At 41.8% G+C, this 72089-nt stretch overlaps 1 long non-coding RNA gene across 3 annotated transcripts; it reads left to right on the top strand.

Annotated features, from left to right (window-relative positions):
• The first annotated feature begins 28851 nt into the window (after window positions 1-28851).
• Window positions 28852-49842, top strand: LOC126183775 (uncharacterized). Of its 3 annotated transcripts, none has more exons than XR_007536809.1 (3): window positions 28852-28993; window positions 29341-29458; window positions 48512-49842. It is a non-coding gene; the product is annotated as an uncharacterized LOC126183775 (long non-coding RNA). The 3 variants fall into 3 exon arrangements; XR_007536810.1 differs by having other exon boundaries at window positions 28869-29057; window positions 29337-29458; XR_007536811.1 differs by lacking the exon at window positions 28852-28993 and adding an exon at window positions 29037-29057.
• Window positions 49843-72089: the final 22247 nt, after the last annotated feature.

Genomic DNA, 72089 nt, shown 5'->3' with positions numbered 1-72089 from the left:
CATCTTTTCAGAGGAAGAAAATCTCTTCTGTTTGAAAAACAGAATTGGACCTGCAGGGGAAGCAAACACCTTTTTTTCCTGGCTGTGATCAGCAGTTCATGCAGGCTTGGACAGGCTTGACGGCTGGATAAAACCCAGGAAATATGGGAACAATGCAGAGAGTGTGAGTATCTCTGATCAGCCATCTTGGATTCTGATGTCATAGTGCTGCACCAGTATTCCAGATCTGCTATTTTGGATTTCAACAGTATCAGAGGGGAAGGAGGGAAGTCACAAAAATGCATTTGATGCCACAATTGTCCTGGTCTACCTACTAGCAAAGGCAGAAAATGTGTTGTGCCCTGCCTACACCTACATCTGCCTGGGGTTTATCTTCTTCTAACTGAAGCAACAGATCAAACTTAGTTTGCACAATTAGATGCACCATCTTGGAAGAGATCCAATGCCTTTTGCATCTATTGCCTGTTGCCAATTCCGATCCCTCTTCACCATTCTGCCCTCGTTAAAGACTAGTCCACATCCTAGACTTATCTAATTGAGTCTGACCAGCAGCATATTTCCCCTCCAGTTCCACTGTCTGCCTATCTCTCCCGCATACAAGGTATATTCAAAAAAATTCTGGAACTTTGTCCACAACCTTTTTCTGCACTTACCTTTTACTTCCTTACTCCTTCAAAATACTCTCCTCCACAACTGATACACCCCTCCCAACGCTGTTTCCACTTCCAGAAGCAGTCTTGGTATGTCTTTTGCTGGATCGTGGGAAGCATCACCGGCAAATTTTCTTTTATCTTGTCTATTATTGCAAATCTACATCCTTTCGACAGGGTTTTCAACTTTGGAAATAAAAAAAAAGTCTGCACGCACCGGGTCTGGAGAGTACGGAGGATGAGGCAACGCAGTGATTTCTTTTTTTTTTGTACAATAGTCATGCACCAACAAGGGATGAATGTGTGGGTGTGTTATCATACAGGAGCCACGAATTGTCTCACCACATTTCAGGCCGTTTCCTTTCACATTTTCTCACAGGCATCACAACACACCTTGATAGTACTATCAATTAACAGTTTGTCCCTGTGGTATGAATTCATGGACTAATCCTTCAAAGTGAAAGAAAACTAACAGCATGGCTTTGACATTTGACCTGATCTGACGAGTTTTTGGAGAAAATTTCCCAACCCACTGTAAAGGTTGAGCCTTGGTCTCAACATCATAAACATAGACCCACGTCTCATCACCAGTTATGATTCCTTTAAGGAACATTTCGTTCTCATTTGCACAATCCAAAAGCTCTTCACAGATTGTGAGGCAAGGGTCTTTCTGGTCATGACCCGTGAGATGAACTTCGCGGCAACACGATGCACTCCAAGATGTGTCAGGGTTTCATGACATGATCCAACTGAATTGTTATATTCTTCTGCAATCTCGCGGACAGTCAGTTTTCGATTGGCACGCACAGTTTCGTTGATGCTTCTGGCATGAGCGTAGTTGGTATACGTCGAATGAGGATCATCTTTAACTTCCATTTGTCCATTTTTAAACCATGTGAATCATTCTTAACGCAGAGTATGGCTTAAGAACAAATCACCGTAAGCTTCCTGCATAGTTTATTGTGTCTCTGTGAAGGTTTTCCAGAGTTTCACACAAGATTTAATGCAGACGTGTTGCTCCTCCTCCTCTATCACCTCGAAATTCACAAACTGTGTGACAAATCGTTGTATTAAAAAGAGCACTGAACAATTTCTAATTGACATAAAATCATGAAACTGCCAGCTGTTACACATTAAACACAGGCCTGTGCAGGGATTCCATCTGCATTTCGCTCCAACGCACCACTGGCGCGAAATTATGAATGTTTCGGAATGGTTTGAACAGGCATCCTATGCTGCAAAATCACCTAGGAGCCTAATTTATTTACACAATTTGCACGCCACTACAGCGACTTGAACAGAAAAAACTACAAGTTGGCAAGAGTCAGAAAAACACGTTTACAAAATACACAACCGTATCGGTATAAAGAAGATGCTGATGCACGGTTTCTAAGTGAAACAAACTAAAATTTACACTACCTTTTGGAAATATTAACGAGATAATAAAGAAAAAGGCTGTACTTAACTATGTTGAATAGAAAAAAAACTAAACGATACTGTCTGTGTTTAGTGCACCAAAACGTAACAAAATCACGACTACTACTTGGGTTTTCGAACATTTTGTATTTGCTCAAATAAAACATAAAGACTAGTGAATATTTTAACTGCAGGCTCAAAACACATACATGCATTTCCTGTGTAACCCTTACTGACCTAACTGTTATTACAAATGTCCTGTAATGGCTCCTTGGTTTACAGGACCTAACTCTTCATTTGCCATACAGGAAAATTTCCCAGATCTGACAGTGTTAACCATAAAATTCTAATAAGGAAGCTATAGCAGTCTCAAATTAGAGAAACAGCTGTTAGTGGTATTAAGTTATTCCTTCAACAGAGGAAACAAGAATTTAAATATACTTCTGTTCAGTGTGTTATTCCTGTTAACTTATAATTCTTCTCAGATCTACAAATGAGTCATATCAATGAATTTGTCTCATCCATGTATGCTATTCTTGCACAAAAGAAGGCATAGTGCCATTTAAGAAAGCTAGTGACTGATGTACCTTTTAGAATATGTAACTGAAATGAGCACATCGTCTTTTTCGCAGGAAATATCCTTCATATGAACCATTTTCTTGGTATATCAAAACATAAATTTTGTACTTTCTAGTGTTAGCAGATGACATCATCAACATAACTATTGAACCAAATTTAGAAGTAGGCATATAAAAAAGTAAGACAATATTTGAATTTGTCATTTACTGCCAGAAAACCAATATGCTTATACTTAGTATAAAAGACGATGGTAACACTCTACAGGAGCAATAAAGGAACAGTAGATGACCCTGGCTACAAGAATTAGATATAAATGAAGTTCATAATACAAAATTCTTTAGGTTAATTGTAGACAGTTATTTGTTTTGGAAAGCCAACGATCTGAGCAAAACCAGGACACAAAATGTGACCAATTTTGTTCTCCAAAACACTGAAACAACTTCTTCCAGGATGTATTTTTACTCTGCAGTGGTGAGTGCACTGACGTGAAACATTCTGGCAGATTGAAACTGTGTGCCAAATTAAGACTTAGAACCAGAACCTCTGCTTTCATGGGCAGACGCTCTATTGATACATATTGACGCATGATTTATGACCTACCCCCACAGCACTGTTTCAGCCAGTATCTCTCCACTACCTTCCAAACTTAATGGAAGTTCTTCAGTATACAATGAGGGCTAACACTCCTGGAAGAAATAAAAATATTTTTGGTTTGAGTCCCAGCCTGGCACACAATTTGAGTCTGTCAAGATATCTGATGAAACCTTTGGTTTCTACAAATAGTATGTGAGTTGTATATTTTTCGTATTTAGATCTCATGAAGGGCTATGGTACAGAAATCTGATGACAGACATGTAATGCAAATAAAATCTTCAAAATGTTGCTGACATATTTTTGCCAGTGGCACATTCCCAGTTGAGCTCAGTAGGAAACTGCTGCCCCAGTTAACAAAATGACCATGTACTCTTACTTTCTCTGCCTCTTTGACGACCAAATCACAGAACCTGTTGGTACGGCTCAGCACAAAGTCATTTTATTGTCAAGTGAGGTGAGATGTATTTCATCATTGTAGGAGTATATGACAACAAATTCAGACCAAATGAAACACATATGTGACAGTAAAGTGTCCCCAAACAGTCGCATCAGTACACAGGGCCTGATGGTAACACAGGCATGAGTTCTCACACGCAAAGTATTGTAAAGGCGCCGAATGGCATCGTGTGATTGATTGTCCAAAGCACCTTGCACCTTCTGTTTGAATTTGGCAGTTGCTCCTGCGGGCTCTGGAGAATGAGTAAGTTTCCACTTCACCATGTCCCATACATCTTTAGTTGGTGAGAGATCTGGTGATCTTACTGACCAGGGCATTTGTTGTACATCGTGAAGAGCATTTTGCATTGCAGCAGCCATATGTGGATGTGCACTGTCCTGCTGAAAGAGTACATCGCCTTCCTGTAGAAGAAATGGCAGTAGCACATGGGCTGTGACCTGTGCAATGTAGCAGGCGCTGGTTACTTCACCTTGCAGAAATACCAGTTGTTACTGTGAGCTGTAACTAATGGCCCCTGCACCATGAAGCCTGGAGTGGGACCTGTGTGTTGTTACTGGATGCACTCCAAAATAGGCCTCTCACCAATCTACGCCATACACATGTACATCCATCAGACAGAACCTACTCTCAGCACTGAAGACAAGAGAATGCCCTTCAACTGGCCAGTCGACTCTTTCATAATACCAGAGTAGTCATGCTTGGCCGATTTTTGGTATCAGTGGTAGCCTAGTCAGAGCCACCAGAGTCCTGTTGCAAGCAGATAGTTCCGAATGATTGTTGGTGATTTAGCAGGTGCAATATGTGCCCGGATTTCATCCATGGGTGATATTTGGATTTGCAATGCTTCTCCCACAATGTGTCGATCTTGATGTGTGTCTCTACCACACGGACATCTATAAACTGGCCTATGGTTGTGCCAATGTTCCACAGACCTGTTAGCAGAGCAAGGTTAGGCACTGAAAAAGATAAGTAACAGATTGCCCATAATACTTATATTCTGATAACAACACATTACATGTAGCACACTTAAGAGAGTGAATATCAAGAGCATAGATAGTCTACTCATCATACTGGACATATACAAACAAAAGAACCAAGGAGCCTGATTACCAACATAACACTACCAATTAATCTGGTGACAATTTCAATTTATGAACAAGATACATGTGTTGCTCTCTGACAAGTGGTTTAGTTAATACATCAGCAAGCATTTCCTTTGACTGCAAATACTTAACAACAATCTCATTTCTTTGAACACATTGTCTAATAAAATGTCCTTTAGCACAAACATGTTTTAATCTAAAATGCAACACAGGATTTTGTGACAGTCTAACAGAACTCTGTAGTTAAATCATCTACAAAATTCCAATCAACAAAATTCCGATCCTTGAAATCTCCTTTGTCAAACACAATGCCATAATCTATAGTACCCTTGAGATAATGAAGCTCACTTTTTGCTGCCTTCCAGTGAACACTAGTAAACTTACAATTATACTGGCTTAAAACACTTTCTGCATAAGATATGTCAGTTCTTGTATTAGAGCTGATATACAGCACACAACCTATAAGTTCTTGATATGGCACTTGAACTTTATCACCCTGCATATCCCAAAGCTTTAATCCAGCTTCCATTCGTGTTCTAACAGGAGCACAATCGACCCTATCAAAGCGTTTCAGCACATCTTCAATATAACCCTTCTAGGCAAGTTTTAAACTACCTTCCTCCCAGTTTCTGGTTTTAAACTTACCCAGACAGGACTTTGCTTCTCCTAGGTCTTTAACTTCAAAATTCTCAGACAATCCCTGATACAACTTATCTTTCATCACACTGTTATTACACAAGACATAAAAATCATCTACATACAAAGCAATAATTGCAAAATTATTACCTGACCATTTAATGAACGCACAATTTTCATCGGTTTTTGCAACATAACCTAGGTCTAAAAGCGTAAATTTTGCCTTTTCATTCCACTGTCTAGCCAATTGTTTCAAACCGTAAATGGCCGTAGTTAGTTTATAGACTTTACCTTCACTCCCTTTAAAAAAAGAACCATCTGGTTGCTTCATGAGAATAGTTTCCTCCAAGTCCCCATACAGAGAAGCAGTCTTAATATCAAAATGATAAATCTTAAGATCAAGATTTACAACTAAACTAATGAGAGCTCTAAGAGTACTACGTCCCCCAAAGGTGAAAACGTCTCACAATAATCAATTCCAAATTTTTGTGTAAACCCTTTAGCAACAAGTCTAGCACAGTGGAGCACTGTACCGTCCACATTCCTTTTCAGCTTAAATACCCACTTGTTACTCACAATACTCTTTTTTGACGATTCTTGTTTCTGAGGACATTCAGACTTGAAGTGACTGTACTTCCAGTAATTGAAACATTTCACTTTCTTCTTTTCTTGCTTGTCTTTTGAGAAACCCTGTTGTGATTTCTTATAATTCTTTGTAAATAAGCACTATCACTGCCATCTTTGTCCAACTTGAGGTATTCTTACACACTACCAATCAGCAACTTTGCTTTGATATCTTCTTATGTGAAATTTTAGTCCATTCTACCGGACTCTATACCCATCTGTTATCGTAAACAAACTTTTGGTAAACCTCTAAGCATAATCAGTGCAAGTATCCCATCATCAACTGGTTTGCCCATGCTCTGCAGTTTGTTGGCTACATCCAAAATGTGAGTAACGTAATTTTGAATATTTCCTTCGCATTTGGATGATGTAGTATCCAGCAGAACATCCCAGACATTCATCCATCTGGTTTTATTCTTACCAGCAAGCAGGTTTTCCAAAGTATCCCAAGCTTCCTTTGCTTTTGTTGTGTTTTCCACGTGTGCATACAGAGATTTATCCACATGCAAAAGAATAAGTGTCCACGCATCTATATCCTTCTCTGCATTTGTAGCAGTACTTGCACCTATGGTATAATCCCATAATTTCTCGCACATTAGAATGAGTTTCATTCCAAACTTCCACGTGTTATAATCATCCTTGTTTCTCAGTTTGTCTACCACTGGAGTAGTGGTTTTTGTCAAACTTACATTTGAAGCCATTTTCAGACACTCGAATTCAAAGCACCAGAATATGCGACTGATTTCTTCTGAAAAACGAGAGTTCAAATGCTGATGAAGTTGACAAAACACAAATCAAAACAAGCATCACACACAACACGAGCACATAACCTAACACGCTTCTTCAGTTATTTATCTTCCTACCCACACAACAAACATAGTTCACTGCACAGATCTACCGTTCTGGGCCCACAACCTTGTGGCGGTTATCCACCGCAAGCAATCGACCGATGCATCTTTGAACGAACTTCATTGAAAAATTGTTTAGAGTAGTGTTCGCCATGTTGTCGAATCAAGCGACTGTAGATTTTCAATGTGTCACTTCGCGTATCTATTTCTAGTAACAATAAAAGTATTCCATCGATTAAGTGGTACGTTTCGGTTCTACAACGTCTATACGACTCAACTACCACACTGGTGACCCCAAACATTTTTTTTTCTGTGCTTCTGATACAACTCAGTGTATAAACAATGTGGCTGATCGACAATACGACTGTGCATACGATTCCGCTGTCCTGTGGAAGTCGAGTGAAGCCCCTCAAATGGCTCCAGGACAACTACCGTTTACGCCGCATCCTATGTTTGCGTCTCTTATGAATTATTACGCTCCACAGTCACAGCTCGCGACAGACACTTGTGTTGTGACAATGCCACCCGACAGTGTTTGCGTGAAACAAGACATCGATGACGCATCATGTGCTGTGTATTCTGTGTTACCTACGTCGTACGGCACACAGGCCACGCAATATGACCAGATCGCCCAGTCCACAGCTCGTGGTCTTGCGGTCGCATTCTCACTTCCCGAGCACGGTGTCCCGGGTTCGATTCCCGGCGGTGTCGGGGATTTTCACCTGCATCGAGATGACTGGGTGTTTGTGTTGTCCTCATCGTTTCATCGTTATTCATGCAAGTCGAAGATTGGACTGAGAAAAGGTTGGGAATTTGTACGGGCACTGATAACCATGCAGTTGAGCGCCCCACAATCCAAACATCATCATCATCATCAGATTGCCTGCTCGTTTGTTCCGACGGCACCAGCCGCCCCTGCCGTGCCTACCACGACATACGCTTATCATATTTCGGACTGTTTCGTGTTTTCAGCAGCACCGGCTGTTTCATCCACGCCAGCAACACACCATTCATCTTCCACGCCAACCGTGTTGTGTCGCTTTGCACCTTCAGCTGCCACGCCAGACGTCGCATCTCGCTCCGAGCCAGATACCAGTTTCCGGGCCCCCACCTTGTCTCCATTCGCACAGCCGTCGAAGCTCCGAAAACTGTCACCATTCAATCGTGACAATCCTGTCAGCTGGTTTGCTCTAGTCGAGCATGTGTTTGAACTTAATGGTGTTATCTTGGACGACACACGTTACTGCAGTTTGATTACTCATCTACATGATGAGCTCGAGCTGGTGAGTGATATAATTAATTCACCACCACCTCCACCACGCTATATTTTGGCGAAGAAAATTATTGTGGAACGTTTAGGACGCACTACGGATGAGGCGCTGCAGCAAATCTTCCATGTCAAGCAAATTCAAGACAGATCGCCATCTCAGCTGTGGCGCCGACTACACTCAATGGTCGACCAGCAAACCCTGTCGGACACCGCCCTGGGGGCCATTTGGTCACTCGAGTTTCCATATGACATCCAAATGCAACTCCTCGCCCTCTCGACGGCACCTTTGGACCAGTGCGTACGGATCGCTGACAGCATGCATCAGCTATATTTGCACAGACACCTCGTCCCTGCAAGCCACGTTCGCACGGCGCCAACGGGTGGCACACCTGCAAGTGTCAGTGCCTCACCAGCGCCGCCTAAGAGCGGCCGCGCGAACTCCAGCGCATCGCGTGAGCTGACGGTGTCCCCACCTGGGAGCCACACGGGAAAACTACTAGCGCTGCCTGCCCCCACCATGGCTAGCACTCCCACCGCTGGCGCCCTGCACAGCCCCTCAACAGAGGCAGGAACTCCTTACCCGGCTTCCCCTCCCACTCATCAGCTGTGCTGGTTCCATGCAACACACGGCAACGCCGCCCGCAAATACCGACCGCCGTGCGCGGCGTAAAACTACAGGCACGAACTGCTTTAGGCGCCTTGTCTCGCACCGCCTCTTCAGGGCGTCTCTAACGCACAAAACATTCTACACACGACGCCAGCAGCGCACCTGCGCGTCTGTACATTCTCGACGAATGCTCCAAACTCCACTTTCTCGTGGATACAGGTGCGGACTCCAGCGTTCTGCCACGAACACTTGCTCTGTCAAGCTTGCTACCTACCATTTCCACTCTCCATGCCGCGAATAATTCCAATATCAGCGTTCACGGAACAGTCGAGATTCAGCTTCAGCTCGCACCCGACATGTTGTTCCCGTGGTCGTTTTACGTCGCGGATATCGACGAGCCGCTGCTCGGTATTGATTTCCTCCGACATTATGGACTTTCTCCAGACCCACAGTCTGCAGCACTGGTGTACCACGCTTCCGGCACACGCATCCCTGGCTCCTTCGCGCCACGTGCTACAACTCTGCCTCTTAGTTATGATTCACTCATCAATGCTTCTGCCAATTGCTGCAACCTGTCGGCTCAACTCGTCGCCTCCATCGCCGAAGTCAACTGCCAATGGCCCGCCAGTTCGTCACAAAGCCAGGCGCCTGTCGGCCCACAAACTTCGCCAGGCAAAGGCTGTCATACAGGAGCTATTAGACGCTGGTATTGTCCGTCCGTCCTCCAGCAACTGGTCTTCTCCAATTCACTTGACTTCCAAAAAAGACAGTACGTACCACTTATGTGGAGGTTACCGCAAATTAAGTGCATGCAGCGTCATTGACAATTATCCGATTCCGCATATTCAGGACTTTTCACAACTACTACAAGGTGCACGCTTTTTCAGCGTTATTGACTGTACAAAACTGTACCATCAGATCCCTATGCACACTGATGACATCCCAAAAACGGCTATTATCACTCCCTTCGGCCTCTATGAACACTGTACCATGTCGTACGGCCTCAAAAACGCCGAGCATACCTGGCAACGCTTCATTGACTCACTCCTTCTCCCACTGCCTTTTTGCTACGCATATTTCGATGACGCGATTGTTTTCTCAGCGTCCGAAACAGAACATGAAGAGCATTTTTCACGTGTGCTGCAAATTCTCTCAGACAATGGCGTTGCGATTAACGAGGATAAAAATCAACTCCGCCGCTCTCCTGTGACGTTTCTGGGTCATGAGGTCACCCCCGGCGGCATACGACCTACATCCGAGCGTGTCGCCATTATTAACGGACTGCCACTTCCGGAAACGTACCGTGACCTCCGTCGTTTCTTAGGAATGGTGAGCTTTTTCTGCCGACACATCCCGCTCGCAGCTTCACTCCAGGCACCGCTCACAGACGCGTTGGCAGGCAAGAACACTTCTGGCGCACGCAAAGTAGGTCGGTCCGAGGATATGACACGCGCGTTCGACAATCTCAAGTCCGCCCTGACCAACGCGGTTACACTCGCGCACCCACTTGCCGACGCGCGCATCTCTATTACTACGGACGCAAGCGACGCCTGTCGTGCTTCAGCAACACGTCGGTGATACTTCTCAACCACTCTGATTCTTCTCTAAAAGACTATCCGCTTCTCAACTCAAGTGGTACGCGTTTGATAGAGAGTTACTGGTCACTTACGAAGCTGTCAGACACTTTCGCGAAGATATCGAAGGTCGCGAGGTCACTATTTTCACCGATCACCGTCCGCTCGCAGATATCATTCGTAATCCTGCTACCGACCTCCCACCGCGTAGGTTCCGACATATGGATCTCATATGTCGGTACACGACGGACGTCCGCTATATAAAATGTGCAGACAACGTCGTCGCAGTCTATATGTCGCGCATAAACGCCAATACTTCACCGTTTGACATGGCTAATATGGCGCGCCTTCAACAACAAGATCTACATCTACATCTACATTTATACTCCGCAAGCCACCCAACGGTGTGTAGCGGAGGGCACTTTACGTGCCACTGTCATTACCTCCCATTTCTGTTCCAGTCGCGTATGGTTCGCGGGAAGAACGACTGTCTGAAAGCCTCCGTGCGCCCTCGAATCTCTCTAATTTTACATTCGTGATCTCCTCGGGAGGTATAAGTAGGGGGAAGCAATATATTCGATACCTCATCCAGAAACGCACCCTCTCGAAACCTGGCGAGCAAGCTACACCGCGATGCAGAGCGCCTCTCTTGCAGAGTCTGCCACTTGAGTTTGTTAAACATCTCCGTAACGCTATTACTGTTACCAAATAACCCTGTGACGAAACGCGCCGCTCTCCTTTGGATCTTCTCTATCTCCTCCATAAACCCGATCTGGTACGGATCCCACACTGATGAGCAATACTCAAGTACAGGTCGAACGAGTGTTTTGTAAGCCACCTCCTTTGTTGATGGACTACATTTTCTAAGGACTCTCCCAATGAATCTCAACCTGGTACCCGCCTTACCAACAATTAATTTTATATGATCATTCCACTTCAAATCGTTCCGCACGCATACTCCCAGATATTTTACAGAAGTAACTGCTATCTGTGTTTGTTCCGCTATCATATAATCATACAATAAAGGATCCTTCTTTCTATGTATTCGCAATACATTACATTTGTCTATGTTAAGGGTCAGTTGCCACTCCTTGCACCAAGTGCCTATCCGCTGCAGATCTTCCTGCATTTCGCTACAATTTTCTAATGCTGCAACTTCTCTGTATACTACAGCATCATCCGCGAAAAGCCACATGGAACTTCCGACACTATCTACTAGGTCATTTATATACATTGTGAAAAGCAATGGTCCCATAACACTCCCCTGTGGCACGCCAGAGGCTACTCTAACGTCTGCAGACGTCTCTCCATTGATAACAACATGCTGTGTTCTGTTTGCTAAAAACTCTTCAATCTAGCCACACAGCTGGTCTGATATTCCGTAGGCTCTTACTTTGTTTATCAGGCGACGGTGCGGAACTGTATCGAACGCCTTCCGGTAGTCAAGGAAAATAGCATCTACCTGGGAGTCTGTATCTAATATTTTCTGGGTCTCATGAACAAATAAAGCGAGTTGGGTCTCACACGATCACAAGATCCGAGCATACAGGACTTATTACAGGACACCAACACATCTCTTACCTTGGGGAACCGCCACCTACCAGGGTCTGACACCCCAGTCATATGTGACACTTCCACCGGTACACCACACCCGATCGTACCTGCGTCGCTCCGTCGAGCAGTTTTTGATACCCTCCACGACTTAGCCCACCCTGGCATTCGGGCTACGACATACCTTGTAACCGAACGTTTTGTACAGCCTAGTGTCAAGCGTGACTGCCGTGACTGGGTCCATGAGTGCATACCCTGTCAGCGCAGTAAAGTCAGACGTCACGCCCATCCGCCACTCGGACAATTCGATGTTCCTAAGGGTCGCTTCCGCCACTTCCACCTCGACATCGTCGGCCCCCTCCCTCCTTCTGAGGGCTACAGATACATTTTGTCTATGATCGACTATACCGGCAGATGGGTGGGAGCTGTACCGCTTATTGACATTTCAGCTGCCTCTGTTTCTCACGCCTTTGTCTAAACGTGGCTCTCCCGCTTCGGCTGTCCATTCGCGATTACTATGGGCCAGGGCCGGCAGTTTGAGTCCGTCCTTTTCGCCAGTCTTCACCAACTATGCGGTGTCAATAAATTCCATACAACCGCTTATCATCCACAAGCTAACGGTTTAGTCAAACGCTGGCACAGAACACTAAAAGCAGCCCTCATGTGCCATGTGGAACAGTGGTCGGAGGCCCTCCCCTGGGTGGTTTTTGGCGTGCGATCAGCCTTCAAAGAGGACCTGCAAGCATCATTAGCGGAAGTACTCTACGGCGAGCCCCTTGTTCTTCCTTGCAAGTTCGTCGAGGATTCACATCCCCTTTCATCGGACGAGCTCCCCAACATGGTCGAGCGTGTTCGCACGTGTATTTCACGCATCTGTGTACCCCCTCTGCGTGCACACACGGTTCCACGCCTTTTCTTAGACAAAGACTTGGGTCAATGCGAGCATGTAATGCTCCGGGACGACACTGTGCAAGCCGCTTTACAACCTCCCTACACATGACCTTACAAGGTACTGTCACACTTCCAAAACACATTCCAAATCTCCATCAATGAACAACCACGCACCATGTCCGTGAACCGTTTAAAGTCAGCATGGACCATCTTGGAAGCAGCATCCGTTATTCCGTGTGACTTCACCAGTCCATTCGAGTGTACTCACCTGAGTGACAACAGTGTTCTAAGTGATGTGCCGTGTGATGCCCACACTCCGAGCGAGTGTTCCGACTCAGGTCATAGTGTCCCGTGTGATGTTTCTCCCCCTCAGCGCGACACAGCCATGCCCCCCTTTAGGTCGAGTGATTGTGTCTCACCCGCACCGTCGCCAGCAACTCACCTTTCGACAGCTCATCCATCACGGTCGACGTCTCCATGTATACAGCCGACGATCTAGCAGTCCAGGTCTATGAGGGTTCCCTTTTCATCTACATCTACATCTACATTTATACTCCGCAAGCCACCCAACGGTGTGTGGCGGAGGGCACTTTACGTGCCACTGTCATTACCTCCCTTTCCTGTTCCGGTCGCGTATGGTTCGCGGGAAGAACGACTGTCTGAAAGCCTCTGTGCGCGCTCTAATCTCTCTAATTTTACATTCGTGATCTCCTCGGGAGGTGTAAGTAGGGGGAAGCAATATATTCGATACCTTATCCAGAAACGCACCCTCTCGAAACCTGGCGAGCAAGCTACACCGCGATGCAGAGCGCCTCTCTTGCAGAGTCTGCCACCTGAGTTTGTTAAACATCTCCGTAACGCTATCACGGTTACCAAATAACCCTGTGACGAAACGCGCCGCTCTTCTTTGGATCTTCTCTATCTCCTCCGTCAACCCGATCTGGTACGGATCCCACACTGATGAGCAATACTCAAGTATAGGTTGAACGAGTGTTTTGTAAGCCACCTCCTTTGTTGATGGACTACATTTTCTAAGGACTCTCCCAATGAATCTTAACCTGGTACCCGCCTTACCAACAATTAATTTTATATGATCATTCCACTTCAAATCGTTCCGCACGCATACTCCCAGATATTTTACAGAAGTAACTGTTACCAGTGTTTGTTCCGCTATCATATAATCATACAATAAAGGATCCTTCTTTCTATGTATTCGCAATACATTACATTTGTCTATGTTAAGGGTCAGTTGCCACTCCCTGCACCAAGTGCCTATCCGCTGCAGATCTTCCTGCATTTCGCTACAATTTTCTAATGCTGCAACTTCTCTGTATACTACAGCATCATCCGCGAAAAGCCGCATGGAACTTCCGACACTATCTACTAGGTCATTTATATATATTGTGAAAAGCAATGGTCCCATAACACTCCCCTGTGGCACGCCAGAGGTTACTTTAATGTCTGTAGACGTCTCTCCGTTGATAACAACATGCTGTGTTCTGTTTGCTAAAAACTCTTCAATCCAGCCACACAGCTGGTCTGACATTCCGTAGGCTCTTACTTTGTTTATCAGGCGACAGTGCGGAACTGTATCGAACGCCTTCCGGAAGTCAAGAAAAATAGCATCTACCTGGGAGCCTGTATCTAATATTTTCTGGGTCTCATGAACAAATAAAGCGAGTTGGGTCTCACACGATCGCTGTTTCCGGAATCCATGTTGATTCCTACATAGTAGATTCTGAGTTTCCAAAAACGACATGATACTCGAGCAAAACACATGTTCTAAAATTCTACAACAGATCGACGTCAGAGATACAGGTCTATAGTTCTGCGCATCTGCTCGACGACCCTTCTTGAAGACTGGGACTACCTGTGCTTTTTTCCAATCATTTGGAACCTTCTGTTCCTCTAGAGACTTGCGGTACACGGCTGTTAGAAGGGGGGCAAGTTCTTTCGCGTACTCTGTGTAGAATCTAATTGGTATCCCGTCAGGTCCAGTGGACTTTCCTCTGTTGAGTGATTCCAGCTGCTTTTCTATTCCTTGGACACTTATTTCGATGTCAGCCATTTTTTCGTTGGTGCGAGGATTTAGAGAAGGAACTGCAGTGCGGTCTTCCTCTGTGAAACAGCTTTGGAAAAAGGTGTTTAGTATTTCAGCTTTACGCTTGTCATCCTCTGTTTCAATGCCATCATCATCCCGGAGTGTCTGGACATGATGTTTCGAGCCACTTACTGATTTAACGTAAGACCAGAACTTCCTAGGATTTTCTGTCAAGTCGATACCTAGCATTTTACTATCGAATTCACTGAACGCTTCACGCATAGCCCTCCTTACGCTAACTTTGACATCGTTTAGCTTCTGTTTGTCTGAGAGGTTTTGGCTGCGTTTAAACTTGGAGTGAAGCTCTCTTTGCTTTCGCAGTAGTTTCCTAACTTTGTTGTTGTACCACGGTGGGTTTTTCCCGTCCCTCACAGTTTTACTCGGCACGTACCTGTCTAAAACGCATTTTACGATTGCCTTGAACTTTTTCCATAAACACTCAACATTGTCAGTGTCGGAACAGAAATTTTCGTTTTGATCTGTTAGGTAGTCTGAAATCTGCCTTCTATTACTCTTGCTAAACAGATAAACCTTCCTCCCTTTTTTTATATTCCTATTAACTTCCATATTCAGGGATGCTGCAACGGCCTTATGATCACTGATTCCCTGTTCTGCACTTACAGAGTCGAAAAGTTCGGGTCTGTTTGTTATCAGTAGGTCCAAGATGTTATCTCCACGAGTCGGTTCTCTGTTTAATTGCTCAAGGTAATTTTCGGATCGTGCACTCAATATAATGTCACTTGATGCTCTGTCCCTACCACCCGTCCTAAACATCTGAGTGTCCCAGTCTATATCTGGTAAATTGAAATCTCCACCTAAGACCATAACATGCTGAGAAAATTTATGTGAAATGTATTCCAAATTTTCTCTCAGTTGTTCTGCCACTAATGCTGCTGAGTCGGGGGGTCGGTAAAAGGAGCCAATTATTAACCTAGCTCGGTTGTTGAGTGTAACCTCCACCCATAATAATTCACAGGAACCATCCACTTCTACTTCACTACAGGATAAACTACTACTAACAGCGACGAACACTCCACCACCGGTTGCATGCAATCTATCCTTTCTAAACACCGTCTGTGCCTTTGTAAAAATTTCGGCAGAATTTATCTCTGGCTTCAGCCAGCTTTCTGTACCTATAACGATTTCAGCTTCGGTGCTTTCTATCAGCGCTTGAAGTTCCGGTACTTTACCAACGCAGCTTCGACAGTTTACAATTACAATACCGATTGCTGCTTGGTCCCCGCATGTCCTGACTTTGCCCCGCACCCGTTGAGGCTGTTGCCCTTTCTGCACTTGCCCGAGGCCATCTAACCTAAAAAAACCGCCCAGCCCACGCCACACAACCCCTGCTACCCGTGTAGCCGCTTGTTGCGTGTAGTGGACTCCTGACCTATCCAGCGGAACCCGAAACCCCACCACCCTATGGCGCAAGTCGAGGAATCTGCAGCCCACACGGTCGCAGAACCGTCTCAGCCTCTGATTCAGACCCTCCACTCGGCTCTGTACCAAAGGTCCGCAGTCAGTCCTGTCGACGATGCTGCAGATGGTGAGCTCTGCTTTCATCCCGCTAGCGAGACTGGCAGTCTTCACCAAATCAGATAGCCGCCGGAAGCCAGAGAGGATTTCCTCCGATCCATAGCGACACACATCATTGGTGCCGACATGAGCGACCACCTGCAGATGGGTGCACCCTGTACCCTTCATGGCATCCGGGAGGACCCTTTCCACATCTGGAATGACGCCCCCCGGTATGCACACGGAGTGCACTTTGGTTTTCTTCCCCTCCCTTGCTGCCATATCCCTAAGGGGCCCCATTACGCGCCTGACGTTGGAGCTCCCAATTACCAGTAAGCGCACCCTCTGCGACTGCCCGGATCTTGCAGACTGAGGGGCAACCTCTGGAACAGGACAAGCAGCCATGTCAGGCCGAAGATCAGTATCAGCCTGAGATAGAGCCTGAAACCGGTTCGTCAGACAAACTGGAGAGGCCTTCCGTTCAGCCCTCCGGAATGTCTTTCGCCCCCTGCCACACCTTGAGACGACCTCCCACTCTACCACAGGTGAGGGATCAGCCTCAATGCGGGCAGTATCCCGGGCAACCACAGTCGTAGTTCGATCGGGGGATGCGTGGGACGAGCTGGCCGTCCCCGACAAACCCCCATCTGGACCCCCACAGTGATGCCCATTGGCAACAGCCTCAAGCTGTGTGACCGAAGCCAACACTGCCTGAAGCTGGGAGCGAAGGGATGCCAACTCAGCCTGCATCCGAACACAGCAGTTGCAGTCCCTATCCATGCTAAAAACTGTTGTGCAAAGAATGGCTGAACTAATCTACAGAGAGCGCAAACAAAACGACACAAAATTGAAACGGTTATTAAAATACAAGATTGCCTAGTAAATGCAGTAATGCTGCCACTTGTGCACTGCTGACACACTGCTCGGCGGCGGAAGGAGACTACGCGGTTTAACACTATTCGAGTACTAAAACGCGATGCTACAACTCTCAAATACTATAATACGCCCGAAATTTATGAATTAAACAATGCAAGTACCAAAAACACGCAAAGAAATTAAGAATTAAACTATGTAACAAATGAGTGAGCTAGGAGTATACGACTTGCTGCTGCAGCTGCTTATCCAACGGCGGCAGGGAGCACACTTGTTCTTCTTCATCCTCCACGCCCCTCCCCGCTCTCTCGACGATTCACATCCCTCTGTTACACTGCTCAGGCATCTCTCCCTTCCTCCTGAAGCCGATGTCGATAGCATTATATCGTTCATCGACACGGCTGGTACCCTCACTGTCACCATCCCCATGCGCCCCTCTTCGTCAACATCACTGACTTCCTCTCCCCTCCCCATGTCCAGAGCAGGTCGTCAGCTTTGGCCTCCTCTCTGGCATAGAGACTATACCTTTTCCTCGCATATCTGCCCCCCCCCCCCCCCCCCACCCCGCGGATCTGGATACCTTACCGATTACGCCGTGCTCCGCACTACCTGCGCGAGGGCTCTGTGGCGGTTATCGACCGCAAGCAATCGGCCGACTCATATTTGAACTATCTTCATTGAAAATTTGTTTAAAGTAGTGTTCGCCATGTTGTCGAATCAAGCAACTGTGGTTTTTCAGTGTGTCACTTTGTGTATCTATTTCTAGCAACAGTAAAAGTATTCAACCTATTAAGTGATACATTTCGGTTCTACAACCTCTATACGACCCAACGACCACACTGGTGACCCCGAACATTTGCTTTTTTGTGTGCTTCTGATACAACTCAGTGTATAAACAATGTGGGCGATCGACAACGCGAGTGTGTGGCAATGTTCCACAGACCTGTTAGGAGAGCAAGGTTAGGCATTGAAAAAGATAAGTAACAGATTATTCATAATACTTATATTCTGATAACAACACGTTACACGTAGCACACTTAAAAGAGTGAACATCAAGAGCAATGATAGTCTACTTAGCATACTCGACGTATACGAACAAAAGAACCAAAGAGACAGATTACCAACATAACAAGACTATTGCTGAAACAGCGACACTCTACAGATATGTTGTGCCCAACATAGCAGCAACCTGTCGATACATTCATCCAGCTCCCTGAAGGCAAAGAATGTGACCCTGTTAAAATGGCTGACGTTGTTCAACTGACATATATATTCACTGTCAGGGTACCTTGTATCCTAGAATGGATATGCCACAGACTGTTCACCTCTTTACCCAAAAAAGCTACTTCCAAAGGCGTGCATGGAGCCTGCGCGTCCCGCCTGGGACAGTAGCAATGACTGCCGGGAGAGTCTCAATTTGCGGTGGTGCCTGGTCAGCCAGTGGAACCACACCAAGTCCCCTCCCCTGCCCCCCCCCCCCCCCCCCCAGGATGAGCGGTTCCGCGCCAGAGCTCCAATCCTCCAAGACGCTTGTGCAGCTCGGCTGCTCATCGAATCGCACGCTTGACAGGCATCACACTGTTGTGGGAGCTGAATGAAATCTGTGGCCTGTTTGCAGGCAGTTTTTTACTTCACGAAGACAAAGTATTTACTGACATAGTACTTCACCTCCTGTGTCACGTCAAAATAACTGATGATTGTAATACCAGGAGCAAGATGGTCACTTAAATCTCCACCATTGTTTGTAATTGTAAAATCAACTTATTGTTATATGTATGTGAAAAAATTCTGTACCTTATGATAGAGTGAAAATTGTTTTATTAAAGGTCGTTCTACTAATTATCGGATTCTTGTAATACTGTATGAGGAAATGGCAAGTATTTAAAAGTTTTTATTGACACATGTGGAAGTTAGATGGTTATATAGCAGCAGAACTGTTCTCACAGTGTATGAAGTTTGTGTTTTTCTCACCAGCTACATCTTTTCCAAGGCAAAACCTGGCTCCAGCCTTATTTGGCTGACATTCTGTTAAAAATCAACACTTTCAAAAAGATCAAACATTGAAGACATCGATACTGATAAAATATGTACTTAGCATACCTAATTTCCATTGCATTTACCCTGAAGTGCAAACTTTCTATCTATCACTTGTCGAGAGTTGCTTTAGATGAGGCGCATGTGGTACTGGAAGTAATGCAAGCAAATGCATTGTTTTACTTCCATTTTTTTGCTTAACTGATTTCGAGCCCTTGCTTTGAGCAGTGCTGTTTCCCACAAATGTTTGTCAGTATTGAGACACTCCAGGTTCTTTAAGTATGATCTCTTATCCCGTTCTAATTGTTTAAAAACCAAAATAAATAAAAAATTTATTTGTTTATTAACGCATTATTTTGCATACATGGGAGTGAGTACCTCACTGTCCACTGCATTCACAGCGCAGTGTTCCTGCACCTGGTACACTAGTAGCACGAGCAGCTGCAGCATCAGACCATTGTCAACTTCCATAGCCCTTGTAGTCTCTTGAAATACTTCAAGAAACTGTATTAATTTGTCACCGGTTCCCAAACAAGGGTATTTGCCCATATTCAATTGAAACTTGTTCATGCTGCATAAAGAAGTATTTTAGAGTGACACACATAATATTCCAGCGAGTCTCAATGGGCTGCTTTACAGAAAACTGCAACTGTGAGTCCCTCACATGATAAGTCTTTTTAAACAAGCGACGATATTTTTCGTTGATTCCAACGATGGATGAGCATTAGGAAAATATTCCTGCAACCATTTATCTTCAAGGCTGTAGCTAACAGTGCTGAGAGACTGGTTGTTGTGTGGAAGGCGACAATAGGTTTGTAGTGCCTTTTTCATGTTTGCCTCCTGGTCGGTAACGAATGCAACCTCAAGAGATGGCATGTAAATATCCCTAGCTTGCTCATATTAGTTTTGGTTTCGTCCCATACATTTGTAGCACTTTTCTGCATTTAGTATTTTATCCATCTACAGCAACTGTATTTCTGTTTATTGAAATAACCATCAATTAGCTGCACAAAAGAAATTTTGTTTCCTTTACTACTTTCAAGCACCTAGTGCTCTTCTTCAAAAGGTTACAATTGTCACATTATTTCCGAGTGTCAACTATGAACTACAAACCACATGACCATAAAACGTATTTTATTTCTGACACTCGCAAATAATGCGATAGTTATAACGTTATGAAGAAGGGCACTAACGCCTGAAGCCGGTAAAGGAAATAAAATTTCTTTTGTGGAACTGGTTGCTGATTATTTCAATAAACCTTTCTCCATATCAGATGGGAGCTCTGCAACAAACAGGAACCAATTTGCACACTGCAACTCTAACGAGATTGAATGCTTAGCAACAGTCAAATAATGCCTTTTACTGTATGTGTCTGTTTACATGTCAGTTGTACATTCACACATACCATCGTCCATATCTTGCAACACTTGGGGGACCGCAGCTATACAGTATTTGTCTCCTATTTCTTTTTTCATGCGAGAAATTGTTGATGGCTGAGGAAGCAGGTCTCCTGCTTCTTTGCTGAATGGTGTCAAACCTCTTCTGAACATTGTTACACACTACTCAAGGACAACGGATTTTGATGACGCTGGGAGGTTGCCTCCACTCTATCAGGAGAAGCTTTGCAGATTATCCAAGTGTCGCAACAGGGTATTGGTACTGCCATCACAGAAAGTTGATAACTTACAACAGCCACTACACTCTGCAATACCTACAGACTTACTTTGATTGTATACAACCTGTGTAAAATTTTGCCATAACATGCCGACTCCTTATTTCTTCAAACAAGTATCGGTTCCCTCCTCACCCTTCAAGGAAACTGCATTTTTAACCTCTACACATTTTCTAATTCTTGGAAGTTGGAAAGACCTTTGCTTTTTGATATGTATTTCTGATATAATAATAATAACAATGATAATACAGTAGAGTCTCGATAGTTCGAGGTAAACGGGACCGGAACCACCTCGAACTATCGAAAACTCAGACTATCGAAATTTAAATGGGAAAAAGAAATATTACGATATTGTAAGTAATAAGGTCAAAATATGATCTTTATTAAAATAAAAGTATTTACACATGCATTTTCATTGGCAGAATAATAATTATTTATTTAGACTAGTAATAGTGAAGTGTCTTTTGTTTGGCGAAGCTGCAACGTTTCCTCGTGGCAGTGTCACGCCACCGTCTCAGGAGCAGTAGATCAGTTGGTGTAGCCTCAGGCTGTTGTTCCACGTAGCATACGGCGGCCTCGAGAGCAGCGTAGCCATCGGTGTGACTCATCATCGGTGCAGCCTCTGCCTCGTCATCCTCGTCACTCTTACACTGCGATGGAATGTTAACCATGTCAATTATAGAAGAGTCTGTCACTTCCAACTGTTCGTCCGAATTTAACCACTCGCCTACTTCCACCTCTTCACACCCTGGCAATCTCCTGATTAAATTACACAATGGTTGATCGTCCTCATCTGCTAAATCTTCAGCTTCTGTGTCTGGCATACTTTCCTGTAGAATTTTCCTCCATGACTTAGAAATTGTGTCTGACTTTATTTCGCTCCAAGATTCGCTAATCCAGTACACGACGTTCTTCAAAGTCACTTTCTTCAAAGCTCCTACAGTGCTTTCGTTGTCTTCGGAATGCAGGATTGACTGTAGCAATCGCCGTCGATACTTTTTTTAGACATTCCAGAACCCACTGATCCATGGGCTGAATGAGACAGGTAACATTTGGTGGGAAAAACAAGGTGCGGATACCATCACACTGCAGTTCTCCTGCACTTGGATGTGAGGACGCATTATCCATGAGCAAAATTGCTTTGCATGGCGGTCCCCTTTATTTTAAAAATTCTTGCAGTCAGGAACAAATGAGTTAAAAAACCAGTTCTTGAAGATTTCCTGATTCATCCAGGCATTATTCTGATGTGTATAGACAACCTTAAGAGCTGAGATGGATACATTCTTGAATGCTCTTGGCTTGGCAGACTTCCCAATCACAACTAGTTTTACTTTGTGGTTTCCAGTTGCATTTGAAGCTGCAGCAACTGTGAGCCACTCCTTGCTTTTTTGTGTCTAGGAGCACTTTTTTCTTCACAAGAAGCAATTGTTCTCGCTGGTAACATTTTAAAATTTAGCCCAGTTTCGTCACAGTTATATATTTGTTAATTAGACAAATTTTCGTCAGTTATGATTTTTTTAAACTCGACGATAAATTTTGAAACGGCCTGAGCGTCATCAGAGAGTTTTTCTCCACATACGTCTAGTTGATGCACTCCATACCTCTTCTTCCACTTGTCGAGCCATCCCACACTAGCGGCGAAATTGTCATCTCCTTCCTGCAGCTGGTTTCTGAAAAACAAAGCTTTTTCTTGCAAGATTGGGCCATAAATCGGAGTACCCTTCTGTCTCTGTTGGGTGAACCACATGAACAATGCCTCATTTGTTTTTTCGAAGTCTGACTTCTTTATACTTCTTCGACTGAGAGATTCGTGTGAGCATTTCAGTGAAGAAAACTGTTCCAATTTAAGTCGGTTTCTTCGCCAGTCACCAAAAGTAACTTCACCGACACCATATTCAAAAGCAAGTTTTTTTATTGTTCATCCTTTGTCAAGTCGTCTTAGTGCTTCTAATTTTAGATGCAAAGGCACAAATTTCCTCTTTATTGTTACAGCACTCATCTTTGTAAGGTGTACAACGGAACACACAGACAACAAACAAAACAACACACAACACTGTGCAGTACAGGTACTGGGAACTACAGCAGCGCATGAACTCCCCAGTTTTGATCGGTAGCATCCGGCAGCAGTCGTATTTCGTGCCATACTGACAACAGATGTTCGTGCAACAGTGCAGCGAGCTAATTGTCGGTGCTGATTGCATTGTTTTCTGCTTTGTCACTGAGCTGTACTCTCCCTATCTATCTTTTGCAATGATGTTTTCATTATTTATCATGTCAGTAAGAAAAAAAAGAAAGTAGATCGTTGCAATTTTTTTAAAGAGGCTCGGACTATTGGAAACTCGAACTATCGAGACTCGAACTATCAAGACTCTACTGCAATATGATAACCCGAAAGGGGCTGGTCACACTGTTTTGCGCTGAACTGTCTGCATGAGGCTGCATTAGCTGGCTACACACAAGGGGATGTTAAGGTTGGTCCACAGATATTTTCAGTGGACTTTGGCCTGGACCTGTAGTCTTCGCCTGTGCATTAGTGGAGACACAACTTCGAGGCTGTCAGCTGTAATTTTCGGAACAACCAATGTGGCCTCGATAATTGGGTGCACACCTGCGTATTTGTGTAGCTACGGGCCAGGCCACGTTCAAAAAGTCCGTGAGTTTTCCTGAGGTTTTCATGGGGCAGCAAGTTCTAGTTGCTTCCAGTATAGTGAAGGAATGGACCACTGACCACTTCAGAAACTTGTAAAACTGTACTTCAGAAGACCTTGCTTGTGGAAAATGGTCCAGAAATATTATACAAAGAAGAATTTTTAAAAGTTGAGCACGCAAAGGGATTGTTGAAACATTTATAGACTATATTCCAACTGTGGACGATAAAAATAATAAAAATTTAGCTACAAATTTTGATATCAAGTGCCATAAAAGCGGCCAGGAAGGCGGAAGCTTTAGAAAGGAGAGGAAATAGTAAAGGATTAACTGTATAAACGCATAATAAGTTGCTGGTACTATGTTCATCACTGTGTTACACATTACTATGTTACAGCCATTATTTTATATTGCCAGTTATTTTTCTTTACAAAGGATTAAGAACACCCTGTTCCTGGCATATCAAACCTTCTCGTTTCTCAAAGGTGTGCAGACGATTCAGAAAGCAAATCCGCTCATGTGTAGCCAGTCATTCGTGTCTTCCCTGTTGTACCGAATCCTGTTAACACCTGGGCTCAGCTATGTACCCAAACGAGCCGCTGGCCTTGATACTGGCTTGCAACTTGCGCACTCTGTCCCCTGTACGATTGAGCTCGACTACCTGTGGCTTGGGCAGGTAAATGTGGCACGATCCACTGCTTTCGTTAATGTCTGCAGAGCCAAAACAGAGTGCACACAGACTGGCCTCATGAATGTCATCTGATCACTGATGTCCATGACAAATGAACCACTAAAACTACATGCTCAGTGTGCAGATTTTATACCTTATTGCCGCTTATCACAGTCTTTGAAAGGGTGAATTTTTTTCCTGGCAATGCATGTAGCTTTCATTGATGCTGTGTTCTGCTGCTGCAGACATGGTGGTTTGACCGAGATGAACACTTATCACATGTGCTGCACAGTGTTGTGAGATGTATCACTGTATCTGGTTAATGTACTGCGTTACACGCTCACCACTGATACTGTAAATGCCTTGTGCCCATAGCCCTAATTGTTCTTTGACTAACCCAGCGTATTCTTGGTTTTAACCGTTAAACACACAGTGATTCTTATGATGTGCTTCTCGACTGTTCTGGCAATCTTGGCTGTGGCCGTTGGGGTCTCGGCAGAGGAGTCTGCGGTCCAGCAGCTGTAAAAGAATGAACCAGATTTAATCATGACACTTTCAAAAAGGTCGTCAACGAGGCCGAATCTGAAACCTTAACACCAGTAGCAGGAATACCACAAGGAGCTATCATATTGCCCTACTGTATAGCCTTTACACATCAGACACTCCACAATGACACAGCTTATTAATAACGCACGAAAACGATAAATAAAATCAATCAAGAAGCTCGGGACTATTTAAACCAGCTTGAACTCTGGCTCAGGAAATGGAAAATTAAACCTAAAGCAACGTAAGCACAATTAAAAATTTGTAAACACAACAAATCACGAAATCCGATGCAAAATCCAAAAGACACAAAACAAAAGCTATGGGGGCAGATAATCCAAGCGAAAGACACCGCAGAATACTTGGGATCAACCTAACAAATATATGTGATGCAACCAGCACACTGAAGATATTATAACCACACTGAAAGTAAGATTATACCTAATCCAAATACTAAGCGAAAGAACAAATATGGCAAAGAGAGACGCCATTATGTACATCTACAAACGCTTTGTCCATCCTGTCTTAGAATATACTGCCCCAATTTTGATGTCAAACAAAATCAATACACAAAAGCTAATTGCGACAGAAAGAAGAATACTACGACAACAACAAAAATGAACCCCAGGACCACCAACAAAATGGTTTAGAGAAATCCGAAAATAAAACCAATTAGGACAAGACGACTTGAACTAACAGCGAAAATAGGCATGAATGGATACCACAGAAACATATCCATAACTCCACTACTGGCACTCAAAGAAAATTATACAGAATTTACATAGCCTAAAACGAAATACCCATATCCAACGAAAATAATCAAAACTTACTTTAAAGCAACTGATACACAGACAAAAAATGCCATAGACATAGATGAGGACAAAATAAAACACATAACAGTAAACGAAACATAAGATGAAGAAAGTAACCAAAAGCAATAAAGAAAGGCAAAGCACGACGAAACAGAAGTTAAACACAAAACGGGCAAAATAATCGTAGAGAAGAAATGAAATAAGAACAGAACTAAGAGATCCTTGCTGAGGTTATCGGGTGGTTTCCATAGATACCTGGGTCAGAAAGCACCCTCCCACATGATAAGAAGGGATAACCTCCATGTGCTTGCCTTCCTCCATCAGAGGGAGGAGAAAAAAATTCACCTGGGAGTGAGGAAGCTGGTCGAAAAGTGGCAACAACATGACTACATAACTCAGCTGATAACCCAAGAGCATTTCATCAGTGAAATTCACCGACAAAGACTGCATTGCCCATTATGTAATTATTAATATGAAAACACACATTTTTGCCTATGTTTTATAACTTGCTAAAATACGGGCGAAACATTGTTTTTTCTCGTGAAAAATCATCAAACTACAAAAATTAACAATGAAAATAATAGGTATTGTATAAGCTGTAAAATACTTTTCAGGGGTTGTACTTTTGAGAATTTTAAAATGTTAACTCTTTGTAGTATCTTAGTACATGAGCCATTACTCTTTACTTAGACCCATAAGACAAGCTTTTTTAAAAATGGAGTTAAAATATACACACTAAAAACTGAATGAAGTTTAGAGTACATTGGGAGCACAGCACAATTTGAAATAAATACTGGTTATTTGCAATAAAATTGTACAAGTGACACAACCTATTCTTATTTCTAATGTGAATATGGAAGAGAAATTTAAAGAAATTCTAAACTGTTTCCTGTAGACAGAAAAAAACAAAGAACTGAAACTGGGTATACAGTGAGATACATTTCAAATGTCTATTCGTGAACTGAGTGCTAGATATTAGAAACACGTGTGCTACTCATCCTAAAATATTGCTCAAGTCTGTGGCACACATACCAAATAGGACTATTGTACGCCCCACCTCCCCATCGAAGGGCTGCCAGCCTACATCCACGTTCTGTGCTTCCATGAAAGCAGAACTGACATAACTCATAGGGATTGTTGATTCCTTTTGCTGTACTGAGTGACCCATTCGAAACCCTTTATGCACCAGGATTAGTCTCTCCACTCACTTCAAAATAAGAAAAGAAAACAAGCAATCCACAAAACAAAATAAATTGGAGTACACAAAGAATTTGCTGCGGTCGGCAGTGGTAGTTCAAGCCTGATCTCTACCAGTATATTATGCAAACATGGTTCAAAACGCTGCCCACCTAAAACTGCCATGATATAGTGTCCACACAATATCGGTGGTCATTGAAGGGATACAAAAAAGAGCACCACCTATGTTCACAGATTTGATTGACCTATGGCTTATCATCACAGAGATGCTGAAAAACATAAACAGGCAGACGCTTGAAGAAATTTGACAACTATCTCGCAAAAGGCCATGCAAAAAGCTTCAAGAAGCAATATTAAGTGAGAAACCCAGAAATATTTTATAACCCACTATGTATCGCTCCTGTAAGTAGCCTAATGCTAAGTCAAGATTAAACTAATTACTATGCACACACAGGGATTTAAGTACTCGTTTTTCTTTCACACACTACAGGAATGGAATGGTAAGTGCTAATTAACGAGATAATGGTAAGTAGAGTTCACAGTGTTTTACAGAGTATATATCTCAATTTTGATGTGTACTTGTGTCAGGTTGATTCACACTTGACAGAATGCAACAGGGTGGAGCAGAAATTCAAAACGTTCCGCAATTTCAAATGAGAACATTAAAACAGGCCGCTCATTGCACAGGATGTCAAGGTCGAGGTAGCTCGGAAATAAATCAGGAATGGTTTGACGTTGGTATCTTTGGGGATGGTGATTGGGTTGCAAAGGTGGGAAGAGGCGGGTGGGGAAGAGGGGGTCGTCATCTGCTAACACTTATCCTATTTTCCCCGCGCTATCTCATATAATAGCAGTTAATTTTGTGTTTTTGCTTCTTCTTGGTCTACATTTCATGTTTCCGTGTTACACTGCAAATCTCCCATGACGACTTGGATATTTTGCAATACGAGTTCTTCCAAAAGAGAGGCCAGATATCTGAAAGCGAAAAATAATTTATGCTTGAAAATAAATGGACAGACAAAAAGAAACCTATGTTGTGCAAATGTAATAAGACAAAGTTATGAAGCAGTTTGTATTGTACAGATAAAAATAACAGTTGTTTTAAAAGTAATTTGGTATCTAGAACAAAGAGGCAGTGGATAAGGGAACAGGCCCTATGTACTGATTTATTTGACGAGTTTCTATGTACACATTTTCCCTACCAAATAAATGCCTACACTTTGAAATGTTTGGAAGACGCTTTCTATCTGTTGTTTCACTTTCAGTAGTTTTCCATGCAAACTTTATGGAGAAAATCCGTTATGAAGGTTGATGTGGGTATTAATAAACTTCGTCATTGCTGGTTCCTTCATTCTGAAACTATATTCAAGTTTTTTGTATCATCTCACTTTTACTATAATGACACCTGTAACAAGAGGAATACGATATAGCAAGCTGTCGACTGTCTGGAACACAAGATAGTTTTCCAATGGTTGCTTTAAAAATGTTCAGCTCTTGTCCCGAGAAGAGTAATCCCAGCCACCAGGACCATTCAAAAGGAAAAGTGCAAAGGACCTGAAAGAGTACCCATTACATTCCATTTGAGAATTCTTCAACAGTGACCAAAGTGAATGGACAAAATAATACTGTTAATCTTTATACTCGTATTAGCAAATATACTGAATATTTTTCTTATAATATAATAAACTAGTAATAATATTAAAATTACTGAGTTGGGCGAAGTGACGTTGTATTTACCTTAAATGTGAACAACATTTGACTATTGATGGTGACGTTCATGCTGCACTGCAACCGTCCAGTGAGAGTCGGCCTGAAATGTTAAAATATTGTACATCAAAATTACAATCATACATGTGTATGCGATAGAGTTCCTGTTTAACAAATAAAATCAAGTAATTACTGAGATATGATCCACGGATGTAAGATTTCAGTTGCTAAAAAAAGAATAATTAAAATTAAACAAAACGTACAGATTCTACATGCAGAGTGTAATATCCGTGACCACCTTTATTTATCGTTGGCTGTATTTGGTTTTTGAGCTGAGAAAGTTAATTGAGCAATTGGGTTTAGGTATTTCATTGGAGGATAAACGTAGTGTAAACCTTTTATAAAACAAACAAAAAATGGCAAGTTACAGAATATGATTCCATAAAATGAAGTATGTGCTTGAGAAACCAGCGGCGATAATTTGCAAGTATTTGAGATTCCTTATGTCAAGTGCTCCTTTATACCTGATTCCTGCGTAGTTCCTTTGTGGAAAAAGAAAAGTAATAATGCATGTAGGAATTTGTAATTAGTGATATTTTTTGCAGTTGCATTAGTACACGGTTAACTGTGCGTGCTAACTTCGGAGCACAACGTGACATGTTTGCGTTCATCAGCAAACTCGTACTTCCCTTGGCCGCTTTACATTAACTGTCAAATATTGTTTCTGAATTGACATGTTGTTTATCTGTATTGTTTTTGTTTGTAGTCAGTGGAAACACATTGCGAAGAATTCCGAAAATATTTGGAGAAAGGCGGTGTCATGGAAACTTTCACGAGAATACTCGTATCACTTTACGAAGAAAAGGAACGTCCAGCTCAACCTTTGGAGTATCCTTTTCTACGAAATAATTAATCTTTGTTTACTGGCTTTTAGCGATAGAGTTTTAAACACGCTGTGTATGTAGATCTTCATATCCAACAATCCAGTGCAAGGTAGGTAGTATCAATAAGACTATCATAGATTTTTCTGTATCCTCTTCATTGATAGTAAGGAGATTGGGACGACTCGATTGTCTACTGGAGGGGTTGCTGTTAACAGCTTTTTAGAGCATTTAACTGCAGTCTGTTTACACATGTGTTCAAACCGTATACTCTTGGACATTTAGCTCCAAAACGTGAACTGCTCTATATCTTTCTGCATTATTACTGTGACACTTATTAAAAAAAAAAAATCTGGTGTCGTAAATTTACACCTTTTCTACTGATTGTGTCGTAGCTTTCTGTAGTTTTTGACTGCCAGTGTATCTATATGTTCTCTTTATTCAGTATAACTTTGAAAAAAAATCTGGTGTCGTAAATTTACACCTTTTCTACTGATTGTGTCGTAGCTTTCTGTAGTTTTTGACTGCCAGTGTATCTATATGTTCTCTTTATTCAGTATAACTTTGGTCCTTAAAGTATAATAAGAATGTAACAATTGCTTGTGCTGTGCCTGATTTTGTATGAGTTGAATGCAGTTTGTGGACACTTAACCCTGTAACAAATCCTGGTAAATAGATAACAGCTGGAATTACGATAGGTATATAATTGTTATGCTCCTGATTCATTGGTACTAATACTTACCACCCCGATATTTATGATAATAGTACATATTGTAATAAATTGAGCAGGTTTATTCATTGCTATTCCCAAAGAATACCTATAGACATGAATTTCATTGTTATGCTGGACAAAACATTTGTCACTTACAGGGTTAAAAGCTTCTTTGGCTGTTCTCTATCTACTGGAAGCTGCTGCGAATTTGCTTTGAAGAAGGGAATAATCCAAGGTACTACACCCCTCCTCCTTACTAATAAATATGAAGTCCTCTTTGGATATGAGTGATATGTAGCTACTGTCTGCGACACCTCTGTTGAAAAGCCTTAAAGGTACTGCGCTGCAAAAAAGCATGTGCTGGTATTGACAGATTGATTTATAATCAATAATTTGACTGTGCAACATTAAGTTGTGTTCTTGTGAAATACTAACAAAATAGGGAACTCAGTGTTCTGCCTAGTGACTTGTTCCATGTGATGTGACCGTGTTCTTAGATCATACTAGGCTCCTTCCAAAGACTCCAAAAAATGATTGAAGCAACCAGCATGACTTGTAACTTAAAGTTTTCAGTTACATTCCTAGAATTAACCTTGCACCTTAGCTTTTGTATAGGTGAAGGTCTGAATGAGTGTTGTAGGCAATATATGATAAATGTGAAGGCTCTAGACTTGTATTCAAGAGTAGTAGGGTTCAAATCCCTGTGTGGACATTCTCACTTGGGTTTTCCATGTTTTCCCCAAGTTGCTAAGATGAATGCTGGGATGGTTCCATTGAAAAGGCCATGGCTACTTCCTACCCCATCCTTGCCTAATCATATTCAACTTTGTGTATTTATGTTTTACCTACTGCAAGGTAATCAAACTTTCACTGTGTAAGATTTCTTGCAGTTAATGCTTTGCGTAACCTGTGTCATCTTCATTTTGATAAGACTGTTGCATCAAGAATTTCATACACCTGTAATCGCTGATCACCCAGTACCATATGGTGTACATTGCTGGAGTTTTCATCTGTGAGTCACCCTAAAAAGAAGTACGGCATACCAGAATTGTACAACATATTTCATAACTGCTGGAAATGGAGCAGATTCTTTACAAACCTTTGCCAACTTTGGATGAGTTTGGCTTTAAAAAGTTGTGTATACAAAACTATTTAGCAGATCTAGTTGACACTTCACTTACATTGTTGCACAAGATGGAGCACCACAGTGATAGTTTTGAAATTGCTGCTAGGCTTTAAATGTTAAGTTCGTGCAGCCTTTGTGTTGGGGCCAATGTATTTCAGTATACTAACACAAGTTGAATCAGTGCCTCAACTACCAAGAGCTGTTGAGACAGACTGTGTTGAGTTGACTCCAAAGTTTTCTTAACATATCAGAAGTCTAGGCAGAGTGCTCATTAATACCGATTGCTCTGTTATATAATTTTATTCATAAGTTGCTCAATTGTGTTATATCCACTTGTAAAGCCTGTTTGTTCCTTTGCTTGATTAAAATGTAATGTTTCAATGTAAGCAGTTGGTGATAATCTTAATGAATTTATTCTGAATAGGGGGCTGATAGTTTTGTAGTTTTTGTATTCTGTCTGACTCCTTTCTTGTGGAGAAGACTGATTATTACAGCATTGGTTCCCAGTGGAGTAATTTTCTTATTTCACAAACATTTGGTAAACTAATTTCCACGAGTCTTTCATGTAAATTTGCCTCCAGCTTTAATAATTTCTATTAAAGCACCATCACCCAGCTTATTCCCTTTCTACATTACCTCGAATGTCTTTTAAATGTCTCTTGTGGCACTATTTATGGAATTTCAATAGTTTCATGATTAACTGTCACTTGTTTCTGTTTAATCTATTGAATTATGCAACCATTTGAAGAAACCTTGCAATGCTTGTACGAATTGCTTTCAGTTATTTCTCTTATCAGATTTTCATAGCTATATTTCCTTGACTTGCAGAGTGTGTGTGTGTGTGTGTGTGTGTGTGTGTGTGTGTGTGTGTGTGTGTGAGCCACTATGGGCTGTATAGGTATGAGCAGCCCATAGTGGCTCGCCTTAATGCATTCTTTTTAAAAATATTTTGTGACTAAAGACCTTTTGGCCTGTTGTTTGTTTTATACGTGACATGTAAGTACTGTCTCTGTCTTATACTGTTAGTCAGTACTTACACCTTTATATAAAAACATTTCTTTTCCCATAAATTTGTAATTATGTTATAGGCCACATTAAACGTTTAAATTATGATGAAGGCACTCTGTGTTGAAACCTGGTTCATAAGACTAAAGATTGTGACCGAGGGCTCATGTTTCAATTTTCATTTATAAACGGTCACTGAAATAAGTAGCCGTGTTCAAAATTTTACTATAAAATCACACACTGAAAATGTTTGTCCCCTTATCAAGCGATAGCACATCAATAAAATGCAGTACTCAGTGTTAAAATGGCAATGGTTATGTTATTTTGAGGCATTTTGTTTGTTTGTAATAGGAAACTAGTATGTAGGTATTAGTATCCAATTTGTACTGTGATCCTAGTCAAACTGATATGTTGAGCCTAGTTTATTACCACCAGCTGTTTGAAAATCAGACATCATATTTAAAACACACACACACACACACACACACACACACACACACACACACACACACAAAGAGAGGTGAAGGAAGAGGACTGGAGAGGTTTAGGGGAAGGGGTACAGTTCAGAAAAGTTATCGAGAACCTGGGTTAGTGGAAACTTACCAGTCAGGATGAGAAGGAAAGGCTGATTGTTGGGGACTGCACCTAATGAGATCTGAAAACCAGAGAGCTTAAAGGTGGAAGACAGGGTAATATGCAAGACAGAAATTAGTACTGAAACATCGTGCATGATTAATAACAGTGAGAAGCAAGATGCATAATATGTAACGGATTTGGGAGCGGGGATGGCCAAAATTGGAAAGATCAGAAAATGAAAGATGTAGAAAACTAAAATAGTGTGAAGAAAGGAGTAGTTACTGTGAAAAAAATGGTGAGACAGAAGGAATTAATGTAAATTAAGGCCAGGTGGGTGGCAAGGACAGAGGATGTGTTGTAGTGTTAGTTCCCACCTGCAGAGTTATGAGAAACTGGTGCATGGGGGATGAATCCAGATGGCACGTGTGGTGGAACAGGAACCGAAGTTGTGACTTCACGTTGTACAGAATGCTCCGCAACAGGGTATTGTGTGTTGCGCTCGTATACACCCTCTGCCTATGCCCATTTATCCTGAGTGACAACTGGGTTACGCCGATGTAAAAGGCTGAACAGTGTTTACATAACAGTTGGTATATGACATGTCATTTCACAGGTGGTTCTCCCTTTGATATTAAATGTTTTGCCAGTTACAGGGTTGTAATAGCTGGTGGTAGGAGGATGTGTAGAACAAGTCTTGCAGTAGAGATGCTCATGGGTAGGAGTCATAGGGAAGGGAGATGGGTGCAGGAGCAGCATAGGGTTTGTTAAGGTTATTGTGGGTATTGGAAGGCCGACAAAAAGATATTCTAGGTGTGGTGGGAAAAATCTCAGACAGAATGGATCTCGTGTCAGGGCATGATTTTAGGAAGTCGTGCCTTTGTCGAAGTTGCTGATTAATACATTCAAGACGAGGATGATACTGGGTGACGGGTGGTGTGCTCCGAAGTCGTTTTGTGGTGGGATTAGCAGTACCAGTACTGGATATACATTCAGTGGGTGCTTTGAAGCCAGCAACTATAGGGTGAACCATTGTGGCACTTCACCGGTATGAGTATGTATTGAAGGCCTACACCAGCTGTCTGGCACCTCTACATACAGCAACTGCCATCAAGATCCTATCCTTCTGATTCAAACTGACCTGCAGTCCCTCCGAACCTCAGGCCCATCACAAGGATTTACACCTCAAGCCATAGAACTTCTTAACCCAACCAAACCACGCACCTCCACCTTTTACCTTCTTCCTAAGAGCCAAAACCCCAATCACCCTGGCCATTCTATAGTTGCTGGCTTCAAAGCACCCACTGAATGTATGTCTGCGTTAGTTAATCAATACCTGAAACCCGTAATACAAAGGCTTCCCTCCTATATTAACGATACCAACCATTTCCTAGGTTGACTGAAATCTGTGCCTGTCCCACTCCCACCACACACCTTTATTGTCACCATTGAAGCCAGCTCCCTCTATACCAACATTCACCATGCACATGGTCTGTCTGCTACTGAACATTTCCTCAGTCATTGCTCACTTGATTCCAAAACTATGACATCCTTCCTACTCACCTTAATAAATTTTACAGTTCACCTTTGAGAGGCAGATACACAAATAGATCAGGATTACGGCCATGGGAACCCAGATGGCTCTTTCCTGTGCCAACCTTTTCATGGGTGGCTTGGAGGGGGCTTTCATGGGATTCATAAGCCTTCTGCCCCTGGTTTGGTTTAGATACATCGATGACATTTTTGCCATATGGACTCATGACGAGGCTGACCTATTAAAATTCCTGGAATCTCTTAATACCTTCTCCCAATTAAATTTCACATGGTCCTATTCCAAACCCATGTTATTCACCTTGATGTTGACCTCATCCTCACCAAAGGCCAGCTATATACTTCCATCCACATTAAACCTACTAACAAATAACAGTACCTAAATTTTGACAGTTGCCATCCTTTCCATGTCAAACGTTTCCTCCCATACAGCCTTGGCATTTGAGGCAAACCTGTTTGTTCAGATACAGAATCTTTACAGCAATACGCCACCACTCTCACGTCAGCCTTCACTGGGCATAATTATCCCAACAGCTGTGTCGACAAGGCCATGACTTCCTAAAATCATGCCCTGAAGTGAGATCGATTCTGTCAGATTTTTCCCATCACACCTAGAATATCTTTTTGTTGCCCTCCCAATATATGCAATATCTTGGTCAGGCCCTATGCTCCTTCTGCTCATTACTAACTCAGGATTATTTGTTTCTAAGAGGTCAAGTGTGTTTTTACAACCATTTACTATTCGCATGGGCTCACGAACTAACTGCTCGAAATAATTTTCGGAGAATGTGTTTAGCACAATATTGGATGATGTTTTATGCATACCTCTGGAATTAAACAGTGTATTTTCACCAACATATTGAAGGTAAGTTACAGTCACCACCAACTATAATTGATTTCAAACCCATACCCGATTCATACCATTACAGTTGGTGGTGACTTTAATTTACCTTTGGTATGTTGGCGAAAATACATTTTTAATTCCAGATGTACTCATAAAACATCATCCAAAATTGTGCTAAATGCATTCTCTGAAAATTATTTCGAGCAATTGGTTCATGAGCCCACGCGAATAATAAACAGTTGCAAACACACACTTGACCTCTTGGCAACAAATAATCCTGAGTTAATAATGAGCATCAAAACGGATACAGTGATTAGTGAACACAGGTTGTCGTAGCAAGATTGAATATTGTAACCCCAAATCCTCCAAAGATAAATGAAAAATATACCTATTCAAAAAAAGCAGATAAAAATTCACTTGACGCCTTCCTAAGAGACAAATGCCACCCCTTCCAAATTAACAATATATGTGTAGACCAGAGGTGGCTTGAATTCAAAGAAATAGTATTGGCAGAAATTGAGAGATTTATACCAAATAAATTAACAAATGACAGAGCAGATCCTCCCTGATAAGCAAAACGGGCCAGGGCACTATTCCAGAAACAATGAAAAAAAGCATGCCAAATTTAAACAAATGCAAAATCTTAAAGATTGCCGATCCTTTACAGAAGCTTGAAATTTAGCGTGGACTTCAGTGTGAGATGCTTATAATAGTTTCCACAATGAAACTTTGTCTCGAAACCTAGCAGAAAATCCAGAGATTCTGGTCATGTGTGAAGTATGCTTATTTATTTATTTAGCTTATGGCATGTAACACATCATATAAAAAAAGACATAAAAATCATAAGACACAGAAATAAAGAGTAGTCACAGTGTATAACATATAGTTGTAGATATAAAAGTATTTAAAATAGTGTATATAACAAACAAAAGTTCACAAACAAACATCCAGATTTGTGACATAGTCTATTGCACTTTCAGTCGCGGTCAGAAACTCATTGGGGTCTCCTGCAAAACATCTCAGAGGGCAATCTTCCACGATGTGACGAATCGTCTGCCGGTCCGCACCGCAGGTACATCTCGGGGTGGTGATTTTACCCCACCTGTGGAGGCTGTCTGCACATCTGCCATTATTTGTCCGAATTCGATTCAAGGTCGTCCAAGTTTTCCTTGGCAAATTGAATCCTGGTGGTTGGACATTGATACATGGCATATTCTGCAGGTTTTGGGGCACAGATTCTCTCCACCGCGTTTTCCAGAGGTTGCCATAATCCGGGTTGAGAGGATGCATATTTTTTGCCTTTTTTAAAGAGGGGTGTCTGGAGCGCAATCTGTTCATCTCCAGGGCAGGAACATCCTTATGGATTGGCAGTTTCTCGTTGTTCAGCACTTTTCCATACTCACGTAAGAGAGCGTTCTCTCTGCGCAGGTCCGGTGGGGGAATGTTGCTCAGTATAGGTAGCCAGTGTAAAGGCGTTGGCTTTATTGTTCCTGATATCATCCTCATTGTGTAGTTTAGTTGAGCATCGATCAAGCCTGTGCGTTTACTGTTTAGCCATACCGGTGCGGCATATTCTGCTGTTGTGTAGACAAGTCCCAGAGCCGAAGATCTCAGTACAGCCGCGGAAGAGCCCCACGTAGTCCCACATAGCTTCTGTATGATATTATTTCGAATTTTAAGTTTTGCGGCTGTATTACGTAGGTGTTCCTTGAATGTTAGGGTTCTATCAAAGGTGACGCCTAGATATCTGGGGTAATTATTATGGTAGAGCAGCCTGTTTTCGAAATGGACGTTGAGCTTTCTTTTTGCTTGGGCATTGTCGAGGTGAAAGCATGTCACCTCCGTTTTCGTTGCGTTTGGCCGTAATCTCCACCTTCGGAAGTAATCTCCCAGCTTTGTTAGATCCGCAGTTAATGTGTTTTCCGTTGCCTCCATTGATCTGCCTCTTGCAGCTATTGCCCAGTCGTCGGCATATCCGAATTTTTGAGAAGTGGTTTCAGGTAAGTCAGATATGTAGAGGTTAAACATCAATGGCGCCAGAACGGAGCCTTGTGGTAAACCATTGTTGAGCTTCATTTGGTCACTTTTTAAGTCGCCCATTATGACTCTGAAACTTCTATCTGTGAGCATGTTATCAATGAGGTTGGCCAGCTTGTTACATGGTATGACCCGCAGCAACTTAAATATCAGGCCTTGTCGCCAAACGGTATCATAAGCGGCTGATAGGTCAATAAAGGCTACTGATGTTTTGAGTTTTTTCTGAAAGCTCGCCTCTATGTGAGTTGCTAGGGAGAGGATCTGGTCGGTGCAACTGCGGTTGGGTCGAAAACCTGCCTGTTCAATCGGTAACACTTCAAGAATTTTTCCGCTTATTCTGTTGTAGATGATACGTTCCAGCAGCTTATAGACACAGTTCAGCAGAGCCATAGGGCGGTAGTTTTGGGGCATGTCATTAGGTTTGCCTGGCTTTAGTATCGCTATAATCTTTGCTCGTTTAAGCTGGTGTGGGATATTACCCGATTCTAAAATATCTGTTAAGAAGTTTGCGAGCCATGTTCTAGTATATTTTCCACAGTGAAGTAGGAATTCCGGGTGGATGCCATCGAAGCCGGGAGCCTCGCCACTTTTGATTTTTGACACGGTTGCTGCAACTACTTCCGCTGTGATAGACTGGGAAAATTCGGAGGTAGGCGATGCCCTTCGTTTTAAGGATCTTAATTCACGTTTGACGGTCGTGGTGTGTGTTCTGTCCGTTGGTGCTCTTGAGGTTCTAACTATGTGTGCGGCCACATTGTTAGGGGTTATCGGGTGGGTGTCTTTTATTTTACGTTTACTGCCTCCCAGGTTACGAAGTAGGGTCCATGCTTGCCTACTGGATTTAGTGAAATCTAGATTCTCCACGGTGTCCATCCATTTTTCCCGTCGAGCTGCGTCTAAGCTGTGCAACAGTTCGTCCGCGATTTCTTGGACGTTGGTTTCGGTAAATTCCTGGTACAGGTCTTCGCATCTCTAATTCCAGCCTGGGATGTACTCTTTCCGGTAGCCTCTGGGTACATTCCTCTTAGCCGTGGCGATGACTGCTCCCACAAATCTGTCATAGTTGTCCCTAGTCGGGGGTATCCAACCTAGACACTTGTCAAGGTTTTCTGCAAAGGTGGCCCAGTCTGCCTTCTGGAAATTCCATCGTGGGCGAGGAAAAGATTTTATGATTGGGATGTTAATTCCGACTTCTAAGATAACAGGGCGATGCTGGCTATGTGGGAAATCAGACAGGACTTCATGAGTTGCGGCTAGCGGTTGGTTATTTTTGTTTTTAGTGACAAAACATAAATCAGGGTTATAATCTCGTCTCCATGCTGCTGATCGAAATGTTCCGCGGTCCTTAGCGTCGAAAATCAGGTGGGTGTTAGTCTCCTCACTCCAGCTCATCAGGGATTCACCGTTCTCGTCTTTCGTGCGTACTTCCAGTTCTCATGGTGACTATTAAAGTCTCCTACGTAGATAGCAGGGTGGGGATATTCTTGGAGTACTTCTGGAGGCCATGGACAGCCGGGAGGCTTATAGATGTTAACTATAGCGGTCTCGCCAATTTTGACAGCAACTTCATGTATGTTGTTGTCTGTAGATATCTTACACAGGGAAGCATTTTCTATCTTATTTCGTATGTAGGTTGCCACACCGTAATTGCGGTGATAGGTGGCTCCCAGTATCTTGAATCCAGGGATTTTTCCTCTAGAGGCCAGCTGATCTATGTTTTCCGCATGAGTCTCTTGTATCGCGACTACGTCGATTTTGTTCTGAGTGAGAACTCTCTGGAGAAATTCACATTTGCTCCTACTTATGCCTTCAATGTTTAGGTGGCAGACTCGGAGGCACGGTCCGAGTGCTCTAGTCAATTCTTCATCGTTCATTTGGTCGGTATCACTCATGATGTGTTTACCAGGAGATCCAGCACAAGATTATCTGGATTATCTGGTTGCCTTTAGTGCTAGTTCATTTAGCGTTACCCAGGGTGCAGGTGTAGTATTCTACTACGGACGCGAACTAGCCTTACACCCCGTGAAGTATGCTAGTGGCAAGACACAATGAATGCCTTCTCTGCACGATAAGAATAGAGATACTATCGAAGAAAGTGCTGCCAAAGCAGAGTTACTAATCACAGCCTTCAAAAAAGATGAAGTAAATATTCCAGAATTTGAATGAAGAAGAGCTGCCAATATGAGTAACATAGAAATAGATATACTTGGAGTAGTGAAGCAACTTAAATCTCTTAATAAAAGCAAGTCTTCTTGTCCAGACTGTATACCAATTAGGTTCCTTTCAGAGTATGCTGATGCAATTGCTCTCTAATTAACAATCATATACAGCTGTTCACTCAAAGAAAGATCCATACCCAAAGACTGGAAAGTTGCAAAGGTCACACCAATGTTCAAGAAAGGTGGTGGTGGTGGTGGTGGTGGTGGTGGTGGTGGTGGTAGCAGTAGTAGTAGTAGTAGTAGTAGTAGTAGTAGTAGTCCACGTCCACTAAATAGCAGGCCCATATCATTAACGTCGATAGACAGCAGGCTTTTGGGACATATATTGTGTTTGAACATTATGAATTACCTCAAAGAAAACAGTCTATTGACACATAGTCAACATGGATTTAGAAAACATCGTTCTTGTAAAACACAACTAGCTCTTTATTCGCATGAAGTGCTGAGTGCTATTGACAAGGGATTTCAGATTGATTCTGTATTTCTGTTTCCTGTCAGAAATGTCACAGTTCATAGTAATTGATGGAGAATCATCGAGTAAAACAGAAGTGATTTCTGGCGTTCCCCAAGGTAATGTTATAGGCCCTTTGCTGTTCCTTGTCTATAAAAACGATTTGTGAGAAAATCTGAGCAGCCATCTTAGGTTGTTTGCAGGTGCCGCTGTCGTTTATCGACTAGTAAAGTCATCAGACGATCAAAACAAATTGCAAAATGATTTAGAAAAGATATTTGTATAGTGCAAAAATTGGCAATTGACCCTAAACAATGAAAAGTGTGAGGTCATCCACATGAGTGTTACAAGGAATCCATTAAACTGTGGTTACACAATAAATTAGTCAAATTTGAAAACCATAAATTCAACTAAATATCTAGGAATTAAAATTACAAACAACTTAAATTGGAAGGAACACATAGAAAATGTTGTAGGGAAGGTTAACCAAAGACTGCATTTTATTGGGAGGATACGTAGAAAATGTAACAAGTCTAGTAAGGAGACTGCCTACAATATGCTTGTCCGTCCTCTTTTAGAATACTGCTGTGCTGTGTGGGATCCTTACCAGATAGGACTGATGGAGTACATCAAAAAAGTTCAAAGAAGGGCAGTATGTTTTGTATTATTGCGAAATAGGGGAGAGTGTGTCACTGAAATGATACAGGATTTGGGATGGGCGTCATTAAAAAAAAGGCATTTTTCGTTGCTGTAGGGTCATCTCATGAAATTCCAATCACCAACTTCCTCCACAGAATGTGGAAATACTTTGTTGATGCCAACCTACATAGGGAGAAATGATCACCATAATAAAATAAGGGAAATCAGAGCTCGTACAGAAAGATATAAGTGTTTGTACCTTCTGCGTGCTATACGAGGTTGGAATAATAGAGAATTGTGAAGGTGGTTTGATGAACCCTCTGCCAGGTACTTAAATGTGATTTGCAGGGCAGCAATGTAGAGGTAGATGCACCCATTCTCCTGCCCTATGGCTCCTACTCGTGACAGTCCCCGCTGCAAGACTTTCCCTATACATCCCTCTACCACCACCTATTCCACCCCTGTAACTGACAAAACATATGCTGTCAAAGGGAGAACCACCTGTGAAATGACACGTCATATACCAGCTGTTATGTAAACACTGTTCGGCCTTTTACATCGGCATGACTACCACGCAGTTATCAGTCAGTATGAATGGTAATAGGCAGAAGGTGTATACGAGCAACACACAATATCCTGTGCCCCCCTGCGGGTCTGGGGGTTAGAATAGGCACGAGTTATTCCTGCATGTCGTAAGAGGCGACTAAAAGGAGTCTCACTTTTCAGCCCTATGAGTTCAGGTCCCATTCTATGGTTTGACCTGCCACCTTCAGAATTCTACAAAAGTGCGAGCCACATGGGGAAGGATGCCTTACATGATGCTAGAGTGCCCTTAGATTTGATCTCCTGTCATTGCTTTGCTTCTCCACCTGCAATTCATCTATTTGGGCGAGGACACTTTCAGGGGTATGTCATCTTCCGTTGTCTCCTGTCCTCTTTTGCCCCCATGAGAATACTGGATTCCTCTGCACAGAATATCCAGTACGGTAGCCAGTCTGTTGTGGTGGAGCCGTCATGTACCCATTTAGTGGTAGCCTCTTGACAACACAGGGATCGCACTGCTGATGACTGAGCTGTAAACTCCCCACGTATGCCGAGGAGTAGATGCCTGTCTTCCTGGGGCATCAGGACTCATGGCAACGGCCATAATGCAAGTTGGCATTTGCTGTGGCTGGGTGGCGCCCATGGGGAGAGCCCCTGAAGGGCAAGATAGAATACAATGCCAGCAGGTATGACCCTATATCATTTCCCTCCCTCGCTACACGTTGGGAGGAACGTAGAGCTACAGAATGGAGAGAACCCTATTCGCCTCGGTTTTTAGTCTTTAGCAGAACCGGAGGGGACTCTTTTTCTACCAATGAAGCTCAATTTTTCGTTGTACGTCTTGAGGGTAAGTTTAGAGAAGTGACAGCACTGTCCAAGATGCGAAACAGCGCAGTCTTGATTCAGACAGCATCCCCAGCCCAATCCCGAGCGTTACTTGCCTGTGACAAGCTGGGTGATCTTCCTGTTCCCATCACTCCCCATTAAAGCCTCAACATGGTCCAGGGGATTATTTTCCATTGTGTTCTCCTCTTGCAGTCTGACGACGAGCTCCGCACCAATTTAGAACAGTGGGGTGTTCATTTTATCCGGCGGGTTTACAGGGGACCCAAAGACAACAGGGTTGCTACCAGTGCCTTCATCTTGGCGTTTGAGGGTGATTCATTGCCTGAAAAGGTGAAGGTGATGATTTACTGGTGTGACATTAAACCATACGTCCCTCCCCCTATGCGGTATTTTAAGTGCTGGAAGTTCGGACATGTCTTCCCGTTGCACTTCCAGTGCCACGTGTTGAGACTGCGGACGTCCACTGCACCCAGATACTCCATGTGCGCCACCTCCCACTTGTGTCAACTGTGGAGAGCACCACTCCCCCTGCTCGCCAGACTGCCCAGTACTTCAAAATGAGTGGAAAATTATGGAGTACAAGACCCTGGACAGGTTGACTTACACAGAGGCTAAACGTAAATTCGAAAAATTACACTCCATTTGGTTGATGTCGACATATGCTGCAGCTACGTCACCATCACCGTCCCAAGTGCCAGTGGTTCCTCACGCTGTGCCACAAACAGTGGGTACTCCGGGCCACCAGAATACTTCTGCCCCCTTGGTGGTAGAGGGCAAATCTTCCTCCATTGCTTCCAAAGCGCCTACTTTGTCCCCAAACACAGGGGACATTGGTCCCCTCCCCCCTGCCAGAGAAGCAACAGCTCCTCCCGTGCGGAAGGGGTCCCTTGGGGCCCTCTCTTCCGAGGTCTCCACTAATGCCATGGCGGACACTCACCAGTGGCTAAAGGAGCCAAAAGCTGCTGGATGAAGAGCTTCACGGTCTTCCTCCATGCCTGAAGCTGCTTCAGCGAAATCTTCCCACCAAGCCCCTTAAGAGAAGCAAGAGAGCAAGCAAACTAAGTGGTAGTCTGCTAATAAACAGGACCCTCTGGTGACCCCAACACCATCACTCCCTATCAGTTCTTCATCTGAGGATGCAGTAGAGGTCTTAGCATTACCTGCGGATCTGGATCTCACTGATGCCTCATCCACCATAGAAATGGCTACAAATACTCAAACGGAGGCAGCAGGTGACCCTGAGGCATAACCTGCCTCCTTGTGCGCTTCATGCCTTCCCAGCCTCACGATAACGTCATCCTCCAGTGGAATTGCGGTGGTTTTTTTGCATCACTTGGCTGAGCTATGGCAATTGTTAAGCTTTACACCTGCTTTCTGCATTGCCCTCCAAGAAACCTGGTTCCCGGCAATGCGGACTCCTGCCGTCCATGGCTATAAGGGATATTTCAGGAACCGTAGCAACTATAATAGAGCGTCAGGTGGAGTTCGTCTCTATGTCCTGAACCCAGTATGCAGTGAACCTGTGCCCCCTCAAACCCCTCTTGAAGCTGTGGCTGTCAGGATAAGGATGTCGCAGGAAATAACTGTCTGAAATGTATATCTTCCTCCAGACGGTGCAGTACCCCTGAACGCATGGGCTGCACTGATTGATCAACTCCCTAAACCTTTCCTACTTTTGGGAGATTTTAACATTCATAACCTCTTGTGGGGTGACACAATTCTTACTGGCCAAGGCAGAGATGTCGAAAATTTACTGTCACAATTCGATCTCTGCCTCTTAAATACTGGGGTCGCCACACATTTCAGTGTGTTACATGGCACATATTCGGCCATTGATCTCTCTCTCGGTTTGCAGTCTTGGCCTTCTCCCATCTATCCACTGGAAAGCACATGACGACCTGTGTGGTAGTGACCACTTCCCCATCTTCCTGTTGCTGCCCTGGCGTCAGGCCCACAGACATCTGCCCAGATGGGCTGTAAACAAGGTGGACTGGGAAACTTTCACCTCCGCTGTCACCGTTGAATCTCCCCCACATGGTAACATTGATGTGGTGGTTGAGCAGGTAACTACAATGATCATTTCTGCAGCATAAAACGCGATCCCTACCTTGGTGGTAGCCGGATGCCACTGAGGCAATTAAGGAGTGTCAGTGAGATCTACAGCGGCATAAGCAGCACCCTTCCCTGGAGCATCTCATAGCCTTTAAACAGCTCCGTGCCCGAGTTGGCCATCTTATCTAAAGGTGGAAACAGTAGTGTTGGGAGAGTTATATGTCGTCCATTGGGTGCCATATGTCACCTTCCCAAGTCTGGGCAAAGATCAAACAAGTTTTTGGGTACCAGACCCCAACGGGTGTTCCTGGCATTAACATAAATGGCGTGTTATCTATCGACGCAAACACGATTGCAGAACATTTTGCTGAACACTATGCTCGTCCCTATGCATCGGAGAATTACCCCCCAGCCTCAAACGGCGGATGGAAGAGAAAGTTCTCTCGTTCACTACATGCCACAGTGAATCCTGTAACACCCAATTTACAAAGTGGGAGCTCCTCAGTGCCCTTGCACATTGCCCCAACACAGCTCCTGGGCCAGGTCAGATCCACAGTCAGATGGTTAAATATCTATCATCTGACTACAAGCGACATATCCTCATGATCTTCAACCGGATCTGGTGTGATGGCATCTTTCCATCGCAGTGGCGGGACAGCTTCATCATTCTGGTGCTCAAACCCAGTAAAAACCTGCTTGATGCTGATAGCTATCTGCCCATCAGCCTCACCTACGTTCTTTGTAAGCTGCTGGAACATACGGTATGTCGGCGGTTGGGTTGAGTCCTGGAGTCACGTGGCGTACTGACTCTATGCCAGGGTGGTTTCCGTCTGGGTCGCTCTACCACTGATAATCTTATGTCCCTCGAGTATGCCATCTGAACAGCCTTATCCAGATGCCAACACCTTGTTGCCATCTTCTCTTTTTTTTTTTACGAAAAGAGTGTGACACAACCTGGCGACATCATATCCCCTGGCTCGTTATACAAGTGGGGTATCCGAGGCCCGCTCCTGATTTTTATCAAGAATTTCCTGTTGCTTCGTTCTTTCCGTGTCCAAGTTGGTGCTTCTCATAGTGCCGCCCCCCACCCCCAATATCCAGGAGAATGGGGTCCCACAGGGCTCGGTATTGAGTTTATCTCTATTTTTAACGGCCATTAACAGTCTAGCAGCAGCAGCAGCTGTAGGGCTGTCCGTCTCACTCTCTGTAAGCAGACGACTTCTGCATTTCGTACTGCTCTTCCAGTACGGGTGTTGCTGAGCAGTGTCTACAGGGAGCCATCCACAAGGCGAAGTCACGGGCTCTAGCCCACGGCTTGCAGTTTTTGGCTGCAAAGTCGTATGTGACGCATTTCTGTCGGAGTCGTACCGTTCATCCAGAACCAGAACTTTACCTTCATGGTGAGCCTCTCACTGTAGTGGATACATATCAATTTTTAGGACTGGTTTTTGACACCCGATTGACTTGTCTTCCTCACCTTCGTCAACTTAAGTGGAAGTGCTGGCAGCACCTGAATGCGCTCCACTGCCTGAGCAACACCAACTGGGGTGCAGATCGCTCTACGCTGCTGCAGCTATACACAGCCCTTGATCAATCCTGCCTTGATATTGGGAGTCTGGTTGATGGTTCGGTGGCGCCCTCAGCGTTGCGTTTACTTTGCCCAGTGCACCACCTTGGCATTAGACTAGCAATGGGAGCTTTTGCGACGAGTCCGGTGACCAGCGTCCTTACGGGGGCTGGAGTACCTCCATTGCAGGTCAGTCATGCACAACTGCTTGCCAGTTACGTTGCACACATTAGTAGTTCTCCTGCACATCTGAATTACCGTCTCCTTTTCCCACCCATGGCGGTTCATCTCCCGCATCGGCAGCCCAGGTCAGGGCTTAACAATTCCAGTTTGTGTCCTATCCCTTCTATCTGAACTGGAGTCCTTGCCTTTAACCACCTATACTCAAGGTCCAATCGCGTATACCTCCATGGTGTACACCCTGGCCGCGGCTTCGCGTGGACCTTTCACATGGCCCAAAGGACTATCCGCTATCACTTAATCTCGATTCTTGACATGTACTGAGGCCATGAAGTGATTTACACCGACGGCTCGATGGTGGATGGTCACCTAGGCTTCGTGTATGTCCATGGAGTACATATTGCACAGCATTCCTTGTCCGATGGCTGCAGTGTTTTCACTGCAGAGCTGGGGGCTATATCTCACGCTCTTGAGCGCATCCATTCATGCCCTGGGGAGTCGTTTCTTCTGTGTCCTGACTCCTTGAACAGCCTACAAGTTATTGCCCAGTGCCACCCTAGTCATCCTTTGGTAGTGACCATCCAGGAGTCCATCTATGCTCTGGAAACGGTCTGGTCGTTCAGTGGTGTTTTTGTGGACCCCAGGACACGTCGGAATCTCAGGCAATGAACTTGCTGACAGGCTACACTGAAACAGCTTATGGAGATCGGCATTTCAATAACTAACCTGTGTTCATTTTTACGTTGCCAGGTTTTTCAGCTTTGGAGGCGGAATGGCATAGTCTCAGTATGCACAGAAAACTGCATGCCATTAAGGAGACTACAGATGTGTGGCAGTCCTCCATGCGGGCCTCTCGCACAGAATCTGTGGTTCTCTGCCGGCTCTGCATTGGCCATGCTTGAGCGACCCACGGCTGCCTCCTGCGCTGTGAAGACCCATCTCAGTGTCGATGCAGTGCGGGGTTGACAGTGGCCCATATTCTGGTGCACTGTCCCACTGTGACTGCTGTGCGACAAAATCTTCGATTACTGGACTTGTTGCCACTAATTTTATGTGACAACGCCTCACCGGCTGATTTCGTTTTATGTTTTGTTTGTGAGGGTGGGTTGTATCATTTGATCTAAATTTTAGCATGTCTTTTGCCCCCCTGTGTCCTCCTTACTAGTGCTTTTAGGGTGGAGGCTTTAATGTGTTGCAGAGTGGCTGGCTTCTCCTTTTTTATTCTCGCAGTCAGCCTGCCATGGTAACCTGCTTTGTTGTTTTGATCTCTTCTACCTGTTTCTTGCATTTCTGTGGTTTTCTTCTCCCCTTTTTTCCATTAAGTGTTTGTTGCCCTTCCGTTGTTCTTGGGGTTTTTCCTTTCTCTCCATTTTGTGTTGTCAGTCTTGCTTGTTTTATTCTCACCCTTGTGGCATTGTTTTATTCAGAACAAGGGACTGATGACCTAGCTGTTTGGTCCCTTCCCCCCCTCTTTTAAACCAACCAACCAATATCCTGTTGCATAGCATACTGTACAATATGACAATCATGGCCTCGGGGCCTGTTTCACCACAGACACCAGTTTCTCAGAGCTCCACAGGTGGGAACTAGCACTATGGCATGTCCTCTGTTTTTGCCACCCACCTGGCCTTAATTTATATTAATTCCTTCTGTCTTAGCATTTCTTCACAGTAAGTACTCCTTTCTTCACTCCGTTTTAGTTTTCTACATCTTTCATTTTCTGACCTGTCTATTTTACGCCATTGCTCCTCCCACCTCTGTTAATTACAATGTGCTCTGCTTTTCACTCTTGTTAATCATGCATGATGTTTTAGTAGTAATCTATGTCTTGGATATTACCCTGTCTTCCACCTTTAAGCACTCAGGTTTTCAAATCCCATCCTTCTGACCACGTCTGGCAAGTCTTCACTGACCCAGGGTTCTGGATGACTTTTCAGAACTGTGTTCCTTCCCCTGAACTTCTTCAGTCCTTTTCCTTCACCCCTATTCCTATCCCTTCAACTGTTCTGCCAGAATAAGGAGCCACTGGCTCTGAAAGCTTGTGAAAGTTCAACCTTTGTGTGTATATAAATATATATGTGTGTGTGTGTCTGTTCTGCCAGAATAAGGAGCCACTGGCTCCGAAAGCTTGTGAAAGTTCAACCTTTGTGTGTATATAAATGTGTGTGTGTGTGTGTGTGTGTGTGTGTGTGTGTGTGTGTGTGTGTTTTCTCCCCTGCCGCTGCTTGGTGAGTAGATTTTTTTTATGTATCCATTTATATTTTGTTTTTTGATATTGTGCCCTATTAACTTTTATGTATTGGTTTCCAACTTCTTAGAATTTATGTTTAATAAATCTCTGAATGTGAAGACCAACACTAATGTGTGTTGACAACATCCCTTCATGGGGAGCCTGTACCATTGTTCTACTTGCTGTGATCTCTAAATTACTGTAAATAATTTACACAATCAAAACGGGTTTTCTGTGACATGTAAACAGACAGTTGTGTATTGTGAGAAGTGACTTACATTATTACAGAGTTTCATAGGAGGACAAAATCGTGCTTTGAAATGCAAATTGCACCAAAACACCTCACATGAAAATACTACTACATTAATATATTTTAATTGCTCACTCTTATCCAGCATTCTGTTTTATTATATCACATGAATATTGGTTTTTGTTTCATAAAGTTTAGGCTCACAATGAAAGTTAGTTTTCTTAACTGTGTACAGTTACATAAAAAACAAGATGAGAATTGTGTCCCCTGAATCAACCGAAATTGAAGCATTAAAAAACGAACTGCAGGCAGCTTTGGCTACTGTGGAGACACTGACAGCTGAAAATAGATCGTTGAAGGAAGATAACTCAGACCTGAGGAACAGAATGTCTCAGCTGGAAGCACAAGTTCCCAAAACTGATGGAGAAACATCATCACTTAGCCATAATTGATCTAATGTAAGATAATGTAAGTGCTGTGATAATATATTTAATTTACCAGAAAGTGACAGTGTTCATTTACCGAAAAATATTTTTGGAAAGAGTTTTTGTACATCATATATACTGTATAATGGTCCATGGTAAGAAATAAGAAACAGTGATAAAAATATTGTGTTTGTGTAATTTATTGCATTAGTCATGCACAGATACATTCTATAATGTGTTAATACACACAAAGTGAGTCTTAATTTTATGCTTGTTGAGCTTTTGACTGACAAAATCTATATTATTGGCAAATTATGACAGTTCACTTCCCCTTTCTGTTCCCAATGATATGCTACTAATGTCTTACTGTTTTAAGAGGAATTGAATTGTCTTTTCGTCGTTCGTCATTGTGTACGAAAGCACTGTGTAAACTAACTGTTGTTAATAAATTACTTTCTGTGTAATGTTTCAAGTGATATATACTAGCAACTGTATTGTAATAGATGGAAACATATTCACATGATCAGTTTGGCAAATTTTATTCACACCTTTTTTTTCTGTTCTCGGTTTTCGTGGATTTGGTGCATTTCTTGTAATACTTCTGGTGTGAAAATGCAATGCAGTTAATATGTAACTAGCTTTACAAAGTGTATACACTGAACAGAGTCCTATGAAAATTGATATGTGCAAGAAAAAAGAATGCAAAAGTTGTAGAAGTTTTAGGCACTAATAGAAGTACTTACAAAGGGAGCAGCATCTGCTGTGAGTGAAGTTTCATTAAAAATTATTCTGCAAGTCTGCAAGCATTCCTCATGTTCTGATATTATTATTATTATTATTATATAGCTAAGAAAGCTATAATGTTGTTGCTATTTATTTTGTTTTTAACTATGTCATTTTCATGTTAGAATTCAGAGATATTCAGAAATGTTTGTCTGTTGAAGAGAAAGATTTATTTTCTTGGAACCATCAGCACTTTTTCATATTCTTGCAGTAATGCTTGACCTATGACAATAATAGTCCACAGTACATTATAGTTCATTAAATTGACAAATATAAATTTTGTATTGAAATTTATGTAGCATTGTTAACACTGTATATGAAGAAATATGTCAAAATGCATTAAATTATATGTTTATGATTTGGTCTTCTTTTGCATTACATGAAATCCTTGGTTCCTTCAGAGATTGTTACATGTTCTCTTTCACATTATTTGTAGATTCCACCTGTATTAATAAGTTTGTTACACCTGATGTTCAGATAACAGATGTATTCATGGAAAGTACTGCTTGTATATTTGTCTATTGATGTGAATATTTTCTGATGTTTCCTAGAATGGCAAAGTGACTGATTTATAATGAGTTTCGGTGTGGACATTGTGTGTTATTGTGCAAGTATCTGGATCACGAGGTGGTAGAAACTTCTGTTTAAAAAGAAAATCTTATAATTAATATGGGAATTATCTAAGACAGTAGATATTTCACTGTAAAAGCCCTTTCGTCATCTTTAAAAAATATGTATGTATCTTGCCACATCCCAGTTGAAGTGGGCTTGTTCAGGCATGTGTTTCACCAATAGTTTGAACCATTTGTTCAGTGACTTGTAATGGAATTGAAATGGACCCTGTCACTAGGGTGCTTTGCATGGGCTTCCACTAAGCTGCGAAGGACAGCCTCAGAAGGTAACGGAACAAGTTGGCCTTCCTGATAATTTCTTTAAAAATAGTTTATATTTTTTAAAATTGTTCTTTCGTAGTCACAAATGAATAGAAATATTTTCAGAAACTCGAAATTTCATGAAACTGATCTTTAATGGCACCCTTCTGGCCGAGACCGTGTGTTTTTAACAGTAGCCTTTTTGCAGATTATGCAGTATAAGTAAAATAATACAGATAAAATAAAGGATTTATTCAACAAAAGTGATCAATAAGAATATTGTTGCAAGCATTCCATTGGTCTGTGACCTCAACCTCACCTTATATTTACTGTGGATCATCCCAGTAGTAAAGTTACACGTACTTGTGGTACCTACTATTTCCATCATCAGAATGTAATTAATTGTGCAGGTGGTAGGATACCATTGTTCTTGTCCATGTGGGGTACACATGGAGCTTTATCTGTTAGCTGCTTGTTGCTGTTGACCACTGCGGCTGTGCTGTTTGATGTTGTTGACCCAATTTGCCAAGGCCCATGTTGTCATATGATCCATTTTCTTAATTTTCTGTGTGAACAATATTTGATTGTTAAGACTCCATATTGAAGTTTATATCATCATGTTAGCTGCTGCCATATGCCAGTTCACCTGTTTTGTGACCTTATGTTATAGCTGCTAGAGGTCATCGTGGCATCAAAATGGTCAATATGCAAGTTACAGTCACATTATGAAGTGCCATTTCTAAGTTAAGATTATAATGGCTTTCATGAAGTATATTGCTGCCTGAATCTGGGTAAGATAATTATCTACTTGGAAGGAGAATAGTTATATTGATTGTTACTATTTATTTTAAACTATAAATATTACATACGAGAACACATTGCCTAGCTATCCTGACGTAATGAGACAAACCGTGATGTTTAGACTGCAGTAAACTGCATATAATGCATGGCTTCACTGAACATGTTATTTCATTCAGCTACATGCCCTTTTTAGGCATAAATTATAAGTTTCACTGTGCTCAAAGTGTCTATGGTGCACTGAATCAAATAATCGTTACATGTTTCTCACGTGTGGGTGTGTCAGGAGCCATATTAGCCATGTGCTTGGTTGCGCAAATGGTCATGAAGTGAATTAAGACGTGAAACTGGCAAGTTACCCTAACATCACTGATGTGCTCTGGCCACTTTTGTGAATTATAGGTGTTATACCGTATGAAAATAATTGCCAGCACAATGGTAGGTTCTATGGTTTGCTCCTGGAGAAGTTTGAGTGAAACTTCTACATATAAAATATTAGTCCACTTCATTACAATATAGATACAAAGATTTACTGAACTTCATACAATCCATTTCCACAGGGACATCCAGATTATTTGCAGTTGTCTCTGAATATTAAAGTATCACTGGATGCAGACAGATTTACGAGACTCTTCATTTGGAGAGTAACGTACATAATGTACACATTTTCTGCATAAGACATTAATGCACTGGTGGCTTATCCAAGACAATGCTTGAGTCTTGATCATTGTCTGCAAACTGGGCGAGCATTCCTTTGCTCAGACTTTAGACCTTTGATTGCGGCAGCGTAGCAAAGTTCTGGGAGGAATGATTAAGGGTGTTGATATGCAGTGACTATGTGACTGTGGTTTTGGTGTGAGATGTCAACATTGCCTGGGTACCCCTCTCTTCAGGAACCACAATAGGTGTTCATTCTTTTATTCGTAATAAAGCATGTGTTAAGTACATTACATCATTTAGGTGACACTTTAAATATGGTCCTTTCTAGAAAACCTGTAGGGAAAGTATTTCAGTACAGATGCAACATATGGAAAATATATTCGGTTTGCTGCTTGTGAATATGTCAACAGGGACCGGAAACCAGCAATGTGGGGTTGCCCTCTGCTCTCCTCTACCTCTCACTTTGCATGGGTCTGATGCACATACAGAGCTACTGTGCCATCTGATGCTGCAAATGTGTATGGTGTAGAAAGAATGATGATCTCACTCACTTGCTTATTTATAGTGCAAGTTATAATTTATGTCAAGAAGAGACCTCTAACTGAACAAAACAAAAATAAATATACAAATAATGAAACAGTTACAGGATGTAACACTAGTTCCCCACCTAGTGGACTTTTCAAATTGGTGTTTTCCAGTTCTGAAGAGCGCCATTTGGAAAAAAAGAGGGGAAAAAAAAACACTTTGAGACATAAGTTTAAGGGTTTAGTCCACACAAATGCAATAATGATTTGATTAAAAAAACCTGGCTTGACAGACTTGTCTGAAAGATTACTTATGTAATTTGACAATAATGATAAAAATAATAGAGAAGTATTAAATTTTATACCAGTCACATTTTAGAATTATTCTTTGACATTGTAGTGTGGAGTGTGCATGTGTGTGAAACTTCCTGACAGTAAACCTTCATGCCAGACTGGGGCATGAAATAAGTCCTTGCCATTCACAGGTGACTGAGCTTTCCAGATATTACTTCACATTTTCAGCTTTAGTTCTCCAAGGACCTCTCCTGCTTTGTATTCTTCTCCTTGCCAGACCAAAATTCCAAAAAAGAGTTCTCATCTGGTGCACAATTTTAATTTGTTGAGAAGTATTAACTTGAAAAGTGGAAAATCCAGGATGGAATAATGACAGTATTATGAAAAGAATAGATCGTTATTCACTGGATTAAGGAGACACTGAGTTGCAGATAAGCACAACAAAAGAAAGACTGCTAAACATGTGAGCTTCTGTCCGTGTGTGTGTATTTTGTTTACTTTAAAAGGAGGCCTCTTAGCCGAAAACTCATATGTTTAGCAGCCTTTTTCTTGTGCCTGTCTGTGACTCAACATCTCCTCTATATGGTTAGTAGCAATTGATCCTTTTCATAATAGTGAAGTGTAAACTTGGTATCTTTCATGTATATTCAGTTGTGAAAATGCTTGATATATAGTTACACTAAACATTATATCAAATAGAAAAGTATACATAACGGATGACAATGAACACTCATTTCCAAACTGTTGAAAACAGTTATTAAGACTCTGGTAGCTTGGTGATGGCCATATTGTAACTAATTCCTTAAAACTCTCAGCTTTTGGGAAGGCACACCATGCAAGGACTTACGTTGAGTTAAGTCAGCTACAAAATAGTAAGGATGGAGGTTATATCAAAGAGTGGAACCTCATGATAATGACGAATGGGAACCTTGAAAAGACTGATGCGTACATTTTGATGTACAGTTCATTAGTTCTGCTAGAACATGTTACGCTCTTGTTTTGCAGAAAAAAATATATTGTCTGTATTTTAGGGTTATAGAATGTATGCCATTCTTGGAGCCAAAGAAATTTCTCAAAACCATGGTGCGTTGATCATTTGTAACATTATTTGGCTTGGTTGTGAAACAGTGCATGGTTAAAGTTCATCTATCAACACAGGCAGAGGCAGAAGAGCATGTCGTAACACTTTCTTGTCATTGTTTGTACCAAGCTGCTTGCAGCAGTAAGCTTAACATTAGTCAGTGAATCACCTATCACAACTTTGAAGACCAGTGTTATGACTCGTGCCTCCACAAAACAATACGTCTTCCACAGTGGTTGCTTTTTCAGTAGAGGACCATCCACAACTTCATTTTAGAAACAAATAAATTGATGTAAGAAACAAAAAAGGGAACAAAACATTCTAAAACACCAAGATGGAAACATTAATGATTTTGGATGTTGAAGAATATGAAATGAGAGTTTCAAGCCAAAAAGAACTAGCAAGTATGTTTAGCATATCTCCAGTGGCTTTGGAATGCACTCTAATGTATGGAGAGAACTGGTAGAAAGCTGTCACCAGTAGGTGGATGACATACTACAATGAATTTTTAATGACTTCAAATCCCATTTGGAGTAACTACATCTGCAAACAAAGGTTAGCGTTGAGACGTGTTGTTTCTTGATGGCCCTGAGCTAAATGCTATCAGCCCTACATGAAAGGCAACTGAAGTGATAAGGGGGTCAGGTGTTAGTGTTTTTCACTGAGCCTCAACACTTTTCACTTGTCTGTCTAACCACTGTATTTTAGTACATATTGTATTAATTAACTGCACAGGATTAACATATTACATATACACCTGCTGTCACTACATGTGTTTTTCAGATAGCCATGTATTTTATGACATGATCTGCAAGATAGTGAAGCACTCTTACAGGTGATTGCCAAGTTTCTGCAACGTACTAATGCGACTACCCTGCCGGTGATGTGCATCCATATCAGAATCTTCAAGTCACAATAAAAGAACACCTATCCTTGCATGTAATGATCAATTTTTCTCTGCAATAAGATGCAGATAGGTATCACTGCAAATAATTAAGTATCTGCAACCTTCCTGCTAGCTTGTGTAAAATCCTAATGGACCATAAACATGTTGGCTGCCCCACGCGTAGTATTGGATGTTTGCATTAAGTTTTTTCTTATGCCTAAGTTTAATTTTTTGATGTTCATTTTAGCCATAAAGACAAAGCTAGAGTCATTAATACATAATTATAACAACAGTTGATGACTACCCACCAGACCAGACCACGGTGTCAGTCATGTGGCTGCATTGTGACTATTGGTGGGCACACAGCATCAGTCATAAGCTGAGCTCTGACTGCTGGTGGCCTCATGGCAGTCGATGTATTAAAGAGAAAAACGGGCGATTGTAGGATGTGTTTGTGAAGTCTATCAGCTGCTAAGACGACATGTCTCTTACCTTCCATGTAGGGGAAAGAAATCCTCATAATCATATGAAAGAAGATAGCTCAGACTTGGTGCAGTGGTATATCTCCTGGAAGTTCAATCCTATGTTTCCAGTAGGGAGAAAGGGCGGGAAGACCTAATGTCAGTTAAATCAATGAGGAGCTTGTGAAATTCTTATCTCAATGTGGGAGCTGGATGCCATGCTACAAGTAATTCTGCTCTTGTCCCATACTTAATCCATTATGGTATGCTGTGATACTTAACTGTAAATCCAAAGAAGTCATCCTCAGATTTTTAACAAAGACTGAATAATGGCCAGAAGCTGACCTGCTGAGGGAATCAATAACGCTTGCACTTCATAAATCAGGAAAGGACTGCATGTGTCCTAACAGCTATTGTATCATCATCCTTTCTAGCTAGTAGGAAAGACACTAGAGTGTATGATCAACTGGACCCAGGACTTAAGTAATCTCACGAGTAACTTCTAGTGTGAGCTTAGACGATGACATTCCACTTCTGACAAACTAGCCTTTTGGGGGGTGGCTACACATAAAGGGTTTCTGCATAAGCAGTGCCTTGTAAGAAGCTTTTTATTTTTTTTTAAAAGGGCATTTGATACTATGCAGGAGTAGGTTTCATAAGAAATAAAAAAAATAAGAATGCAGGTAAGCTACTACAAACAGCACAGTGGATGTATTATTGTGGCCAAGATAGATACAAATCCCACACCTACCATAGTAGTACAAGTTGATATTCCAACTAGCTCCGCAGATAAAGAAGAGATTGATGAAATGTATGATGAGAGAAAAGAAATTATTCAAATAGTGAAGGGAGGCAAAAATTTAAGTCATGGGTGACTGGAATTCAATAGTAGATAAAGGAAGAGAAGGAAATGTAGTAGGTGAATATGGAATGGGGGTAAGGAATGAAAGAGGGAGCCGTCTGGTAGAATTTTCCACAGAGCATAACTTAATAATAGCTAACACCTGGTTCTAGAATCATGGAAGAGGCTTGGAGATACTGGAAGGTTTAGGTAAATTATATAATGGTTAGATGGAGATTTAGGAACCAGGTTTTAAATTGTAAGACATTTTCAGGAGCAGATGTGGACTCTGACCACAATCTATTGGTTATGAACTGTAGATTAAAACTGAAGAAGCTGAGAAAAGGTGGGAATTTAAGGAGATGGGACCTGGATAAACTGACAGAACCAGAGGTTGTAGAGTGTTTCAGGGAGAGCATTAGGGAACGATTGACAGGAATGGGGGAAAAAAATACAATAGAAGAAGAATGGGTAGATTGAGAGATGGGATAGTGAAGGCATCAGAGGTTCAAGTAGGTAAAAAGACGAGGCCCAGTAGAAATCCTTGGGTAACAGAAGATATATTGAATTTAATTGATGAAAGGAGAAAATATAAAAATGCAGTAAATGAAGCAGACAAAAAGGAATACTAACATCTCAAAAATGAGATTGACAAGAAATGCAAAATGGCTAAGCTGGGATGGCTAGAGGACAAATGTAAGGATGTAGAGGCATATATCACTAGGGGTAAGATAGATACTGCCTACAGGAAAATTAAAGAGACCTTTGGAGAAAAGAGAACCACTTGTATGAAAATCAAGAGCTCAGACGGTAACCCAGTTCTAAGCAAAGAAAGGAAAGCAGAAAGGTGGAAGGAGTATATAGAGGGTCTATACAAAGGTGATGTACTTGAGGACAATATTATGGAAATGGAAGAGGATGTAGATGAAAGCGAAATGGGAGATACGTTACTCCGTGAAGAGTTTGACAGAGCACTGAAAGACCTAAGTCAAAACAAGGCCCCGGGAGTAGACAACATTCCATTAGAACTACTGATAGCCTTGGGAGAGCCAGTCCTGACAAAAATCTACCATCCTGTGAGTAAGATGTATGAGACAGGCGAAATACCCTCTGACTTCAAGAAGAATATAATATTTCCAATCCCAAATAAAGCAGATGTGAAAATTACCGAACTGTCAGTTTAATAAGTCACAACTGCAAAATACTAACACGAATTCTTTACAGACGAATGGAAAAACTGGTAGAAGCCGACTTCAGGGAAGATCAGTTTGGATTCTGTAGAAATGTTGGAACACGTGAGGTAATACTGGCCCTACGACTTATCTTGGAAGATAGATTAAGGAAAGGCAAACATACATTTTTAGCATTTGTAGACTTAGAGAAAGCTTTTGACAATGTTGAGTGGAATACTCTCTTTCAAATTCTGTAGGTGGCAGGGGTAAAATACAGGGAGAGAAAGGCTATTTACAATTTGTACAGAAACCAGATGGCAGTTATAAGAGTCAAGTGGCATGAAAGGGAAGCAGTGGTTGGGAAGGGAGTGAGACAGGGTTGTAGCCTATCCCTGATGTTATTCAATCTATATATTGAGCAAGCAGTAAAGGAAACAAAAGAAAAATTCAGAGTGGGAATTAAAATCCATGGAGAAGAAATAAAAACTTTGAGATTCGCCGATGACATTGTAGTTCTGTCAGAGACAGCAAAAGACCTGTAAGAGCAGTTGAACGGAATGGACATTGTCTTGAAAGGAGGATATAAGATGAACATCAACAAAAGCAAAAGGAGAATAACGGAATATAGTCAAATTAAACTGGGTGATGCGGAGGGAATAAGATTAGGAAATGAGACACTTAAAGTAGTAAAGGAGTTTTGCTATTTGGGGAGAAAAATAACTGATGATGGTCAAAGTAGAGAGGATATAAAATGTAGACTGGCAATGACAAGGAAAGCGTTTCTGAAGAAGAGAAATTTGTTAACATCGAGTACAGATTTAAGTGTCATTAAGTCGTTCGTGAAAGTATTTGTATGGAGTGTAGCCGTGTATGGAAGTGAAATGTGGACGATTAATAGTTTGGACAAAAAGAGAATAGAAACTTTCGAAATGTGGTGCTACAGGAGAATGCTGAAGATTAGATGGGTAGATCACATAGATAATGAGGAGGTGTTGAATAGAATTGGGGAGAAGAGTAATTTTTGGCACAACTTGACTAGAAGAAGGGATCGGTTGGTAGGACATGTTCTGAGGCATCAAGGAATTTAGTATTGGAGGGCAGCGAGGAGGGTAAAAATCGTAGGGGGAGACCAAGAGATGAATACACTAAGCAGATTCTGAAGTATTAGGTTGCAGTACGTACTGGGAGAAGATGACGCTTGCACAGGATAGAGTAGCATGGAGAGCTGCATCAAACCAGTCTCTGGACTGAAGACAACAACAACAACAACAACAACAACAACATGATACTATTTAGGTGCACAGAACCATCTACCAGTTACAGAAATGTAAACTCCAGTGGTCTTCTCCCTGTTTTCGTGTATTCTTCCCTTACTGAATGATATCTCAGTCAGCAACGTACAGTCATGTACATTTTGTAAGAATAACAACCTAAGAAGTGGCCCTCACATGGTTCTGTCACCTCGGCCAGGTGAACGCGACTGCCATGTTAAAAGCTATTGTTACACACACAAAATGAGCAGTTGCGTGAGGCAGTTGCTTGTAGCAGTAAGTGGCATACACAGCTGCATTTTTGGATGATTTGCCAGAACATGTTCTGGCAAATGGAAACATCAGTTTATTTCCGAAAAGAAGTGACACAGAACTAAAGCCAGAAGCAAATGCATATTATTTACCATTGAATAAAGAGAAAGGGTAACAACTTTATTAAAAAATCAGGGCTCACCTGTCCCAAGTGATAGAATTGTTTGAGGGTCCCTTCTTATGTTGACAGGGAAAACCTCAATGGTAGTGAAGGGGGAAGGAATGAATTTTGTTAATGTGGAACTAGCAGAAGAGGCATCTCATTTAACAAAATCCATTTTGTGTCCAGTTTGGATCATGCGGCAGTGTGGTCAGAGTCTTTTCACCAGAGGTGCTGAAAGAACTTTAAATTCTTAAATCAAAGTCTTAATCACAGATTTTTGTAACGTAGTGCTTCAGAAAGTCCCACACTAAGACCATTGCACAACTCTTAAGAGTGGAACTTTCTCAAATGAGAGTACATATGCTGGGGTTCCTGCAGAGACAATTCTGCAGTGGTGTGGATAACAGGTGCATCACATTGTGGGAGTGAAATGGCATGGCAAATGGAAATGCACTCCAAAATTCCACGTGTGCAGGACAGTACGATTTTTGTGGGGAAAGCATCTAAACAGCACACAGATTTAGGTGAAATTATGGTAGGTATAGACCAATTGTAATTTCGTGCAGCCTAACTGAAATGATACCAACAACACCACACAAATGTGAGTGATGCTGAGCAGCAAGTCAAGATCTAACACTATTGGATTTCCATCTTTTCGACATGGTTGAAAGAATGTGAGGGCGAAAGAAATATTCCAATGATGAGGACATTCTCACTGCAGTCTCAAAATGCTCCTTGACCAAAGATTGGATTTTTATCACCAAGGAACACAGTGATTGGTAGAATGTTGTAACTGTTGTTTACAGAGATGTGGTGACTGTTGGAAGAATAGTGCCATGTATCTGTGTCACTTTGAAGTGTAGTACAGCAGTCAATAAAAATTACTTGGCCTGTCTAAATGAGATGAAACTTGCTTTTTGTAGTTCCCTTGTACAAGCTCAACCCTGAAATCATGAGTACAACAATATAGCATTTTATTAATTACAATATTACCCCTGGAGGTAAGAAATCCTCTGTTATCAGTAGTACAACAAGTCTATCAAAATTTGGGTAGCATAGATGTAGGCACTGTTTTCAAAAGAAGAGGGAATCATAGTGTTCTGGCCAACTTAAGGCCAAAAGCTAAATCTACATCAATATCTATACTCCGCAAGCCCCCACATGATGGTGATGGAGGATACTTTTTGTATGACTCTCAGTTCCCTTTTCCTGTTCCAGTCACAAATGTTTCACAGGCAGAACAAATACTGGTAAAGCTCTGAGTGAGCTTGAATCTCTAATTTTACCAACTCGATCTTTTTGTGAGATATACCTAGGAGAAAGCAATACATTAGTCATCTCTTCTAGGAACATATCCTCTCGCAATTAATAGTAAACAACACCTTGATGCAGAATGCGTCCCTTGGAGAGTCTCCCACTGGAGTTGGCTAAACATCTCAGTGATGATTTTTCACTCACTAAATTAACCTGTAATAAAATGTGCTCCTCTTTCTCTGTTTCTCTTTCAATCCTATCTGGTATGAATCGCAGACTGATGACGAATATTCAAGTATTGGTCAAACAAAGGTTTTGAAATCTACATCCTGTGGGTGGACTGCATTGGAAGGTATTCTGGGCAGGTTCTGATGCAGTGTGTGTCACCAATGACGCCATCAATAATTCATGGGATTACCCATCCTCTTCCCCCTTTTGCCCTATGTATAAAATAGTGGGAAGTTTAAAAATAGCGCAATTGCGCTAATGTGTTTTCTCACTCCTGTGGAAGTAGGGCTGTTGTCCTAATTATAAATTGGCGGGAAATCCAAGATAGTGCATTATCATATTGGCTGACTTGGAATATTGGCCCTGTCTCTAGGATGTCAGAATCCAAGACTTGGAATGCAATCATTGGGTCTGTGATGCCAGAATCCAAGATTTCCTGAGACAAATGATGTTTGAGCAGGTTCAGGCTTGTTGTCTGGACAAAGGATGTCCTACTTAATGTGGTTTTCCCAAGCTGCTACTCATCTTAACTCTTAGTTTGGATTTCTCCTTTTGTGTCTTTATTTAAACAAACACAAGGAGAGGAAAGGTTCCTCTGCCCCTGCATTGCCCCATAACACCACCACTGCCACTGCCTGTGGTAACTGACAGATGAACCTCAGTGTTTCTCTGGGCTGTGGCTGCTTTGGAGCAACACTGGCTGGCACCACCACTACTGGGCCATGGGCGCTGCAGCCAACAGTGCCACCATCCCAGTTCAGTGGGCCAACTCGCCTGCAACTCACTCCACAGAGCTAGTGCTATCTACACTACTCTATCCCTGTGTCATTTAGATACAGGTGTTCATATTTCAACAGTTTCAGTCATTCCTCCTTATAGAAAGGACATACACAATGCAGATATTGATGCCTATTAAAAGAAGAAGAAGAAGAAGAAGAAGAAAAATTGAACACTTTATGTGTGTGACTAAATTGATGTGTAAATGCATCCCTCCTTAGAGAAAGGGAATGTGCAATATAGATGAAAACAATTATATATGTGACATAATAGAATGGAATGAAACAAACTACTTAACAAATAGATTTATTTCTTCATGAAAATAAATTACAGTGATTGTTTCTTCTTACAAAAATATGTACCTCATATTTGGCTATTTCATTTGTTTCACATAATATACACACATCAAAAAAAGTTTTGCATCACCCCGGTTCCCAGAACTCCAGGAGATAGACGTTGACTGTGGATATTGTATCACAGACACAGTCCCTTTGACTGTTCAGAGATGTCCACAGCTCGTGGTCTAGAGGCTAGCGTTGTTGCCTCTGGATCACAGGGCCTTGGGTTCAATTCCCAGCCAAGTTGGAGATTTTCTCTGGCCGGGGACTGGGTGTTGTACTCATCATTTTTTCATCACCATCATTTGTGTTAGAGTGGTTAAAAAAAAATTGGACTGTGTAAAACTTGAGGCTTTGTATGGTCATTGATGACCACACAGTTGAACGCTCCATGCAGCAAAACATCAGAACCATTCAGCGATGTCACTAAACCATCCAAAGATGTAAACAACCATGCATGAGCTGCACCTATTAGATTGAGGGGGTCCGACAGCCCATCAGTTCCAGTCATTCCACCAGGAAGAAGGTACATGGCTCGTGTTGTCTGTAGTTCAACTATACCTAGAACATCAATACCAGGGTTTGATCGTGTCTGCATTGTTACTTTGTGCCAGGAAGGGCTCTCAACAACAAAAGTGTCCAGGCATCCCAGAGTGAACCAAAGTGAAGTTTTTTGGACATGGAGGAGATACAGACAGACAGTAACTGTCAATGACATGCCTTGCTCAGGCTGCCCAAGGGCTACTACTGCGATAGATGACCACTACCTATGGATAGTGGCTTGGTGGAACCCCTGACAGCAATCCCACCATGTTTAATAATACTTTTCATGCAGCCACAGGACGTCATGTTGCGACTTAAACTGTGTGCAGTAGACTGCATGATGTGCAACTTCATTGCCGATGTCCGTGGTGAGGTCCATCTTTGCAATCATGACGCCATGCAGTGTGGTACAGATGGGACCAACAACATGCCAAATGGGCCGCTCAGGATTGACATCACGTTCTCTTCACCGATGAGTGTCGCATATGCCTTCAACCAGACAATCATTGGTGACGTGTTTGGAGGCATCCTGGTCAGGCTGAACACCTTGGACACACTGACAGCTAGTGCAGCAAGGTGGAGCTTCCCCGCTGTTTTGGGGTGGCGTTAAGTGGGGCCGACGTATGCTGTTGGTGGTCATGGAAGGCGCCGTAACGGCTGTACGATATGTGAATGCCATCCTTGGACTGATAGTGCAACCATATCGGCAGCATATTGTTGAGGCATTCATCTTCATGGACGACAATTGGTGCCCCATTGTGCACATCTTGTGAATGACTTCCTTCAGGATAACAACATTGCTCGACTAGAGTGGCCAGCATGTTCTCCAGACATGAACCCTGTCGAACATGCCTGGGATAGATTGTAAAGGGCTGTTTATGGATGACGTGACCCACCAACCACTCTGAGGGAACTACGCCAAATCGCCGTTGAGGAGTGGGGCAATTTGGACCAATAGTGCCTTGACGAACCTGTGGATAGTATGCCACAATGAATACAGGCATGCATCAATGCAAGAGGACATGCTACTAGGTATTAGGGGTACTGATGTGTACAGCAATCTGGACCACCACCTCTAAAGGTCTCACTGTATGGTGGTACAACATGCAATGTGTGGTTTTCATGAGCAGTGAAAAGGGCGGAAATAATGTTTACATTCCAGAATGAGCTTTTCACTCTGCAGCGGAGTGTGCGCTGATATGAAACTTCCTGGCAGATTAAAACTGTGTGCCCAACCGAGACTCGAACTCGGGACCTTTGCCTTTCGCGGGCAAAGATACTGGCAGAAGTAAAGCTGTGAGTACCGGGCATGAGTCCTGCTTCAGTAGCTCAGATGGTAGAGCACTTGCCCGCGAAAGGCAAAGGTCCCGAGTTCGAGTCTCGGTCGGGCACACAGTTTTAATCTGCCAGGAAGTTTCAATGTTTACATTGCTCTCTATTCCAATTTTCTGTACAGGTTCCGGAACTCTTGGAACCAAGGTGATGCAAAACTTTTTTTGGTGTGTGTATTTCTTCTGAACAGACAAAAAACAATATGTTGAAAATAAATTGCAGATAATATGTTTTTTTACAAAAAAGGTCTCACATATTGGACTATTTCATTTTTTTTTTGCACAAATTTTCAACATACATAAATGATATGCCTCACATGTCTTTTACTTATATGCACACAAAAAAACATAGAAAAACTGTATACAGTAGTTACAAAAAGTAACTTAACAATTTACATGAATACATCTACGGTGTGTGCCTAACAGGTTATGTTTCCCTCTACAGTTGATGCACTTTTTTCAACAAACAGGTGATGGACTTTTATTCTTCTGGCAGCTAGGAATACTCATGACACAGCTCACAGACTTATGAATTACCATATTTGACATAAAATATTTATTTAGGGTTGACAGACTTGGACATTTTAGTTACAATTGATATGGAATATTTATTTACAGCTTCCTGCTGACTAAACTAAATGTAATTTCTTTTGGTATGGTCAGCTGTGCACATGGTCTCTCACATGTGGTGTGTGCACAGCACAAATGACTTGCTGACTGTCATGTCAAGACAGTCCTATTCTCAGTTCTGAAACAGTGTGCACATCATGTCTTCACAAATGAATACTCAACTGATGTACCATATATGAAGTGAGGGTGAGAGCACTGCCAACACCACTGCACAGACACTTCAAGTAGTTTTAAACTATGAGAACCATTGGTGCCGCATGCTGCACATCCTTAGCTCATATAAGAGTGGTACCTGTGTCTATATGGTATGTGTACAGTTCTGCAGGGATACCTACAAATTCCACAATTGGTGACCAATTTGTCTCATCTTTCATCAGGCTGATAAACTTATTGTTGGCAGGTGTTACACCATAAAGTTTATTGGCCACATATCCAGAAATGTCAAATGCATCAGGGCGGCACCCTATTACTTCGTATGAATCGCAACCCTTCACCCAACAAATAAAGCTGTCAGTACCTGTATAAAGTAACTTTGGCTTTGCAAAATGCGTTTTCACAAACTTATACTGGAATTGGTACATGTAGGGTTTGGATAGGTCTAGCACACAAGTATGGACATGAACAAGTTCCGTGAACTCTACTGGAACCTTAGCCATCTCAAGTACAATGAAATCATTGTTGAAGAGTGTGACCTGTTTAAAATTTTGCTGGATGATATAATCTGCCACATCATAACAGTCCTTCCAATGGGTATTAAGTGAATTTCATGATGTTCTCTGAAATTTTGTGTTGGTTTTCCAAAGATTCATTATTCGTAAGTCTCTAAAAATCTTTCCCAAATGTACACATTGCAAGAGTCCTCCTTTTCAGTGTTTAAATTAGTGCAGTTCTACAATCAGGGATGCTGGTTGAAGAAAATAGTGTGAATGACTCTATCTAGTTGCAACTCCGCCACTTGAGGTATTGCTGGAGATTATGACAATGTTGTACATACCTTGTTTTTCCCGTCAGTGTTGTCATCAGCTCGGAGTGGGAACTGTTTTGTGGAACTCGGTGCTCTGGACACAGCGATAAATTGCTGCGTTCATCATGCAAGCTAATACGGTAAGTTAAATCTACCTCTAAAGTGTACCCCATTTCAGAATCTGCCCATCTACATTTGATGTTTTTATCCAGTCTAGTGATTTCCTTATCAGACATTAACCAAAACCCTTCAACAGGCAGAGGTTGTTACACAGCTTGCCTGAATGTTGTTTACATCCAAGTACATGATGTAACTTAAATCCCCAGATCAAGGTACTGTTCACATATTCATAGCTTGTTTGCCTTGGCATGCCTATGGACACACTGATAAAGTCCACCAAGAATCCCTCACTCAAAAAACAACACATGAACATCAGTCAATAACTCAATGTTGACATGTGACCTTTTCAATATAGCTCCCCATGAAAACCCTGGTGCAGTGTAGTAATTGGCAGGATCCAGTTCATGTGTGTCCAAGCATACACTCCAGAATTGTTTGAAAATATATGCAGGTAAGCACTCATCCATGTCCATATAAAGTTTTGCAAATTGCTTTAAATTAGGGACATTGAACTCCTGCCATACACCCACTGCATGGCCACACTCTGCATTCGATCTGGCAGTGCTTGAAAGTTTGCTGGAGAATGTGATTATGTTGGGCAGTGATGTTTCATTAAGTTTGTCCCGTAAATCCACACTTCTTTGTTATGACCTGAGACTTAGCATCATTGGGAAATGCAGCTTAAGTGAGATGTAAGACCTGATGCATTTTTTCAGCAAGTTTCTGTTGTGGTGTCTGCATGAATCTCAGTGAGTCAATGAACCTCTGTCTAACTTTCTTGGTGATTCTATTTGAATCAAAATGTATCTCTCAGTAAAGTCAGGTAGGACATTAATCTGATCTCTGCTCATTCCATAATCAGCCAAGGGCTCAGCTATGAAGTGAGCATCATACCAATTTAAATTTTAGATGAAGACAGGTATGTATCCTGGGAGTTGGTAATTCAGTTTGCATGCAGTGTGTGCAGCACCACGGAATTTGCCAATTACATGGCAATGATCCCTACATGATCCTTCCTTTTCTTTATCTAGTGGCTGCCCATATATACAACAATCAACTGCATACTTGTACAGTAATTTATCCTCCTGCATTTCAGTCAAAGGAACAAATTTGTCATAAATACCATCAACCTTCCTTGCTAGGTTTCAAGATCAGAGAGCAACCAATCCACAGGTTTATCCCCAATGTACAAATCAAAACGATTAAGATTTCCATCATACATGCATACAGCTTGATAAGTAGTTGTAAAAGGTACATGCTGTTCTGTGAGAGTGGTATGAGAGGCAGTTGGATCACCCTCACAACGCACCATAGGAGTGAGAAGACATTCAGTGTCTGCATGAAAAGTGAAGGGTACTCGTCCCTTATGGAGAAAATTCTTAAACTTCAAGATTTTATTCTCCTCAGTATGCATTACAACATACCAGGTCCATTGTAGAGCAATCTTCCAGCTGTTTTGTTGAGCTCTCACCCATTTTAAATGAGTTCAGTCACCTAGGGTGAAACTACAATGCCCCCTTATTTTTAGACATTTGGGAGGAGAGAAGATGGGACATGCTTTTAATCCAGCAGTAATGTTCTCTGCCACCCTTGGTGATTAACAACAAATCAGCATGTATCGCATGCTGACTAGCGGCTTTAGGAAAGTAAGTGGGTCCAATGACTGTGTGTGTAACAACACTGTCATCTAACTTGCATTCCTTCAGGCTATAGACATGAGCAGATATATGGGGGTTCTGCCTCTCACATTTACTGATCTCCTGAGATCTAATGGGGAATTTAATACCATTGTGTTTATAACATCCCCTAATACGCACACAGTATTGTTCTGGATGCTCATTATTCTATTTCATTTTTCTTTTTCAAGCAAGAAGTGATCACAGAAAGCAGTGCTGCTCTTTATTTTGGACATTAATAATTGCCTTTTTATTAGCTATATCCTTTGGAAGGTGAATATACGAGGACCGCCCACGTATTTAGTCATACACATGAATGTGAATGTCCAAATATAAAAATGTACAGGAAGTTTTACCCTAATTTTTTTGCTGTCCAGTGGTCCAGGTGTTGGTGATGGTGATGCTGCTCACAACAGTCCAGCTGTCAGTGCAGGTGCTGCTGCCTGCAGTGATCTGGCCATCTGCACTGCTCCTTGTGGTGCAGACATTACCGCTATGGTTCTGGCTGCTGCCACTGCTGATTGCAAGGACCCAGGTGCTGGGGACAGGAACCACGTGCTGGGGACAGGAACAAGCTCCAAATCATCAAGCATTTATGAAACAACTGAGAGCAACAGCCTATAAGTATCAGAACAAAATTTAGACAACCGGTCAAGCAATTCTGAAACATTCTGTAAGTATCCAAAAATTTATACACACAGAAATATACTTACTTAAGAATTCTGCCAATAGATCACTTACAAAATTAAAAAAAAAAAAAAAAAATGAACTATGCAACCCCCTTCCTGTGAAGTTTTAAATGAGTGATATTTTGCCAGAATGAACTAAGTGACAGTTTTGAGGAATAAAGGACTGAAGTTATGAGTTTGCAGCAACTTACGTATTCAAAAATATTCATGGTTATTTGTGAGGTATGGTGTATAATGGGTATGAAAAATTTTTACAAGCATTTTGAGCCTTGCAGCACATTATTTAATTACAGTATGGAACTTAATGCAACAGAGAAACAATGTAAAATATCCATGTATGTCAGGTTATTTTGTTTTCACACCACATTAATGCGCTTCAGATACAAAATATAAAGTAAAGTTTTTTTTTTGTATTATATTCATACATAGATCTATTTGGCAACTGAAACACACACAAATAACTTAAGTATTTATGTTATACAGCATTATTAAACAATTTCTGTAATTAGGAAAGAACATCGGAATATACTTAAGGCAATTCTTATGCTTCCCTATTACCCATGAGTACTGTGTTACTCATCTTCTACATTACTGTCACTGCTAATTTCTGTTACTTCAGCCATTTTGAGACCCTTATAGAATTTGTGGTATATTGGGGTACATACATTAGGAGGCTCTGAATATCTCTCAAGTTCTCAGGGCAGAGAGTGTGCACTGATGGATACAGTGTAGGCAGAACAATTTGCCTGAGAGAACAGTGGTGAGCATTTAGTTATTTACTGAAATTCACTGAAGAATATTCTTCCATGTCATTGTGAATGTATTTGTACTCGATTATCCCCAGCTTCTCTTTTGAAAATCTCATTTCCTTAATCCTAAGCCCTCAGTCTTTTCTCCAGAAAGATTTACTTTTCTGTTAGTCACTGCTTTTTCCAGTACCATGGTACTTTTGAAGTCACTGCAGTCCATTTTTACAACTTCAAATTTACCTTTCTTCACTCTGGCGTTCTCAGTAATACACTAAAGCTGTTGTGAGGCAAATATTTCTGGATAATGCTGTAGTTTCCTCTCTATATCCCCAAAATCACTGTCATTCAGAAAATACGAGTGACCAGTTTCAGCAAATTTGTGGGTAATTTCCTCAGTGTTATTTTTGTCACTCTGAACCAAATACATCCAAATTGTCATAATTTTAAAATTCCTGTTTTGTCCCCACATGAATCCAACCATACTAACATCCCTAGACCAATATCATGTGATTTGATATGGTTCAATACACAATAACTGACCTCTTGAGCTTCTCTTGAAGCAATACTTTCATTCCAGCAATATTTTTCTGCCTTTCCTCTTTTAAGTCATGAATTCCAAGATTATTGCAGGAGAGTTGACATTTATAGTATGCAACACCTATTGTCAATTTAGGCAGCAATAATGCTCTCTTCAAATCAAAAGAAAAAACTGTAAAATTACCTTCTGTCTTAGAGTTCTCCATATCCCTGTTCAGACAATCTCTTGCAGCTTCAACCTCCCTGTGGTGCAATTCCTGTTCCTTTCTTAATCTTTGTAGCTTCTCAGTGTCTACCACACCAGGCGTAAGTGTCTCGTCTGCTATAATTATTGTGTTTAGCCTCTCACATGTTTGACATGTATCCTTTTGAGGAGGCTTGAAACTGAAATTGAAGTCTCGTCTAAATACTCTTTTGTACAGTGACTGACTGGAAGGTTTAACATTGGGATCTTCTTCTTTCAGCTTACCAATTAATAATCTGTACATCAAACCAAGATCCAGTTACTGTCCAAGTACTTTTTTGACAAATCTCTTCTGCAATGGGTGACACGATGTAGTGGGAAAACTATTAATGTGATTATGGATGTGAATAATCATTGAGTCAGCACTTTTACTGTGAGGTATGTGTTTTCCGCACTGGTCACAGAAAGAGCTTGTCTTTGCTTTGGCTATGGCTTGATGCACCCTGCTGCCAGAAATCTGCAGGGTCTTTAGATAAGTTTCTTTACATACCTCCACATTGTTTCCATCCACACTAGAAATATAATAGTTCCTAGAAAACTTCTTGTCACTTTTAGAATGCTTCCTTTTGGTGGGAGCATTTTTAAATGAACCATATATTATTGATGTCTGCACATGCTGAGACCAACTTCCATAAAATGTATCAAAAAACATTCTTTTCTCCTCACGATTTATTTTTTTTCCAGCATTTTTCTCTAAGTGAACAATTAAAATCAACAAATGTCTTTCCTGGGACAGTCTCCCCTTCACTGTTAACATAAGCTACCCCACTATTTTGGTTCTACTTCTTTATGGTTTTCTTCCACTGTTCCCTGTTTCCCTTTTTTCTGTTATTGCCAGAAATTTTATCTTCATTTGAAAAACAAATTACTTAGATCTACAAATTGGTTTTAAAAATTGATTTATTAAGAATGCCAGTTATGAGACCAAGTTAAGATATTCCATTTCATTATTTTTGAGGCTGATGAATATGCAAGATACAATTCTTTAAGGAACTCTTTTGTCAGAGTGAACCATCTCCACATTAAATCATATTTCTTGCCCTAAATAAAGAGCTATTTCTATCCCCTCATTACTGTGTGGCAGCACTGCCCAAAATATCGACGTACACTCCTATCAATTGTGCGGTGACCATAGATGTACCACTTATGATCATGGTTCATTCTGGCATGTGAGATAAACAATATATCCTCAAATAAACGAGTTTTTTTCTACAAATGAAAGTATAACTAGTTATTAAAACCCACTTACCATCAGATGATTGAGAGGGGCCATCACTAGGTTCATATACATCAGAAGAACCAAAACTAAATGGCTCGTCTTCACAATTAGCATCATTTTCTGCCATTGTGTGGGAATGTGTGACCGAGCTATGTACAGCACTAGCCATTTTGTGATGTCACATGGTTCACTTTGGAATAAGAGAATGAGTAGTACCGACCTTCTGCCAAAAAAATCTCTTGCTGCAGCAGCGAAATGAGGTGAGTTGTCAGTTTGTTTTGGCATAAGACAAAATGAAACCCCATCATTTTAAAACTGTGAATAACTCCTTTTTTAAATAAAAAAGTCACTTATTTCAATCTCACATAAGACCACTCAAATGTAGTCCTTTCCCAAAAGCCACAGATGCCATGAATTTATTATGCCTCATTGCTTTGTCAAGTTGCTGCCTTGTGTTTTCCACATTTTTCACTGTTCTGGTGATAGCTACCACACCTCCAGCCATGGAATCAACCACTGAAAGACATGCCAAGGCTGGAACCAAGAACAGAAGAAATCCACCTGATATACTTGGCAGTGGTGGGACTGTAGGTGTTTAAATCAGTTTTCCTTTTGAGGCTCTTTTAGTTGCAGCCAATGAAAACTCAATACACTTTTTAAATTTTCTTGTTTTTGCTTCTTCTTTGTCTTCTCCTTATTCTTGAGCAGGTGATGACCAGGGTTTGGAATCTGACAAATCTAACCCCTTACCCAATTTCAGTTTTCCATGCATTGCTTTATCTACTAAAACTGCAGCCAGATGCTGATCAATACCAATATCCCTTCTTGAATGTATTTTCTTGGTTTGGTTGGCTAATATTGTATCTACTGCATGACATCCTGGGAGATCCTTATTTGCTGCCTGCATGATCTCATGACATCAACAGGCTTTGTGTAAAAGACTGACCCCTTTGCCACCATGTGTGAGTTGTTTCTCAAGTTTAGTTCCAAGTCCACAGAAGTAATATTTAGGGATATGAAGTTTCATTGGCAGGTTATTGAAAATACCACTACCTCTGCTGATTTGCTTCCTGTGATGTTATGCTGCTGTGCTGTTTGAGATTTGCATGCATTGTTATATAGCAAATCAGCACCATCCATCCACCTGTTATGTGGTGGAGGGAATTCTAACCATGCATTGTTATATGGAAAATCAGTGTCATCCACCCATTTGTTATGTGATGAAGAGAATCCTAACCATTTAACAAGAATTTTTTTTGCTTATCGCCTTATGACATTTCCAATGTGTAAAAACTGCCAGCAGTTTCACTACCACTGTCAACCTTTAAGATGTAAGTTCTAGGGTTTGTTCATTGCACCTTGGGAAATGTAAATATCTCTGGTGACCAGTATAGAAGGTATTATTTTTCAAATGCCGTCTCGTGTTTTTAAATATGTACAAAATCATTTACATTAAATTTCTGTTTGTTTTTCTCTGTTTTAATACAACTGTAAACAGTTTTTAGAAGCTCATTATCACGTATGTTAACAGATCTTATTTTTATTGCCCTGTGATTTGTAGGAGGATATCAGTCCATTTAAAAGAGCTGCGAAGGTTAAAATGCATCCACATTTGCCCTTTTATTGTCCAGTCTAAATGCTCCACAATGGATGCTTTCATTTGAGAGAATATTGAATAGTGATGTATTCCATACCATTTCATTAATGCCTTGAAATATATGTTAGAGTATTTGTCACAATTATCTGTTTGTAGATTGTGTGGGGTGCGTTGGTTCCTGTCTGTAGCAGATGTTTAAACAACCATGCAACAGCCTTCCTCTTCTTTGTTTTCACAGGTAGAGCCCAAGCAAATTTCAAGTATGTGTCAATGACCATTAAAATATATTTTAAATATTTGTTCTCCCAAGAATACTTGTATTGCCTCATATCTACAGGATCTGTCTGCCATAAGTCATTCAAATCTTGAATTATGACCTGCCTACATGGAAAAGTCTTGAATGCTGGTTTATGGAGTTCTTGAACAATTGTCTT

The sequence above is a fragment of the Schistocerca cancellata genome, chromosome 4 (assembly GCF_023864275.1).
Source record: "Schistocerca cancellata isolate TAMUIC-IGC-003103 chromosome 4, iqSchCanc2.1, whole genome shotgun sequence".
Lineage (NCBI taxonomy): Eukaryota > Metazoa > Arthropoda > Insecta > Orthoptera > Acrididae > Schistocerca > Schistocerca cancellata.
The sequence above is the reverse complement of the archived record's forward strand: the minus strand, read 5'-3'. Positions and strand labels throughout refer to the sequence as shown.